The following is a 51934-nucleotide window of genomic DNA, read 5'->3' on the forward strand; positions in this document are numbered from 1 at the left end:
CTAGGTCATCTCCTAACTTGCTTTTTGAAGTTTTGTCTAATATCAAAGAACAACAGAAAAGGGTTATTAGAGAGATGGGTTTCGGTAGTTTTCTGGATATGAAACTCGACACTCTTCCTGGTTCGTTAGGCTTTTTTGTTGTTGATAAGTTAGATGTAGAAGGTTTGAAGATCACTTTTGATTCTGTTTCCATTAATATCAATCCTGAAGCTGTTCGTGATATTCTCGGGATCCCAATGGGTGATATAAATCTTTTTTCGTTGCCATTAAAGAATGTTGGTGATGATGAAAAATTTTTCTCTGATCGATGGAAATCTGATTTTGGTTTGGCATACGTTCGTCCTAAGCATGTTGCGCATGTTCTCAAACATTCTGATGAGGCTGGTTTATCGTTCAAGCTTAATTTCTTAATGCTTTTTGTCGGCACGATGGTCACTTTGGATGCGAGTGGTGCTTACACTGTTGGCTGTCAAAAGGCAATTCTTGACCGCATAACAGAAGATACTGACATCAAGTCGATTGATTGGTGTGATTTTCTGATTCGTCATATGGAAGGATGTAAGAAGAGATGGCCACTGCCTAAGGATACACATTGGTCTGGGCCGATGACGTTTTTGCAAGTAATATTATGTTTTTATTACGTTTTTGCCTTTTATTTATGTGTTTGTGTGTTTAACGTCGTTTACACGATGATGCAGTTGCTTTATGTTGATTCCACCATTTGTGAAAGTTTCCCGGTTCCTCGCTCACGACCAGCCATCAAGTGCTGGAATCGTATTTACTTGGCACAACGAGTTGAGGCGGAGCTTAAAGCTAATGGAAATTTCGGTAAGCTTCCTTTGCAGCCCCCTTTATCAGAGGATGAAGTTGATCAAGGTGTTAATCTTCTTGCCACTACTTGTGCATCGGTTGACTATTCTGTAGAGGTAAACCTTTTATCACCTTCACATGTGTAATTTATGACCTACACAGGTGTAGCACTGTCATACAAATGTTAAAGTGTTACCTTCCCATGTGTAGCAACTCCACACGTGTAGGATCATTTTTTTTTATTACATTCTTAATACTTTATGTTTCCGTTACATTTCAGGAAATCTATTCAAAGGTTCAGGAAATTGTTCTTCAGCTTGATTCTACATTGAATAAGGGGGTCTCATTGTTTCCCTGATGATGTGAAGCTTTTAGGTTTGAAGGATAAGTTTGAAGAATTTTTAAGACACTCAAAAACTGAAATCCCAACTGCTTATGATCAAAGATTCAATGAGTATGTCCAAGATCCATGTGATTATGCTGATGGTGGTAATGTTGAATGTAATGAAGAGGGTTGTAATGATCAGAAGTCTGATGGTTTTTGTGAGAATACGAAGAATACTGATGATGATGTTTTTGATAACCAATAAGATGTTCCTGATGGTACCAATTTCGAGAAGTCAACAGAAAATGAAGATAAACAACATTTTGCCAATTCTGTGGGTGAAGATGATGGTTTAAATGGAGATGAGTGGTTGAATGATCCCGCTCTTAATACGGTTCTTGATAACATTGATAAAAGTGTGCCTAAAACCAAACTAGGCCGTTGTGCTACAGATTATGCTCCGAGTTTTTCTCTTCATCTGTCTCAGGATTTCATTACTCCTTCCCCGAAACCTAGTAATCCCATTGTCACTCATTTTTCCCCGGCATCTGTTTCTGCTAATTTGGCTTTGTCGAAAAAGGATGATGCTGATCCAAAAAATGCGAAGCTAGAGGATGTTAAGAAGCGGAGGGAGAAACCTTCAAAGGGTAATGATGATGCAAAGAATGCGAAGTTAGAGGATGCTAAGAAACGGATGTTAAAACCTTCAAAATACTTTCGTTCTCCGTATAAGGGTATGGTTACTGATGTCACTACGTCCCTTGAGCAATTTGAGTTTGAACTTTCTGGCAGTTTCTTTGTTCTTCAAGGTGAAGCCATGTAAGTTTATTCTTTTGCATGTGTGTAGTTTTATAGTTTCATTTTACAGTTCTATGTTTTTATATGTATTCACATGTTTTCAATTTATTATGTTTTTGTTGTTTATTCTTGTTAGGGAGTTTGTATTTGAAAAAAAAACTGGCCATTATTTAACCCGTGCCCATTTGGAAAGTTTGGCACCTGGAGTTCCTGTGCATGCTTCTGTTATTGATGTTTGGAGTCTCATACTTCTTGAAGAACAAAAGGTCAATGGAGGAATACCCACTAGATTGTTTTTGTATTCCACAACAATTGTAAGTTGTTTGTTAAAGTTAATTTATGTTTTTTTTTTTTACTTTTTCTTTTTACACCTTTTAAGGTACTAAACTAGTTTTTTAAACCAGACATCTAATATGTGGGACGGAACGTTGACTCTTGAAAAAGCATTCGAGATTTTTGAATCGAATACGCAGTTGGTATTGCATCGTAATACTCAGTTCCTGGACATGAAGAATTTTGAAACTGTAAGTACTTCTGTGGTTTCTGGTTTTTAGCAATACCTCCTTTGATTTTCAGATGTGTACGATAACTGCTCAACATACGTTATATTGAATATGTAGGTTTTTTTCCCGATTCTTGCATTTGAGCACTACTACCTCGTTGTCTTTAATCTTGCAAGGGCTGCCTTCACCATAATTGATAATAGTGCTTCGTGTGATGAGTATGATGTGAAATACAAACAAGTCTGTGATGTTGTCGTAAGTATCAATTTTTGTGCATCTTTAGGCTTACAATGCCAAGTTTGATTTCTTACATACTACTTGTCGCTTTTTGTTTCAGCATAACCTATTTGTTTGTCATTTGAGAAAATATGGTCATCCCAAAGCAGACAGTATCAACAAGGTCAAGCATAATATAATGAAGATGAAGTGGAGGACCAAAAACAACATTTCAGACTGTGGGGTGTTTTTGATGTGTCATATGGACACATATGTTGGCCAAGGACGTGAAGACTGGGACATTGGATTTAAGAGGGAGCGTGCAAGTGGTGACGTTACTCAGAAAATTCAGCTTTCTAACCTAAGGGCGAAATACTGCACCAAGATTTTGTGCCATTTAGAGAACATTCTCAAACATAAATTTCATGAATATTTAAAGGTGTTCAAGGAGTCGTATCATGTTCCTACGGGCAAGGAGGCGATTCGTAATGTTGTTGCCTCTAATATGCATTTTGATCCTTTGTAGCTGGTGAACTTGGTTGTTTAATACTTTTTGGTACTGTTAGATTTTGATTTTAATCTTGTTATTTTGATGTTTTAGCTTGGGACGTAGGATTGTTCGACATCTTTTTGACGTTTATTGTGCTACTTGTTAATGAAGCTATCTTTGAACTTGTGTTTAATGCTGAAACTTATGATTTGCAATCTGTATCTTTGATGAATTCAGATCTAATTTCCTTTGCAGAACTGTCTTTTTTACTTCCATTATACATCTTACCCATGGGCAGGTCGTACTTACCCATGGGCAGGTCGTACTTACCTATGTGTATGATATACAACTCACCAGTTACAGGTCTTTCTACACATTTGTAGCTTATACTTACCCATGTGTAATTTATAAATATACAAGTTCTTAAGTATGTGTACGACATTACTTTTGAACATTCCCCTACCACATCCCGCTCTAGGGTTTAGGGTTTGAAGGTCGAGGGTTAGCGCTTCAAACCCTAAACCCTAGAGTGGGAACCCTCATCCGTTTTAGGTTTTTTAGGATTTAGCATTTATGGTTTAGCATTTTAGGGTTTTAGAATGCGTCATTCCCCTACCACATCCCGCTCTAGGGTTTAACCCTCGGGCTTCAAACCCTAAACCCTAGAGTGGGAACCCTCATCCGTTTTAGGTTTTTTAGGATTTAGCATTTATGGTTTAGCATTTTAGGGTTTTAGAATGCGTCATTCCCCTACCACATCCCGCTCTAGGGTTTAGGGTTTGAAGGTCGAGGGTTAGCCGGCTTCAAACCCTAAACCCTAGAGTGGGAACCCTCATCCGTTTTAGGTTTTTTAGGATTTAGCATTTAGGGTTTAGGGTTTAGGGTTTTAGAATGCGTCATTCCCCTACCACATCCCGCTCTAGGGTTTAGGGTTTGAAGGTCGAGGGTTAGCCGGCTTCAAACCCTAAACCCTAGAGTGGGAGCCCTCATCCGTTTTAGGTTTTTTAGGATTTAGCATTTAGGGTTTAGCATTTTAGGGTTTTAAGTAACTTACCCATGTGTAATTTGTACTTACCCATGTGTAAGTTATAAACATGCCAGTTCTGGTTAACAATTTTGAACTTCATAAGTAATTTACCCATGGGCAGGTTGTACTTACCCATGGGTAGGTTATATAATTCACCAGTTTCAAGTCTTTCTTACACATGTGTAGATCGGACTTACCCACAACTTGCACATTGAAAACATAAATTTACATTGAATTTCATTCAAGTAACAAAAGTAAATCAAGTAGCTAGAGTAAATCATCCAATTACATTGCTCACACAAGTTCTTAAGCATGTGTAGGACATTATTTTTGAACATTCGGAAAAAAGAAAAAGAAAAAATTATCAATGAATTACATCTTTTTTATATATTTATCTATCTTCTAATTCAAACATCCAATTGATTAATTCTTTTCAAGTTTTTCAAGAGCTTGAGCCACCGCCTCTGCTTTAGCTTTTTCTGCTTTCTTCTTTTCACAATTCCTTGCGTCGTGGTCACTTGTCAATGTCCCACACTTTCTACACTTTCTTTTTGGCTTTAGATATTTTTCAGTCACCTTTTCTTTTAGAGACTTTAATCTGCTGTCTTTTCCGCATCCCTTGTATGGTAAAACAAGTTGATTTTGAACATCATTGTTACTTGGCTTGGTAACTCCTAAGAATCTCTCTATTGCCTCATCATGATCGTTTGATCTTGAGTTTGAATGTGCAGCCTCTATCTCATCTTTTAGCGCCCTGACTTTTTCAACAAAATGAGACAGCTTTTCCTCATCCTTCTGCAATATACCTACACAAACATCTACCATAAAATGCAACTCATTTCCCATCCTCTCACATTCTTCACTTGACCCACCTTCTCCAATATATCTTCGTGTTCTCATTCCTGGAGGTATCAAATCCTTTTTCCACCTTCTTAGGATGTATTTTTCTGGAATTTGTTGAACATGCAAGCTCTTGAACACACAAAATATGTGTTATTTCAAGAACCCTTAAAAAAAAGAACCCAAGAACGAATCCTAGCCATCCATTTATCAAGATCAAATTTTAATCAGGAAGGGTATTCTAGTCATTTAACATGTAATTACGAGTATATAACGTGTTAATTCTCCTCATTCGCATTCTTAAGTGTGTGTAAAAACACACACCTTTCCACCTTCTGCTCTCAACAAAATTCCGATCAAAATCTACAAAATTCCGATCAAATATTCATATAATCCGATCAATCCTAAATGAAATCGTGATCAAACCTCCATTAATTCCGATTAGATTCGATTTCAGATCTCAATTTCTAAAAAAAAAAAATTCATAAATTCAATTAAAATTCATATTCCGGTTTTTGTGAAATTTAGATCCAATTTCCGATCGAACTATAACAGTTAAGTAATCATCAATTCGATTATCATCAATTGCAGTAGTTTTTTTTTATTTATAACTTTTTTAATATGAAATTTTTTAATTACACAGGTGAATATGGAAGAGGATTCAACTATGAATGATTACGAAGTCAATTCAACGATTCATGAAGAAGATAGTGTGTTCAGTAACCTCTTTGAAGCTGAATCGAGTAAGTTTTCAAATTTTCAGCTTAAAATTGAATGTATGTTGATCCTACACGTGTGTAGCAGATGTATGTATGCGTATTTTCAAAGTTTCAGCTTAGAAATTGAATGTATGTTGATCCTACACACGTGTAGCAGATGTATGTATGAAAATCCAAGTTGTATTAGTCGTCTACTCATGTGTAGGATGTGTTTTAGTTAACAGATATGAAGTTAAAATGTTAATCAATGTATGTTGATTCTACACAGGTGTAAGATATGTTTTGACTTTGTTATATGAGTTGAACTTCACATGATTACCTGTTTTACACAGGTGTAGGACAGGTGTAGGTAGTTAACAGATATGAGGTTGAAATGTTAATCAATGTATGTTGGGTGAAGAGAATATGAGGCTGTTAGGCACCCAAGTTGGGTGAAAAACCCCTCACATACCTTTTTTTAAAAAGTAAAAATCATAAGGGGCCATGTATTTATTTAAAATATTAAAATACTAGTATATGAGGGTTTTTCACCCAAGTTGGGTGCTCACTTTTTCCATATATTTTAACTATTTATGCAAAATAACTAAGGCTTGTTAGTCGAATAAAACAAAAATAAAGTAAGGTGTGGTCCATTATAGCCAGGTTTGTAAGATATTTAAAAGGTAAATAAATAGTAAAAGATTCAAGGCAAACTCAAAGGCTTAGTAAGTTGAAAAAGAGTATAATATATCCAAATTTGCATTTAAAGATTATATCAACAAAAATACATGAAAATTGCAATTAATTGAATAACTACAATACCTCGAATTGAATTCTCGATCTTGAATTAAACTTTCGATATAAAACTTCGTTAGAAAAATACATATACAGCATATAGATTAAAAAATAAAATAATAGATGTATTATATATTATATATATATATATATATATATTGTCACCGGTTAGTGGTATTTTTATTCAATTTTGATCGTCCAATTAAACTTATTTTAAATCTCAACCGTATAAATGGCCCATTTAAAATGGGGTGGTTGTTGTGAAGATAATTTAAACGTGGTTAAAATGTATGGGATGACACTAACTAACTCCCATTTAATTAGTTCTTATGAAACAGAGTTGTTGTATAGATAATTAAAACATGATCAAAATGATCGGCATAACTAAATCCCCTTCTTTTAGCAAAATTTTTAGGAGTATTTGATACTATCCTACTATATATATGAATTGAAACACCCATACGTATAATTCTATAAGCATATCACTGTGACTATTGGATATGTTCATTCATACATATCTTCTTTCCATAGATCACCAACTATATTAACAACCCTAATCTAATCATAATATATATATATATACATACATAAAAATGACCGAAGGATTCATTTTGTATGGTATAGAAAAGTAATGCCAGATTTGATCTCTCGTGAACGGCTCAGAGTTCTTTGTTATCCCATCACCACCCCTGCTTCCTTTCACATCTCGTCACTGGCGATTTTATTTCTTCATGTATATATACATAAAAATGACCGAAGGGTTCATTTCGCATGATACAGAAAAGCATCGACAAGATAGATGTGAAGTTTGAAGATAATAACGCTTTTGCTCTATCTGTGGATCTTAGTGAAGATAATCTTAATCAAATTTTACATTCACACGTAATTTTGTTTTTCTTTTTTTGAATATATTATAAAGTTCCAATGCAGAGGATTGAATGTAGAAAGGCAAACCAAATACGTGTCAAAAGCAAAATAAGAATGTATCGTCTTGATAAGGCACCCGTCATAAAGAGTTTATATATATTGTTTTCAGTGCTTGGTAAAAAAGAACTTTGATGTCACATTTCAACCGTAGGATCACAATACTAATTGAAGATAGCTCCTTCTTTGCGTACATATTTGAAAAGTTCTTACCTTTTATTACCCCATGTGTTGATTAACAATAGTATTTAGGTTGTTAAATAAAAACCGCATCACACTCCGTATAATAGATGCAACCACGATTATATCTGTATCAAACAGAACTTAGAAATGAAATATGTGATTTAAGTAATAGGTAAAGTTAAGATGAATAAAATTGTGATTGAAGTCAATAAAAAAGAAGACACTAGGTGACCATCTTTGATGAAAACTAAGAACGAAAAAATTTAACCAAAAAAAATGAGATAGACCAAATAAAAAAATGTGAAATACTTGATATTCAAGTGAACCCAAGCTACGCACGAGTATTATTCTAGTTTATAAGGCTTTAGGTGAGTGCACATATAGTAGAAGGAGAAGTTGTACTGTGATTAGGAAATCAAGAGAAAGATATAGTAAATTGATTAGATTCATTCGGATAGATAAGCATATATAACAATCTATTTATATTTATAGGGAAATGCTAAATACAACCCTAAAGGTTGTAGGGTTGTATTTAATGTGTATAAAAAAACTTGTACTTTCCATATTAAAAGTCCGCCCCCTGATTTTCATGGTAAATATACAAACAATTTATGCACCTTAAAATACAGCCCTTAGCCCTAAGGGCTGTATTTAGCAAACCCCATATTTATATTATTTTAATTTATTAACTAATAAGTTTCCTTAATAAAAATGAATAAAGGGACATGTGTCGCTTTAAAATAGAGTCGTGTGTCGATTAATAAAATTATCAATTATGTTTTAGTTTATTGGTAGATATGGTTAACAAAGCTTATTTTATCCCGGATAGATTTTCTTTATCCCCATCTAATACCGGGTATAACACTAGCTTTTATGTATGATATATATGGTTTACACATACATTGTACATTTTGTACACATTGAGTTAGTATTTGATGAGTTTGGGTACTTTTAAATCCATTATGTGGGCTTTGGATGTGAGTTTTTTTTTAAGTTTTCGGGTTTGAGTCTTGAGTTTCTCATTTCAAGGTATTTTACATGAGAAGGATGTTAGAGATCCAACAAATCACTGGTTAAAATTGTAACTACTTAAAAAAAATTGAAGGATTGCATGTATATTTACAACATTGGGAATTTGAAGCGGATTATATTTTATATATTTATATTACTATATAAAGCAAACTGTCTTTCCCCTTTAAGTAATTAAGAATCTGAAATGACCATATTACCCTTCTTATTTATTCACTAATTTAAACATCTTTACCTATATACTTATAATACCCTTAATAAAATAAACTACAACAACCTATTCTTCCATTAAGAACAATTCAATCCTTAAATAACCATATTAACCCTTACCGTCGCATATCATCGCCACAATTGCCGCAGCCACATCTTTGTCGTTACCACCATCACCGCTGCATCGCGCGGGCACCCCGTCTCGTTTAATTAACATAAATTAATATTCAGTTTAACGGACGCATATATATATCACGCGGATTACTTAACTAAGCTAGTAATCCTAATTTAAGTCGATTTCGGATACTGATATCGCAACTCTATATAATAAACAGATAGCATTTGTAATTGACTCATAAGTCATAATAGCAAATAAAACTAAACAAATTATCATTCACCACTTCTTGAAGGCGTACGTGCGTGTTTCGATTGGTTTCCAAGTTCGTTTATTATTTTTAAAAACAGTTTCTTTCTTGTTAATTAACCTTCAAGTTCTGAGAATGGAGGATCAAGGGTTGTTTGAGTTGTCACACGTTGTCAAATCTGGTGAAGAACACAAGTCCAAGGTCGAAAAAGGGACAAAAGTGGTGGGAGAAAAAAGCGCAATACAGGGAGAAGGATCGGATAAAGGATATGGGCGAGGGAGTTCAAACGGGCAGCCCCAGCAAAGCGGGGCGATGATAGGATGCGGTTGTGGGGGTAATGAATGTAGAGGGTGGGGAAGAGCCCATGTAGTCCGACTACAGCAGCAACAGAAGCAAAACGTTGTTGTCACGACACAAGATTTGTCAACGATTGATGAGGACCCTGTTTTTCTTGGGGCAAAGATAGAAGAAGATTCGGTAACCGTTAATGAAAACCGTGTTCCTGACTCATCAAACTACGACAGCGACTTCCCTGTTCTTGGAGTCCTTATTGGTATGCCCAATTAAGCCATCAAGAAGCGGACGTGGTAGAAATTAGTGTTTTTTTTTGTTTTTTTTTTAATCTTTTAACAGCGAATGTTATGGTATATCTATACTCATACTCTTAAGTTAAGGCAACATATTACTTATTATTCCATCAATACCTGGGATTGAAGGTGTGGTAGAATTGAAGTTAGTAATTACCATAGAATTAATCAGAGTTTGTGTAATTAGCAAAACTATGTTTCGACATTCTTCATCGATTCATTAATTGGTTTATTGTCTTTAATTGTTATATGATTTTGAATCATGTCTTTCATTATTATTATGCAATATATGTACTTAATTCCAAGTTTATATAAATTTCATATATGTCACTATTAAACGTCTAAATATCATATTTATCCAATTAAATTTTGAAATATCGTTATTAAAATTTACAAATATCATAATTACCCAAATAATTAAATTTAATCAATATAAAAGATTAAAATCCTTAAAACTATTAAATAATATATTCAAATTACAATTATGCTCTCTTTTGTTTAATCCCCAACTTTCATAGTAACAATATATCAAACTGCCGTTTCAAAAGAAGATGTTCTATTTTGGACCACCTGACATATTTATGAGAAGACCATATGTGATCTCATATACGCTGAAAGGAGCAGAACCAAAAATGGTGATCTCACAAATGCAAAAAAAAAAAAAAACACACACACACATACTAACTGTCATGATTATAGTATTGAGAACATGTTCAAACTTGATATATCTAACAACACTAATATGAATGATCAAAATCTTGCAGACTGACATATTCTTGAGAAGAACCATGCCTCTCACAAAAAATATATTTTCTGATGTATTTTTCATTAGTTTACCATTCTAATTAACCACAACAAAACAGCAGCATAACCAATCCCCATTCACAAGCCTATTGTCCTCAAAACTAAACCCCTAAATAGCGACTTCTGAAGTTCCATGGACATAGGAGTCAATACTATCTTTAATTGGGCTTAAGCAGGGGTACCCATTTGTTAAACATACATGTGAATATCTTATTTTATAAACATTGCTTGTAAAACTAACTATAATGTACAATATAGCAACATAATATTACACAACTTATTTAAACTCATTATTCCAGTAAACCGATGGAATATGTTAAAGAAAACAAAACAACTTATATAAACTCACTATGTTATGTAATTAGTGATTGTTGTACCATATATACGTGATGTAACTGGGGATTAAATAAAAGTGGGCATAATTGTAACTTGCATATGTCATTTAATAGTTTTAAGGATTTTAATCTTTTATATTGATTAAATTTAATTATTTGGGTAGTTATGATATTTTTAAACTTTAATAATGGCATTGTTGATATATCAAAAATTAATTAGATAAATATGATATTTAGATGTTTATTAGTGGCATATATGAAATTTTCCCATATATCTTTGCCACTTTACGAATATGTGTAGATTTCGGAAGTGCTATATTATCAAATATCAATGATGAATTGATGACTATGACCAAGTGGCGGATGTTAAAGCCTCATCAGATTTCGAAAATTCATTTTCGATTCTGTCATGCATGAAAAAATATACTAATGAAGATTGATAATCAAAATATATACCAATGAAGATTGATAATCAAACTGATCGAGGTTGGGGCGTTATATATATGACGAGGAAACAATTAAACAAATGGTTGATCGATTTACAAAGTTTGAAGAATTAGATCGGTCAGGCTCAATAACGATACAACTTTTTTTTAAACAACAAATTTTATTGATACATAAGATACCGAAGTGGTAAGACTATTACATCAAATATATAAGACTATAAAACCGTAAAGACCATGACAAATTAACTTTCTTACAACGAGAGAATAACCACAAAAAACACATTGAGACAATAGAATTAAAGACGTTTTCTACTATTGACATCTTTTTTTCAAAGACCATGTTGTTTCGATGTTTCCATATGGACCACCAACACATAAAACACAAGCTAGCAACCAAAAAAGAATGTGAGACTACAACTTCGAAAACAAAAACACTAGATTATAGACAAATAAATGGTCATAGGAATGCATTGCGAAAACCAATACCATGAAACCTGTTATTATCTCCTTCTTATTGTCTCCCAACCCCACTCGCTGAGAATGGCACAACATGACCATTAACTTCTCTCCAAATCAACATATCATTTTTTTTTTATATATTTTCTATACTAGATCTTAGATCCGTGTCACATACACGGGATTTACAATATTACTAATATAAGAATTAGTATATGGAAAAAAATTGACCAATTGAGCAATATTATAGTCTGATTAGAATTACTAATAACAACAATATTTTAGTTTGATTACAATTAATAATGTAAAATAAATTATTGATATAAATATTAATTCGTATTAATCCAACTATTGTAACTTCTCTAACTTATAGCTATATTTTGTTATTAGATAGACATTATGCAATAAAGTATTAATTATTTATAAATTGGGTTAAATGTGTAAATTGGTGATGGAAAACCAAAAAATGTAAATTAATTCATGTGTTGATTTAATCAATTTTGAGATATTGATAGCTGTGGTTGGTCAATTAAGATTAGGTCAGTTGCCTTTTGGTATATATAAAGAAAGATATTGTTAATTTTTTATTATTATTATTATTATTATTATTATTATTATTATTTTACTCTAATAAATTAATTTACATCAACAGTTTTTTAGTTTTTTTAACATTATTTTAATTAACCTTTACATCAATTAATTCCTTACAATCTTACACCACTCAACGCCTCTATCGCCACCAACAGTCGTCACCATCTCCGCAAGTCGCCAACACCATCACTACACCAACGCCGTCGTAAGGGTACCCTCTTGTTATGTTTATAGATTATAGATTAAATTGAACCTATCTAAATAAAATCATCGAAGCCAATTTAAGCAATTGAAATAGACTTTTATGAAATAGGATAAGTCTTCTAGAATTTTAATATATACGGAGTACAAAGATAAAAAATATTTAGTTATTGATATTTTTTTTAAAAAATCCCTTAAATAATATAACTTTTTTACCTTTTATTATAGCGCGCAAAGAATTGCATTTGAGTTAATCTAGAACTAACAAACTTAAAATTGTTTGGATACTTTCCTTCTTCAACTCGAATAGGCTTTATTTTTGTGTTTATCTATCTACCTTATAAAATAAATCATGGGGCAACCATTGAATAAAACCGATATTGCTGCAATTCGACTTAATTAACTTTAAGCAGATATTCGAGAGCAGGGTTAGTTCGAGTTGAAGGTTTTAATCTGTAAATTTGATCAGGTAAGAAAATCAACCTTTACTTGTTGACATAATTATTACTTAATTTATTACTATTCTATAATGCACACTAGCTATCTTTACATACAAAGTCAATGTAAATTTAGCATCTCTTGAATATCTTGGTGGTACTTTTAATTTGTTAACATTCAGATAACCTTTAGAGAATGGAGGATGGGGGATTTAAGTTGTTACGTACTGCTAAATCGATTAAAAAAGATGAGTTAGAGCGCGAACGGATTATGAAATTGGTTGAAGAACATGGAATAAAAGAAACGGCCCGTCGATTGAAGGTTAAAGAGTGGGAAGTGAGTAACATAATATCGGTATATATACACTCTTTGAAATCTCGTATAGAATTTCTACAAACAATGATGGCATTGAACGAGGAAGACCAAGAAGTTGATGTGAAGAAAGTGACCAGCAGCGGAATGTCAAAGATAAATGCCAACCAAGAATCAATATCAACGGAAGAAGAAGAAGAAGATTAAGTGCAAGGTGGGAAATCTGTTAAAAAAACATGAAGACGGGAGTTAGTGTGCACTACAAATTACTAAACATAATACAACTATATTTAGAGTACTAATTAATGACAATATATATTTTCCTTTCATTGTCTTGGTTCTATGGTATATGGGGTTGTATTTGATGAGTTTTTTAGATGGGACAACCCCGTATCTACTTTTCTCAACAAATATTAGTCATGTAAAATTTCCTTTTATTGTCTTGGTTCTATGGTTTTCCTTTACTTGTTCTTCATCAAGCTTTCGTACTTAGCGAACATTTCATTAACCGTTTGGCGAGAAATTCAATTCGTTTGTGTTTATTTGTTTAGTTAAATTAACGAACATGAACAAATTATTCGTTCGTTCCTTCATGTTCATGAACGTTTAATAATCTGTTATGATATGCTAGATATCTCAATTAATTAATAGTTAATTAACCACTTTAGATATTAACCATTTTTCCATTAGATGAATGCTTAATATTAGAATCATGTTTATTGGACTCATGTTTTGAATATTGAATTTAAATTCTATTACTTCTAATGATATGTTTGTTTATGAGTGTTCGTTCGTTTATGTTTGTGTACATCGTTCATTAACACAAATGAACAGACTGAACAAGCAAAATTCTTTAATAAACAGACATAATATAATTTACCTTTTAGTGAACCGTTTTGTTAATCTAGACAATCTGGAGAAAGTCTATCCTAGTTCGTTCGTTTCATTTATACCATTATCCTCAGGGGCGGACATATTCACATTTGAGGGTGTGCACTTGCGCACCCTCCAAATATACATATTAGTGCTAAATTTTTTGCATTTAGAAAAATTATAGGATACATTCAGAAGGTGCACACCCACTTTAAAAACAAGGAACACCATATGTAAAAAGACCTGACCAATTAGTAAAACAAAAGAGATTTTTTAATTTTGAAATTTGAGCCCATTGAAAATTAAAATAGAAAAGCCCATTAAAAAAATATCTAAGTGATATACTTCTTCTACTATAAATTAGAAGAATAACTTAAAATAACCCTAATTATATTTACATAAATATCTAAGTGATATACATCTATTTCCTGAAGTTCGAAACTTACTTTTTAAAGTTATGGAATTGGCAAATCAAGAAGAAGGTGGAACTGTGAGACATTAAGGCACCGTTCCTTTTTTATTTAATATGCTTAATAATTAAGAATATAATTTATCTAGTTAGATTTCATATTTTTTTTTACGTAATAAACAAAATAATCGTTAATTATTTATTTTTTACTTAATACATATATACGTTATTTATAAATTAAACCACTTAATACATTCAATACTAAAAACATGAACGGGCCCTAAAAGTGATACTGCAAATCTTTTCACAATTATACAATAATAAGATCAGTAAGTAAACTTTTATAACTCTTTTAGTGATGATGACATTATGAATTATTTCCAAGGTATGCACTATGAAGGTCAACTGTAATTTGAACATCCTAGTAATATGTATATTTTTTGCTACTTAATCAACTTCACTTTAAATATTGCATAGTTGATATGGTTGAGAATGAAACTAAAAAGTAAAAACTTATTCGACAAACCCGAACCGTAAACCAGTTTTTTATTTAACTTGAACGCAAAAATGAAAAAAATTTACATATTACATACTCTGAAATGATTTCCTAAACGACAACTTTTTAGTTTTCTTAAACTTAACATGTAATCATGAAATTTACACACATATCAAACATCAATTCTGTTTATTGTTTTTGGCACTAATATAACAACATTTTGTTAACTGAAACAGCCCTCCCTCTTTTATCACTTCCCCTGTTTCACTATCAATCAGGGATTTCAATCTTTTAAACAAAAAAAATAAAAAAGCTCACCATTCATAGAGCAATTTCCTTGATTATTTTCATCTAAACCCAGCTGCTGATTTGTTGATAAGGTATGGTTAATGTATTCAATTTTGTGTTTCTCAATTGTTAAATAATCTTTTTTAATTAATTCAATTTTTCTTGATATTGCTTAATTAGGGATTTTTTGTTTTGTTCTTGTTTTTCATATAATTTATTTAATCATATATGTTTGCATGATAATGGTTTATTAAGTGGAACAAGTTTGTATTTTTATCTTTATTTGTTAGGTATTGAGTGGCTAAATTATATCATTATGCTGTAGAAATTTAGAATTAAAATTAAAAGCTATAATTTATCAGATTAGTACTTGGTATATTGTTTGGACACACCACTTAGCATTTGGAGAAAATTTTTCTTAAAGAACCGGTAATGGTGGGTTAGTGGTAAAAGCTTGCAATAATTCAAAGCAGGTCTCGAGTTTAAACTATATGGGCTGGTAGATGATTTTTGCCGTTCCACGGGTTTGTTGGGTATTCGTGGAGTCGCGGGTATGTCTTCAGAGTTGGCTAAGGTGGGATATTCGATACATTACTCAAAAGTTTAGTACTTTAAAACATGAAATATGTTGGATATTAATAACCATAGCGATAAAGCATAGCATCTTTTTGGTGAAATGAAATTCGTGTTTTACGGCAGGTTAGGGATACTAGTCAATCTTTGGCTTTTGAACTGAATATGACAGTTTTCGTTTTCATTTGTTAATAGAATGCTGGAGTTATTGTTACACAGAGCTTAGGTGTTACTGGTTTCACACTGATGCGGACATCCTATTACCGCATAGATTATTGATCAAATTTCGGTATTAAGAAAAGTGGCACCAAATGGATGAATCTCGTAACCCATTTCTTCAATCTAATATTATCGAGTCTGCAAATAGTTATAGCTCAAGATTCAACCCTGATAAACGTGGGCGCCAGAACTTCATCGGACCTGGTTTTCCAGGGTTGAAGAAACGAGGGCATGCTCTTGGGAACCGTTCTTGGATAAAAATTGAGCAAAATGGGAGCTCAAAAGTGGTAGAGTTAGACAAGGCTACTGTAATGAGGCATTGCTCTTTACCTGCTAGAGATCTTCGTCTTTTGGATCCGCTTTTTATATATCCGTCTACAATATTAGGCCGTGAGAAGGCAATTGTGGTTAGTCTTGAGCAGATTAGATGTATAATTACAGCTGATGAGGTGTTTCTTATGAATTCATTGGACGGATCTGTAGTTCAGTACAAATCTGAATTGTGCAAGCGCCTTCAGCAAGAGAAATATCACTCGGGTAAATCTTATAAATCTAATTGGAATATATTTTAGGTTGCACTTCTAAGTTCTAATGTTATTTCCGTTAATAAAAGTATCTGTTAGTTCGGAGTTGTTTCGATGTTCGTATTTCTAATGTCTAGATAAACAATTTTTGCTTTTGAGGGACTGGTACTCTCATAGTCCGATTCACTGATTTTCATCACTCAGTTGCGTATTCAACTCTGAACATTTTTTTATTCATGTTTATGATCTATGGCAACCTCTCCCTATATTTAAACAAAAATGATAATGAATTACAACAGGTTGTGCTCATATTGACATATGTACTTTCTTCAAAAAACTTCTTTTAACCACTACATCATATTAATGTAAGTCAAATAATATTTTTTTTAACCGCTGATGTCTAAAGAAACAAAACAGTATAATTTGTACTTAAAGAATACTTTACTGAATAATGGCTTTGATGGTATAGTTTATGCTGCTTAGATGATTATGATGATGAACAATAAGTGGACATTATTGATGAAATGCAATAAAGTAAAAAATAACTCTGAACTTATATGTTGAGATGGAGAAATTCAATTGTATGATGAAAAATGTCAGCTAGTCGGGTCATTTATTCAATTTCATTGGTTACTATATTCCATATGCGTGCCTTTTTCTATTCGCCTCTAATTGGACCCACAAGCGTATTTTCATTTCTTTCCCATTTAACTGAGCCGACAAATTGATGATATTGTTAAACAAATTAGCATAATAAACTGTAGGAGTTATGCTGTGTATTTTTTCACCTTGCTGTTTTGTTTATATTCAGATGACCTGCCATTCGAGTTTAGGGCATTGGAACTAGCTTTGGAGTTTACATGTCTTACTCTTGATACTCAGGTAAACAGAAACTAAGCAGCTGATGGCTGTATTTTAGATGGCTATAAAGCAGAAAAACCGCCTACGTATATCATGGAATTGATTGGATGTGGTATAATGGCCGGGGCAGGTAGTGGGCTAGAGCAGATTGACTTGGGTTGATGTGAAACTATTTGCTCAAAATGTAATTAATTAAAAATTAGTGTGCTAGTGTGATTACAGGAGTTGTCCCATAATATTTTGTTGATACAATGATTCAGAACCTTTTTATGCATTAAAAACGCATTTTTGAGGGCTTTTGATCCATTAAACTATTTTGCATGTTTCTCCATTAGCTAAGTTTTAGTTTTACTCATTTGACCCCTTAGGGATAAATAAATTATTCAAATCAGCACATTAATGAGTAAATGCGTTAAGGTTACCACCTCTAAAGTATATGCATAAAAAGTGTGATTACCCGTTTATTACCCTTTCAGTTTTGTTCTGCAATTGTTGCTCACAAGGATGGTAAAGTATTTTGCCTTGCAATTTTCAATTTGTACAGTAAATGTGTATCCTCTTTAACTTCATAGGTGAAAGAGTTAGAAATGGAAATTCATCCTGTGCTTGATGAACTCGCAAAATCAATAAGTACACTCAATCTTGAGCGTGTTCGTAGATTCAAAGGCCACCTTTTAGCATTGACTCAAAGGGTGCAAAAGGTAAATCTCAATTGAATGAACTTCTTTATTTCAATATAATTGTGCTACAATTTATTTACAACCAGTAATTAGCTTTCGTTTACACTTTCAGGTCTGTGATGAAATAGAACAGCTAATGAACGATGATGGTGATATGGCTGAGATGTATTTAACTGAGAAGAAACAAAGGAATTCATGTAATGATCTATATGATCAAGTACAAGGAAGTAATCTTATCGGGCCTGGAGTGGGAATAGGATCAAAGTCTGCTCCTGTATCTCCTGTTGGGTCCTCAAGTGGTTCACAGAATTTGCAAAGGGCGTTTAGTAATGTAAGTGCACATAAGCATGGAAGTTTGTTGAGTTCATCGGTAACTGGTGAAACTGAAAACATTGATCAACTTGAGATGTTGCTGGAAGCGTATTTTGTTGGTATTGACAACACTTTAAACAAGTTGCTTTCGGTAAGACGTTTCTTCTTTAGATAATATCTCACCTTTCGATATATTTTTTTTAAAATCCATATGCTAGGCAAAACTCACGCCCTTCACTCCTGGTCATAGGTCCATTCATCTTTCTCTTTTATTTTACTTTTTTTGGATATTTGATGAGTAGTTGAAATACTTGGCTAAAACTAAGAGCTGATAAAGCTCTGTTGCAAGTTTCATTTAATACATGGAGCATTTTTATGCATTTTTTTTTCCTGGTAACCTTTTGTTCGATATACTTCCTCCTCTCCAATTGAACTAATACAAGCACACTAGACTTTTTATAAGACTTCTGTAACCCTTAAAGGATGACTCTTTGAAGCGATAAGATATCATTTTGCACTAGTAACACCGAGATGGAGATGCTATATACGCCTTCCTTTTCCTTAATCTGAAGATTACTCTATTTTATTGTCATTTTTTGAAGATCTATAAAACCGTATGCTATTTATTGAAACTTATGCATCACGTCCAAGAGTGCACCTTAGTGATTCATTGGCCGAAACCATAGAGAAAGATTCTAACTTAATCTATATCTGGCATTCTTGAAGGTTACTGTGACCTTTACAGTGACCATACATTGGCACTTGCTCAGATTTGCATTAACCTCATTAGATATATCTACTGCAGCTCAAGGAATATATTGATGACACTGAAGATCTGATCAACATTAAACTTGTAAGCAACTTGTTCCTTTCTATGATTTAACAAACTTGGATAAGAGGGGCACACGTTTCCTAAATGGACAATTTTCATTTTATTTATATTATTCTTTTGTTTAAGCATATCATTGTCTAGATCTATGGGTATCCTTATAAAAAGAATTTGCCCGGCGTTTCAAAATGAGTAATTTAAATCTGCATGAGTTATCTGTACAAGCTGCTCTTGACTGTTTCAGCATTTTGATTGCATGTTTACGTGTTTGTAACCAGGGAAATGTTCAGAATAAGCTGATTAAGTTTGAGCTGCTCTTGACCGCTGCTACTTTTTTGGCTACTGTATTTGCTGTTGTGACAGCAGTATTTGGAATGAACTTTGAAGACGATGTTTTTGACGAGCCAAACAGATTCAATTGGGTCGTTTCTATTAGTGCAACATTATGTGGAGTCTTGTATATCTGTTTCTTGATTTATTTCAAACATAAGAAAGTTTTCCCTCTGTAGATTTTTTTTTTTTTTTCTGATAAAAAATACAATATAACATTATCATCATCCTTATCTGGAAAAAAGTCGCAGCTGATCTATATATTTCTTTCTCATTTTTTCATCTATTTATGTTGTACCTTTTCTGCATGCATCGTACTTCTGTGGTTGTATTTTATAATCTTTTATGCAGCTTAAGGGGTTGATGAAGAAGATTCAATCCTTGTGTGGTCAAAGTCCCAGAAAGAGCTTTCTTCTTGTGGTTCTGGAGAATGGGGCTTACTTTGGCTGTTATGATACTTGAGAACCGCCTCCAGCTCCTCAATACATCCTCTGAGTTCTGACTCGATCACTTCGTGAAGACGTAACCGTAGATCCAGTGATGAAACAGTGTAATTTGGAGTGAACACACCCTTCCCAGTGCTTTCACTTTTTTCCCTTTTGTCATCATGGTCTGATTCAGATTGGCCATCAAGTTGCCAGCTGAGTGAACCTATGTTTAAATCTCCCCTAGCCATGTCTGCTTCAAAGTCTGAATCTATCTGCAATAAAATCAAATCATATGTAAGTTGTGTTACAAAATCTGTACACTATGTGCTATTAGGTGGCAAAAGGGACAAGATAGGGTGAGATGGTGAGTTGGGTAACAGTTCAAAATGAGATCAGGCTAAAATATGTAATTTAGGTATGGGTTAAAACATACCAGTTCAGGTTGAGTTGAAACAATTTTATGTCAAGTTATATGCAAAATTTATAAATTTTTAGTGTGTCTACGCACATAAATATATCATTAATCTATACGAGTAATATGCTTTTTGGGTATGGGTCATGTTGGGTTGACCGATAACCTGACATGACCCACTTGGAAAGTTGGAAGTATATGGATTGAATTGCCGGTAGCGTACCTCTACTATATTAGACAATCTTTGCAGGTTGCTATCCTTGATATTCTCTTCCAACTTCTCAAGCTCAGCCTCAAGCTCTGCCTCGATGTCACTCGTTAACTCATAGTTACCAGTGTTTGAGTTATCGATTGAAGTTCCATCTGCCTCGGTGCCATGCTCTTTTCTGGTAAACCCGTCTTTTATTTCTAGTTTCTTGTGTAAATCTTGAACCATATTCTCAGCTTGTTCTAGCAACTCATTTAGATGCCCGACTTCGCGTTGATTAGTCACAGTAGTTGACAATATGCCGATGGTAATCCCAAGGAACAAGGACACCATGTCGTTGTCTGTCAACCAATAACTGTTAACATATATAGCTTCAGAAGGGAAACCATGCTTTAGTTTAAAGTCTCTATTAGAAGTGGCAAAAATAGCAGGTTAGGTGTCAGAATGGGTCGAGTGAGATTGAGCTAAGACAGATGATTGCAAATTTATATTAAGGATTATGAAGAAAGTCTGATTGCAAAGTATATATTATTTCAAGAATAAGAAAGAAAATGATGAACTGATTTAGAGGGTTTTAAGCATTAAGGTTACTTTTTGAGTGACCCGCATCATTTTTGTTAATATTTCATTTTACCCGTATGACTAGTTAGCGATAGAAATAACAACTGAAGTTGCCACTTCTACTGTTTTAGAAATAAGCAAAGCAGTTGTAAACCTTTTGAATGAAGATTTCTTGTTTCAGAATTCTTGACATATTTTTGTTCTGGTCTTCTTCGAAGTCTTACTAATCCGGTTGGTTCATATAATTCTGATTCTGTAGATCCTCCATTTTCTTCCATAAACATGATCTTATGATCCTTCACATCATCAGCCTGTGTTGTCAACTTTTTTTGAAAATCAATGCTATTACTGGTTACCACTAAGGGTCTTAGGCTTGACCAGGCTTTTGTATTCGAGTTCTTGGTTCTGAATTCATGTAGATAATGGCCAGAAGTGTCACAGTACTCATATTTTTCAATGATTTCATCTGTGTTATCTTGAGGATTCATCCCCATTTTGATATGTCCATCCTCAGGTGAAGAAACATCTCCTTCCAACAAGCATCTTTTTGCTAACTTTGGCAATGGAGAAACAGAGTCAGGCAATATACCCAAAAGTTGGCATGTGTCTGGCTGCACTCGTGGTGATGACACAGGCGATAGCTGCAACGGGCTATTTTTCCCCCCTGAAAAGTTCTGCCAGTGTTTGGCCACATAACCAGCACCTGTAGCTGCTGCAACCACCCAGAACTCCATGACTTCCTGTTTCTGCAATACCAACACTGTCCAGTTTCTTCGCTGGTATATGATCTTTAACTTCTAACCTTTGAAGCCCTAGAAAACGTCCGACAAATACAGCCGTCTTGAGATTAAAGATATCAACTTTATGCCTGATAACTCACAGATTTGTTTATTTGAAGACACCCATTTGAAAAGAACGTGTGTGCTGCGAAACCCTTAAAAGGAATTGTAGAGATGATTTGATATGTAATAGAACCAGAGGTGTCAACAGTAATCTAAAATCTTGAAAAGAAACAAGAAATTGTAGACTATGCTAATGCTAATGAATAAGGACAGTTTGAAAGGTCTAGTTTAGTCATTTTCAACATTTATTTGCATTGTCACAAGCCACATGATTGTGGATTGGTACAAGGAGGTCCTCAATTAATCTTTTCCATTTTCCAGCCAAATTTTCTTTTAAATCTTTGAAACTGACATTAATATTTTTTTAATTATCCATATGTCAATATATCCTCTCAGATTATTTGGATACTAACAAGTGTGAAGTTTGAACTCGTAACCCTTAAAATATTGACCGAAAAGTTAATCATTGTTTTACACAAGATCATGTCAAATATCTCTTAAAATTTAGTAATACTAACATCAACATCATGACAACCAAGTATGACTTCTTTCAAATTTTATTATTTGTAGCCACTCCTATAATTACATTAAGATACACCTGACCCTGTATACTATTAACCATATACACGTGAAGCCCCTACACTTTACTCTTGCATAAATATATATTCGACCCATTAATACTTTCAGAAACATCTTCTCATCAGTAAAGTTTGGTTCTTGAAGACTCAAGCCATGGACTTAACCAGCCTTTTCGCTATTGGTAGAGACCCGGTTAAAGCAACCTGGATGGTTGAACCATAGTGATCTTCAAGATGCAAGGGTTGTACTCGAACAACTATCAATTGTACAGGCCAAGATGTCTCTATAATCCCGAGAAATAGTGAATGAATCATAAACTTGCCCGTCTCTACTCTTTTTGTACTCAAATAGAAGTGTAGAATGGTTAAACGCAGTAAGTTTTAGAAACCCGTAATCATAGTCTCTGAAGACACTCCAGGTGGTTTTAAATGGTGCAAATGGAGTGAGGTCTGCCCCTCCTCCCCCAGCAACCACATGTATTGTCCCATTTAAGCTGCCTTTGTAATGACTTTTCTCATCATTCATGCAAGTATTCTGAAACAATAGGTTTTAATAACGAGCAATAGGTTAGTTTTAAGAACGTAAAACTAGCTAGGATCAGAGGTATTATTAAATTATGCAAAGCTTTACAAAATCCAGAATATTTAGAAGACCAAGGGGAGTTTGTAAGACACCGAATTAGCCACCAAATAGTTCAATCACTGAATTTCGTCGTATAGGTTAACCATGTGTTTTTTGATCTAAAAGATCATAATAATGTCTTATAGTAGCTTTACTCATTCAGTCATTCAACAGTTAAATTCATTTTAATCCTATTAGTATTTAGACTATTAAATCTCACCAAATAGATTTGAAAATTTCCCTTTCTTCCCTATATTTTTAAGTATTTCAACCAAAATACGACTCTCACATACAACGATATGACTTATGCAGTAGAGGGGGCAATTTCCGTTGATTAACTTATGAATGGGTCACTTCACATTATGCTTTATCTCTAACAGGTCACCTTGGTAAATTTTAAAGAAGTTAGCTAAAAAGAAATCAAGTCAAAATTTGACTAATGTGTGTTCTTAATGAATGCAAACTCCTTGATCAATATAACTTACCATCATATTTACCACATTGGTTAATTACTTACGTATTAATTTAAAAGGTCCAGAAATTTTTGGACAAAATTACCAACCCATACCCCAAATAACCTGCTCGACCCATTACCCAACCTGCCTCTATTATCCGTCGTTAGCTAAAAGCCAAATGCGAAAGAAGCAGGACCAATGTCATCATAGTTAAACAAATACCTCGTAAACCGGACACGTTCTCTCATAATTGTGCGCATGACCATAAACGGCTATATCAACTTTATACTTTTGCCAAAGCTTTTGAAGGCTGTCCCTCCCCATCGGTTCTGCGAATGAACCTTCAACTGCATAAAACAAAGAGGAAGAATAGCCCAGTACACGATGTGCAATAAAGATTAACCATGGCTGCTTTTGTCGATCCACGGATGCCAAACAATGTTCAATGAATTTGTACTGTTCTGTTCCTTCTCTCCAGTCATGCTCTGTGTCAGCAATGCAGAATCTAAACATACCATAGTCAGTAGAATACCTGGAATAATATAATGGTCAAAGTCAAAGTCTTCAAAACATAACTAAGGGGATGTTTGGATGTGAAATGCAAAATAGCTCTCCAGTTTCAGTTGCAATATACTGAGAAGATTATTCGGTTAGTGATGGTAAACAACATACCAGAATTTCTCTCCATTTTCAGTTGGAGTGTAAAACATAGTTTGAGCCACAACACCGCATTCCCCTCCTGAATCATTGTTCTCATAAAAGGATCCTGAGTTGGGCCAGTCACGTTCATGATTACCGCTACAAAGCAATAATTAGTTACGGGTTATGCAAGAATCAAGATCAAAAGTATATAGATAAACCCTCAAGAGGTAAATATTGACTTTTGAGATTCACTGTTCAATTCTATAACCTTAAACCTTCAATGAACACAAACTGTTCAATTCTATAACCTTAATTGAATACAAGTTTAAACTACTATTTAGAAATGCATATAACTAAATTGACTCAAAATCCATCTGCAACTTTCAATTGTGGAGATAATAAGTTTTGACTGTAAAAGCATAGAACTAAATAAGAGTTTAAATATATGCTAACTTTAAACTACCTTTTCTATGAAAAATCCTTCAGAATTTGAGAAAACTTCAGTAACGACTCTAAATTTCTATAGAAATCCGGTAATGATAGCCCTAAAAACAAAATTTGTCAAAATCTACATGCATTTGAATATTAAAAGTTGTAAGTTTGACCTCGAAGCCAAATTCCACCTATGTGACAGCATTGAAAGGTAGGATTTAAGTTAGAAAGATCTGATACCTAGCAATCATATATGGTACAGTCGAGGCAATTGGTTCTATCTGAGAAGTAAACTGATCCCACTCTGAAAGATAACCATTTGCATAACAAATATCTCCAATGTGGAAGACTATATCAATGTTTTTCAAGTCCTTGATGAGTTGCTTTGTAGTGTTAAGGGACCCGCGTTGGAAGTTATTGTATTCGTTGGAGCCGTCATACTCATCCTGCCATCGTGTTCAAATTTATAGAAGGATCTCGTTATATTTGGAATGCAAAGCTTTGAATAAAAATCGATAGAGGTGGCAACTACAACCGATTAATTTAGAAACGGGTTAATACAACTTAGCTAAGAAAATGGATAAAATGGGTCAGAAGTGACTAAACTTGTATTCAAATGTTTAACAGTGTCCTAAATCATTATCACTACTTTATACTGCAGTTTGCTATTCATATTTAACAAATTAACTATCTACAAAATTATAACAAAGGGTGTAGCAAAAAGCATTGTTAAGTCATTTCATCCAGCCTGACCTGTTTAACTGACACATAAAATGCTGTTTTGACCTGAACCCTTTTAACGCATTACCAAACCCACCCATTTTGCCACCTACAAAAACCAAGGTCTGAACAATAAAATAAGAACCTTTCCCATATCCCCAAAAATGATAACACGTTGTAGAGAGTCTTGACCAGGATATGGAGATGATTTAAACTGGTACGTCTGGCTCCAAATGATAGTACCATTCAATAATTTGTGCCCTAGCTTGTATGTATACCTATATAAACATGAGCAATATATTTTTATTGTTAAAAGACATCTGAGATGTATAATCCAAAGGTGGAATTACGCATATGAATGAGATAATTCGTGTTATGTCTTATCTCTAATGGGTCAAACAGAAAAATAAGAAGTTAGCTTCAAAGGAAACTATTCACACAGATCAAATGGGTCGAAAGTTGTCCAAAGTGTATCCTTAAGTGTACTTAAGCTACTAAATTGTTTTATTAAAAATTATTGCTATAATTATATTGGAACAATACAGCTTTGTATTCATATTAAGTCACACAAATTATAGATCTTTTGGCACAAGTGTATGGTGTTAACCTGACCCATTTTGACCATTACAAAAAAACCATTTTGATGCGGTACTCAACCGGCTCATTTTGAAACCTCTAGCATAACTCCTTAACAGTTAATGTGGGTAATCAAGTGCCCAGTCTACATCTTTGCTAAAATAAGGTATAACTTACACTTGATTGGGCCATAAGTCTTTCAAGAAGCTAGTATGAATATAGCCAGGATCACGCCAACCCACAGTTCTTGCTGGTGCCCCTGCGAATGCATACAGATACACCGAGTATATAAAATTATGACACATGACAGGTTGCCACTTATAAGGATGAGAGTTCCATATGAAATTTATATTTCTAGAAAAATATGTATGACTGTCCATAATGTAATCTTTAAAATACAACAGATCGTGACTATATTATTAAATATTTGGAGACTTAATATGAATGTTTCTGAAAAAGAAAATTTTTTTCTCTTACACACCACACAAGCTACGGCGGTCAAAAGTCAAAGTTCCAGCAAAAGAATGCCTCTGGTCTTCACTTCTTTGACCCCATTCAACAAAAGGCACTGCTACATCAATTCCATATCCACTTGTCCAAGTTACAGTCATCTGATAATCACGTCAAAAATTTATTCTCCTCAATATGTCATTTAGCGCATAGTTACATGTAGAAGTAGCAATAAAGATCCATTCACTGATGAACTGATATATTTGGGATGTATATTATCACCAAGACGCCAACAGGCCAAAAGTTACGCAAAATGTACTTTATATGCATAAAAGTGGTAAAAGTAAAACCTCCTCAGTCCTCTCTCTTTATTTGAAAGAAATGGTAAAACCTCCTTAATCATTCTATTCAAAAAAAAAAAAAAGATTGCTATTGAAACAATTGAACTATTCTAAACATAATGGTTAAAGTAACTCTTCATAAAAAATCTTAAAAACTGCTGGACAAAAAGAGAGTTACGGTTCAGCTCAACCCAACCTGTTTTGCCCCTTGACCAAACCCACCCATACTGTCACTTCTAGACTTTACCAATTCAGGCTATGTATTTTATTCTGTAGTAAAAATATAAGTGTTCATGCATAAATTGACAATTAACGAGCATCAACTAACTCACTTCATCCCACATCTTTCCTTGAGCTAAACGTGGGTAACTTGGTGCATTGGGGTTCTCAAAAGCAACTGTATTTGAAACTGCCACCAGATTCGGCTGTCAACATATAGTCAGAACTTTGTAAATGCAAATGAGCTCTGAGATAAAAACCTTGAAAAGGTGAAGAAAAGATAAGAGAGTTTACTGAATTACCGTTGATAATCCGCCCGTGAACAATGCAATGGAGAAGTCAGATCTTTGGTTGATCAATTGAAGCTTTAACGATGCTTCTCCAGTAAGTTTGTAATCAGGATTGGAGTAATTTGCATATTGGTACTACAAATAAGTTGTTCACTGAGCCTTAAATATTGAGACCAACTTTTGAGTAAAAGGGGTGCTTGGATGTGCAAGTAAACTGATTATTTCAATTTTAAAAGTAAATCGATTTTGATGCTTTGGTAAACTAAATATCAATTAGATTTTGCCACCTCCATCTAAAACGCCCATCCAAATACCCCTTAAAACTTGGAGCCAGATATGATCCAAGTCACAGGTCCAAGAAAACAAACCTTAATAGGTGCAGAGCACAAATACGGCGGACTGTATCTTGAATTTTCAGGGAGGCATGTCAAATCACTAAGTACATGATTTCAAACAATGTTATCAAAACCTCTATGCTAAAATGTAAACTATTCACAAAAAAATGAACATTACAAGAACCTGAAAATGGAAGGGGAGAATACTCCAATCCAATCATCAATTGATGGGTTCAGATTGCTAATGTACACCGTCACCCATTCAAAATTTTGGTCCTGGAATGAAAAGCAGCGGCATAAGTTCATTTTATATCTATACATTTTTCTGTGACGGTGGCCCGTTGGTGGGGGGGCATGCAGCATAAAAGTTGGGGTCAGAAGATCAAATCCCACCCATATGTCCCTTTAACCATAGTATTATGTGATTTAGCACTGTTATGTTGGCCATGGGGCCGGGCGGTGAGAGACTAGTAATGGGTCGGTTATCCATTTATTATATCTATATATTCAAAAAGGTTAGTACTAATATTTCTAAACAAGATTCTAACATGGCACTCCAGACTCCACCCTCCCCCCAAAACCTGGAAAGAGTCAAAATTTTTGAGGCAATTTTCTCTATTCAACTTTTCGAAACAAGTATGATGAAAACCAAGATTGTAGTTTTTCGAGAGTTAAATTTTAAAACTCAACCATACCTTTGATTTTAGAATTGTAGGAGAAGCTTTCACATAAGCAGTATCACTTAAAGCAAATGTCACTTGATATATACCAATCTTTGCAAAAGCATGATCTCCATGTGATGTCACATCTTTTATAATTACAAGAACTGCAAACACTACTAGTAAACTGAACCCCACAACTTTAATCATCCCTCCCTGTACTTAAAACCAGAATCAAGAAAAATACTTGTTACCAGGTATCTATGGTTTTCATATATATAATAGCAACAAAACTAAAACAATAAGCTTTCTGCTGATGAGAACAAACATTAAACTTAAGCAAAAGAGTGAAAAGGGTAAAAGAAATAAAAATAAATAACATTACCATGATAGAAGCACATAAACCCTTGTGCATAATCTGGACTTTATTTGTATAGTGGGAGTTGATACAGTAGACTGGATCATTTTCAGTAATTTTTATAGAAAAGAATGATTGGGAATATACCTTGTCCTTTTCTGGTAGCAAGTTTGGCAAACTCTAACTACTTAATTTCACAAAGAGAGAAATATTTTCTTTTAAGGGGAAATCGAATATGCTGATGACCGGAGCGCATATACAATTAAATGATTGATCTATTATAAAAATATTTCCCTAATTTTCATGGTAAAAACATCAACCGCATGAAGCGATCCGTTGCATCCACCTTTCCCCTTACAAATACCCACATATATTATTGGAAAATGATCCGTATTGCAGACTTTATCTAAGCTTAGGTACTGCCACTTAAAATAAAAGTTACAAATTAAACCTTTGAATTTGATAAACATACATAGCCTCTGAATTTTACATAACTTCCTCTGAATTTTACATAGTCTCCCTGCTTTACTTAAAATAAGTACTGCATGCTTACTAAATTTTTCCCTTATGATATTATTACCCTATTTATAATTTCTTCTTGACTAAAATGGAAGTCAAAAACTATCGACTGATGAAGTCAACTATAAAACAATTATGTTATCCAAAATTCATTACCAAAAGTTGAAACAGGTTGAACCGAATTTGGATCAACCGAAAAACTAATCGGTTTTAAAAAACCAGGCTAAATGTAGAAAATACGGTTGTTATTGACCTGGTCCTCAAACAGGCTCCCTGTTCAACCAGCCAGGTTGACCCGGGTTTGAAACATTGGTTGAAAGAGGTTCAGAGCTCTTGTAGAAATGAAAAAGACAAATAAAACTGTTATAAAATTCAATGAAATCCCTTTTAGCTTCTACTCCATTGAGTAAGCTTACACCAAACCATGTAATCCTTATATCTATCTACAGTGTTACAGTTCTAACTAATTTCTCTATCTAGAAGGCATGCTAATCAAAACAATGGAAAAGGCTAAAAAAATAACGATAATGTTCTACTCGTAACATTTATTGTGTACATACAAAATAATGAAACAGATTTTGACATGTTCATCATGCAAAAATTACAGCTTCGCTACCCTGGGCTTGATTTAAACGCATCACCATCATTGCTAATGTTACAAACATTGAGAATTCGAATTATCCAGTTTCTTGGAAACAAATATGAAAAATAATAAATTTTGCATCAGACAGCACAAAAATCCATTTCCAAGGTCCAAATTCTTCTTGCATCTCTGTTCTTCATACACATGAAGAAAGATTTGGATTCTGATGGTTCATCAACAGATAGATTTTGATCGTTCATGTTAACAGTTAACGTTGGCCCTGTACCAAAAAAGGTCAAAATCTGTATCATTCACTCATCCAGAAATGTAATAAAGCAACTAGACGAATGACAAACTGAGAAATGGTAGTTCTATATGACCAAACCAATATGAAAAGCAGATCAAAACAAAACACGTGGTAACTAATTATTTGCAGCTCATCAATAGGAAAAACACCGCAATTTCTTCATAACTTAAAAGTTAAAAACGAGCATAATCATTGATGGGCAACATTTCTGCAAACCTAGTTTGTACTTTTGCCAGTATCTTTTAAGGCTTTGCTCCAAATGATTTTGGCACATCCTCCCACAGGTGTGTATATTAGTTTTCGGCATAAAGATTTAACCTTGAGGGTGGAAAAACGGATATATGAGGGTTAGGTAGCAAGTCAAAACATAAAAGAGGAAAAAGCGACGGGTTGTCCAGACCAGACTAACCTGTTGGAGATAACTCGTAACCTAAATCGACCCACTGCTAAGTAAATGAGTCAATATTGGCACCTCTGTGTAGAATCATGGACCAAGAAAGAAGTAACAATGCCAAAAAAGAATAGACGAAGAACACTGAATCTTAGAGACTGGAATATATAAAAATTTCATATAGTAGAAGTGTAGAACATAACCTTTTTGTTTAAGTATATTCCTTTGTCAAAGCCTGCTCCATCATTTGATAGCATGGACAGCAAACACCTTCCATTTTACTCGATTGATGTCAGAAGTATGTCAGTTATCTACCTCAACTTCCACATTTTCTGTTTGTCCTCGAGCAATAACTTCAAAAAAAAAATATATTGTGAACAAAGAATTCAGCAGGATGCCTCAGGTGTTTAGACCAGCCCAATTTTTGAAAGCAATAAGCGCTTCCATTTTCTTAATACTTCTCTTTCTCAATTTAGACACTTTAAGCTTCTTATGATTCTCCATGAACGCTTGTTTATACCTCCATTTGTCTACAAAAATCTTCATCTCTTGAGATTTCTCCACAACTTGCATAACAGCATCAAAGAAACCCCCTTTCACCAAAGCATAAAGCAAAGCATCAACCAAACCATGATCCAGTTTAAAGCTCATTTCACCATCAAACGAAACCCTTTTCTTAACATCATTCCACATCATCAACACATTGAAGTAATTTCCCGCATTCATATACCCATTAACTAAAGAAAGATACGTTTGTTGAGTTGGTTCAAACTGAAGAAAGACCATTCTTCTAAAAGTCCTTCTAGCATCTTCTAAACGTCCTGCTTTACAAAATGCATGAATAATGGAATTCCAATCATGGGACCCGATTTTTACTCTGGGGTCATCAACTAATTCATCCAACAAGGCTGCCATAAGTTCGGGTCGATGATTTTCGGTCAAACCTGTCATTATTGTTAAATAACTACCCATTAACTCAGGAACTCTTGCTTCTCTCATGTCTCTAAAAAGGGAAAACGCTGACTGGAAATCTTGACTGGACATAGACACGTCTATAAGAAAGTCAAAGCTGTTAGCATCGAGCTCAAGCCCCAAACTACACATTTCAGATACCAACTGTGCAGCTTCGGCTGTTCTTTGTTCTCTGCCATAAGCTTTCAAGATTGACACATAAGCTCCAAGCCCAACTGAACCTCCCTGTGCATTCATTTCATCAAGAACGCTATGCGCCTTTTCTAGTAACCCAAGATTAACACAAGCATTTACAATACCATAAGCAAAAGATTTCTCAACTACTACAGTTGTAGACTCCAACTTTTGTGCTTCAAGTATCATAATTGCTAAATCTTTAATGCTTCCGTGATCAAGATATCCTTTTACTATTTTGCTATAAGTTTCTTCACTAAAGTTGAAACCTTTTCCATTTAATTCTCTCAAACTGTTCAAAATAGTACTCGAAACACATTCAAGAACACCTGATTTCACATATCCGCCAACCAAGTTACTAACAAACACTATCTTATCCGAAAACCCAAACTTAGATACTAAATCTTCTAATTCAACTATCTTTTTCTCGAGCCCTTTTAATGCATACAAATAAGCAAGACATCCAAAACTTGTCTCGTCAGGACGAACACCCAACAAAGACATCATATCCAACACTTTCTGTGCATTAACAACCGATTCAAGCTCATAACAACAACCCTCCAAAGCAGCATTACAAGCACCCAAATTCGGCCTTAAAAAATCCAACTTTTCCTCATTAGCAATCCTACAACTCTCATTAAAAACCTCGAAAAAATCACAAAACAAACCGGTGTTCCTACTAATTTCCACTAAAGCATCACCCCACATACCGAAAGGAACAAAAAATCGATTCTTTAACATAAACTTAACCAACACAAAAGCCGGTGCACCACCGCCACTAACCTTAACAGAATTCAAGAAAATCTCAACAGTTCTAAATTCCAATACTTTCGGGTTTTTTTCTAACACAAACATTAAAGTAGCAAAAGCCCTTTTAAGATTATACACATCATTATTCACTAAACACAATTGGGTAATCAATAAATTAACAAGATTCTTACTTTCTAACAACGAAGTTGAAGACTTTTTTGATGATGAAAGTGATTTAAAACATTTCCAAGCTTCATCAATATTGTTTTCTTGAAGAGATGATTGAAGGGCTATTTCAAGATTTTCGTTTTCTTGGTGTTTGGAATGTAAAGGTGTGGGCTTTTGGGTTTGGGGAGTAAGGGGGTGTTTGGATATGGGTCTATCTAATGTAAAAATTGATGGTTTTAAGAAAGAATAAAGAGATGGGGGTGTTGGGGTTTCTGGTTCTGAACAGAAGTATCTGAGTAAAGGGGAAAATGCTCTTCTTCTTCTCCACATTCTCCAGATTGTTGTTCGCAAGACTTCGGACTTGTGAAAGAAAACTTGTGTACCTGCCAATGTATAGTACATAATAAGCTTGATTATATACAGTTATATAATAAAGTTGAAGATGTTTAACACGTTGCTGGAATAGCTCAGTTGGTTAGAGCGTGTGGCTGTTAACCACAAGGTCGGAGGTTCAAGCCCTCCTTCTAGCGATTCGATATATATATTTTTTTTTTCCTTTCGATATTGGCAACAACTTGATTTTATTATAACACGAATAATGGACTGTTATCATTGAAGGAGTGTAACTTGTTAGATACTTAGATGTAATCAAGAATTCATAAGTCTTTTACTCTTATATTGTATTCATTATTCAATGTATTGTATGTATATGACTTACTATTTCCTTTGTAACTTTGTTATGGACCTTTTGCTTTCTATATTTTGAATTTTTGATTACAATATGAATATGAATTGTAAACTATTGAACATGACCAACTTATTTTAATAAGTGTGCTCGAGTTGGATGTTTAAAATTTCTAGCATGATGCTAACTAAAGTAACTTGAGTTAAGAGATACATGTATTTCTGTGGTAGAGCCAAACTACGAAGTTGAATATAATACCGACTCAACATTTATGATAACCCTAGGCGAGACAAACTTTGAGGTTTTTTTTTTTTAAAGTTTCCAATAAAAATCTTCATCCGGTCTTGAGAGCAACCAAAACAAAGAAAATAAAGAGTTTATAAATAACAGAGTTGATTTGTTTTATAAGATATATTCTAAAACGTTTGACTGGAACAGACCTCCTCATGTATTATCTTTCAATTCACTATGTACTATATAGTATATAGTCGTGTTTAATTCACTGCTTAAATCTATACAACAAGCTCTTGTTTTGACATACCATTCTTTCCCTCTTTGATAAGATAGGCCATGTGGGTATCATATTTTGCAAGTTCAAATAATCCTTAGTTTTGCAGACTTGTGAAGAAAAGAAGTTTCTTTATAGATGAAGACGTTAAGTAAGAGGGGCAGAGCTTGAAAAGCGAAGCGAATGAGGGCTTTAGGTTGTCGCCTAGTCCTCATACTTTTTAAAGCCGACACTGCTTGAATACATTAACTTGTACTATGAAATCATTACGGATGAGTATAGGTTCAAACTGCGGTTTCTAAATTAGGTAGTTGCGTCGGTATGACTCTTTACTTACACAAACCTTGAATGTAAGTGTGTAAATGACTTAAAGTTATTCAAGTTGGATTCGGTCATGCTCAACTCGAATCACTAAAAACTCGACCCAAGTCGAGTGCTAAGATAACTTGGAACTCGAGGTACATACAATATATTCAATTAAAACGTCTTATTTAAAAACTAATGGTATACAAAAATAAGGGATAGTATACGAACTGCTGTTATTCCAATTTTAACTCTGCAGCCCTCAAATTCAAGAGGAATGGTGGGGGGTGATGATTTATTTAATCATGTGGAAAAAGTAAAGAAGATGGTTGTGAAAAACAGTATTATACTCCTGTTGTTCGGATGATTATCCCATAAAAATAATACTATTCACAAGCATCTTTACATAAATATAACTTAATTGAACCACTAAAAAAATCTTAGTTTATAATTACTAAAGTTTAAAACCGTTCGAGCTTAAAGACTTTAGTATAAGTAGTATGGTGTTGGTGGATGTGGCGAGGACGGCATTTTGTTATGGCGTATGTCCGTTTGCAATAGGTATCTTATAGCCAACATGAAAGGGTTTTCTAAGTTATTTCATTATTGGACAGTCGATATTAAAGTCTTCTCAAAAGGTCTGATTTGAAAAGATTTATGTCGAAGGTTTAATTTAATAGAGTTTTTTCATGTAAAAAGAGAGATTAAAAATATGTTAAGTTCCATGTTAAAAGGTTACATTTTTTTTCATGCGAAAAAGAGACAAAAAGTATTTTTTTCAATTTCTCACTTATTTTTAGCTACAATAGAACCTCTATAAATTAATACTCGATAAATTAATAACCTCGATAAAACTAATAATATGTCCGATCCCAACTTGGGACCGGTACAAAATTGGACATCAATCAATAAAATAATAAGATAATAATTTTTTTGAAACCTCAAGGTAAATATATAGGTCCCATCAAAATTATAAATTAATAATTCTTTAAATATTCTAAAATTTTAATATGGTTTAGTAAAAAATGAATCTATAGTCACTTTAAATCTATGTTGAATATATCTTTATATTTTTACATTGCATTTATGAGTTAAGACATTGTCGCAACAAAAAGTTGTGAGTTTTTTGCCGCTTGCAATGCTTCTTTCAAGTGATCGATTTCAAAACTACTCTATCATCCTCAATTAGATTTTGAACAGTATCTATCACAATTTCTTAAATGATTTGAACCTCACTAACATTCATTATTATCACTAGGATAATTCTGCAACTCATTCATTCACATCCATTTTGTGCAAGTAATACATACCCGTAATCAAGCTCTCAAGTTCACGAATGTCTTCTCCATAATTTACATCGTTTAAATTACTTGAGCCGATTGAATTCATTAATCGAATTTGATCGTGTCGAAAGCAATTTGCTTTGGACTCATGTTTCATTTAATGTGTGAATGTACATTGGATATGAAAATTTTGAAAGTGATACGTGAACCTCTTTAAATTAATAATTTATTATTTTATCGATATAATAATATCTCAATAATTTAATAAAATATCTCGGTCCCAACATTATTAATTTATAAAGGTTTTACTGTACAAAATAAGCAAACAAACCAAAAATAACTGTCAGTATGAAAGGAAAATAAACTAACCAAACACCCTCTAAACGGAAAGTCAAATCTTTTTATTTCAACCCAACCATCCATCCATCAGAAGTGAAAATAAAACCGGCCGAAGAAGACGGATCGTTTCGGCGGCGGCGGCGGCAATGGAAGCAGAAAAATTGAAGTCTGAAACGATGGTGATTGAAGAATGGAGCGGAACTTCTTCAAACAAACTTTCATTAACCGCCGTTATATCTGTGTCATCTTCTTTCTCTGTAAAAACTCACGGTAACCGATTCAATCTTTTCACCAGAAGATTCCTAGAAGCTTTTGTTCCTGAGGTAATTATTATATCTAAAGTTTATATATATATAATCTATATTAATATCTGTATAGTAGCATTAGACAAGTCGAGAAATTCTGATAAGCAGTTGTCACCGCAGCATGGTGCAGCTATAATGCTAGAATGTTATTAATGTTTATAGGCTAACTTACGTAAATGAAACTTAAAACTACAAACGAGATAAAATGAATTTGAAAGCATGGCGTGGTCCCTATGTTTAGTCTCTATTTTTGGCCTGCAGTTTGGTACTATGAACGTTTTACTTTGTGAATGCAGGGGTTTCCCAGCAGCGTGACCCCGGATTACACCCCTTTCCAGACATGGGATTTGTTGCAGGTTTGATGATTGTTAGTGCTTATAGAGTTATAGGTAGTGGATGAATCAATACTTTGGAATTCCCATTGGAAATATTGTAATGGATTAAATCTTTTTCATAGGGACTTTCAACCTACATAAGGATGATGCTCTCAACACAAGTAACGGGCTCTATTTACCGCTAAATTTAGCCCCTTTCAAATCATTTATTTTTTGTTTCCATTGTTTAAAGTTCACTTATTTACATTGATAGGCTCTTTTAAGTGCTATAGGAGTTGGTGAAAAATCAGCTACTGTAATTGGCGCTACCTTCCAGGTACGGTAATTTTGTACCAAGTCTGCTAGTAATCACCTACATTGCTTATCTTTGTGTTCATGATGTCTGGTTCCTTGATCTCGAATTTTTTCAGTGGTTTTTGAGGGATTTAACTGGAATGCTTGGAGGCGTCATGTTCACATTCTATCAGGTGGGTTTTGCACATTTTATATCATCTATACTTGTATATGCACATATATAAAATAAGTAATAAAAACTGCATGTAATGGTTGGCATACTCCTGTCTGTTATCTCCGTATGCAGCTTTTTGCATAAACACCATATGCTGCATTTGAAATTTAATTCACCTTACACCATGGAATACTCCCGTCTCTCTATTCTACTTGTACAATTATTACTTGGATATCAGCTCTTTGAGTAGAGTACTCAAATTTTATGCTAGAACAGATGAGTAGATGACATGTAACTTTATAAGATGATTCATGTACTACTTTGCATGCTGTTGCAATTTTTTTTTATCTCATTTAAAACATTCTACAGAGTGTTTTCTATTTGCAGTATATGTAGATAGTATTTGCATTCATCGACGATCGAATGCACTTCATGTTGAGAGTTTTTCCTTTATTTTCAGGGCTCAAACCTAGACAGCAATGCAAAAATGTGGCGTTTGGTTGCAGATCTCATGAATGATCTTGGTATTTGTCGATCTATATGTCTTGCATTAATCACTTTGTCATCAATATCCATGTTATTCAGGAGAAGTGGTTTTATATAAATCTTTTCTACAGTTAATAGCTTCGGGTTGAAACTGGTAACAGACATACTTTGATAACAGTCTTTGCTGTATGCTCTCTTTGCAATGGGGCAGTTAAAACATTTCTTACTTTGGTGTAGGCATATTGTTAATTTCAAACAGTAGATACATTGCCTGAAATACTTGGACTAAAAACGTTTCTGGTTGCAGGGATGCTGATGGACCTTCTTTCTCCATTGTTTCCTTCAGCCTTTGTATTCATTGTATGCTTAGGGAGCTTGTCAAGATCTTTCAGTAAGTCACTAACGTTTTTATCACTTTTGAAAATTTAGTTACCATGTAAGGCATCTGTACACATATAGAAAACATTGTAATGGGTCCTTATCTATGAGTGTATAACTGTATATTATGCCAGAAGTATTCAGACTATTAGTCATTTTCACCACAAGTAGTCTAACCTTTTTGTCACTATGAAAAGACCTAAAATGGCTTTGGGTTAACTAAGGAATTTCATCAGATTAAATCTTTTGTTGCCCGCCTGAAAAATAAACTTAGGGTACTTCCATTGCGAGAAATTTCGTATAAGTACATTTTTCGAAATTGTTCTGACCCTTTGTGTACTTTTCCTGTAATTTACTCTGATTTTAGCTAATATGATCAAATATTGTGTAGCTGGTGTTGCCAGTGGAGCAACTAGAGCTGCTTTGACCCAGCATTTTGCACTTCAGAATAACGCGGCAGATATATCTGCAAAGGTATTAGCTTGTAAGTTCTAATGGTAGGATTTCTACCCATTTACTTACGAATGGGTCAATTTGGGTTGTGTTTTATCTCAAGTGGTTCAAATGGGTCAAAGTCCAAAGTTTAGCTAACAGGGGAAGAGCTTGAAAGTCTCCCAGTGTCTATTTTTATGAATCCAACCTCCGATTCTCTTTTTATTCGAAAATTTATATCATATAAGTATTCTAAACATATCGTTTTGGTAATCGTAATTGTTCCATTTATTATCTACAAGAGAATGGACAAAAAAGCTCTAATGGATCAACTCCACTCTGACCTACTGCCATACTTGAAAATGACTCGTTTCAACATGGACCCGTTTTGACCCTTACTTTGACACGCCCATCTTGCCACCTCAAGTATATGTCCTGAAATCTCAGCACATGTCTGTTCACTGATAGGAAGGAAGCCAGGAGACGGTTGCGACAATGATTGGAATGGCTTTAGGAATGCTTCTTGCGCACGTTACAATGGGACACTCAACAATGATATGGTTATGTTTTCTCTCCCTCACCATGTTCCACATGTATGGTTAGTTATGCTCCAGCCTCCATTTTCTTTCTGCTTATTCAGAGTCACATTGTATTTATATAGATTTTGTGCTCAAAGTAGTTGATCATTTCTCTGTATTTCATGGTCTGGTTGTTTCCAGCTAATTATAAAGCTGTTAGATGCCTTAATTTAACTACATTAAACTGTGAAAGAAGCTCAATTCTTCTGCTACATTTCATGGAGACTAGCCAAGGTAAGGTAAACATCTGTTGGTTTTACAACATGTTATATTTTGGTTTCCTGGATATCGGTGATCCTGGTAATTATGGTCAAGATGCATGATAATAGCTTAAACTCACCTGTCTGTTAATATGCAGTTCTCTCCCCGAGAGAGGTCTCAATTATGGAGCATGTCTTACCTTTATGGATCAGTTCTTGGAACTCAAAGAATATCAAGTCTTTGTATACACGAGTACGCTTAGGTGTGAGGGTTTCCTCACTAAACAGCCTGGAAATGTGAGCTATGACTTCTTTGTAGCTTCTTTCATTCAAACATTGAGCTTGCTCCCACTTTCTGTTATTTAATTTCTGGTAATGCTAAATTTTAAATCTAGATCGAATTTAAAGATTATATATTGATAACTTTAAAGGATGATTTTGAAAAAGAAAAGGAAAGAAATGTAGGATCATTCATCTTAATGTAAAATTTAGAAAGATCTTTTTAAGTGGACACCTTTTTGGGGCAGCAGAAGTATTATTTGATGTAAATATGAGGTTTGTCCATGGAGCTGTATAATGTTGGCATTTATATTTCTGTAAAATTCCTATAATTGAAACTTTTGAGCTTACTGAAGGAAAGATGCAAGCGTTCATTTCTAAGTTCAGACTTCAACTCAACTGCATGATGGAGATCATCTAATCTTACAACTGATATTCTGTTTTTAATTTATCAACAAACAGGATGGAGTTAGTAAGTTCTGCCGGATCTCTATATGAGAAAGGTTGAGCTTGGCCAACTTCTTACTTATAATTGTATGCGGCCAACAATGAATACTCATGTTAATTTATGCTGTTTTGGTTTTCAGCAAAATACTTGTTACTTGAAAACAAGGGAATGATCGATATTGTTATGCATAAAGATTCAACTACTAAAGATGTCATGCGGGGATTTATTCACGCCCTTGTCATGGCAAATCTTTTGGATAATAAGCTGTCATCATTACATATGGATAGCCAAACATGGATGGACAAACACTATGAATCATTTCTTTCGAAGGTACATTTCATCCTTGATGTATAAGAATCATATCTTTAAGAAGAAAAATCATTGTTAGATTACAAAAATATTCAGATGATCCTCAAAAGTTTGTTTTTTAAAACCTCACTTTTTTTAGTTTCTATGAGACTGCAATAAAGCAAAGTTTCAAATTTGTTTTTAACTGAACAACTGTGTTTGATTGCTCTAAATTGTTGTTCAAAGCAATTCAGATATAAAAGATGAAAATTATTTCTTGTAATTGGGGCTGATATGGTTTGTTTTTTGATGAACTACTTATATAAAATACACTTTGTCGGTTATATTTGTGTAAGATGATTTCTGTCGCATAACCTGGGCAATGGGCATCCGTATGTTTTCACTGTAACTGGCAGCTACAATCGTCTGGTTGGAAAATAGAGCGCCTATTGTCATCATCGATCATCTGGAGGGCAAACTGGAGCCGTGGAGATTCAGATAAAAAGATGATGTAGATGGTTTCACTTATACAAAGTTACCACCATTATGGCATTATCCACTATGAGTAATGGAAATGGATGAACAATTGGTGAATTCAGGCTTTGGAAGGATTATATGACCACCATATTCTAGGATAGTTATATGAAAGTTTGGGTGCATCTACTGCGATATAAAAACACATATATAGACCTACTGTACCAATTATTGTAAACGATTATTGCTAATTATAACATAGCTCCAAAAATTTTGCTTATTTTGCAAGATAGGTTATCATCCCAATGGATTGATCCAGGAAACCTAATATGCTACACAATTTGGTCAAAAAATTGGAGTATGATAATTTCAATCTGTTACTTCGATTTGATCAAATGCCATTAAGTGTATTTTATTTGAATATAGTTATTCTTCTTTAAATTGGCTGCTTGGGTTATTCCTTTACATTATTAGTGATTACTAGAGGCCACTTTTTAATAACGATATGCAACACATTGATCCAAATAGTCCAATGATACATTTATCTACAATGCTGCTTCTTAAAGATTTGTAAGAAATATAAAGTACTTTCTCTCAAGAGAGAAAAAAAGAAATATTTCAGTAATCTAGATAACAAAAATCAATTTATTTATAGTGATGTTGAGTTGCTAAAAGATGTATGTTTTACGTGGATGTTCTCAATGTGATTTTATCATATTCTTTTTTCTCAAGTCTTGCAAAAGCTTTGGATGGTTATATGTAGCGGTTAAACGTTTATGCATCTTAATTAACAGAGGAAACTTGTATGGTGTGTGAATAGTTGCGTTTCATATAAAATATTGACAAAAGATTTTTTAGATTACAAAAATATTGCGTCAAAAGATTGTTAGATTACAAAAATAATTCTTGGCCAATGCATGATATTAACAATTGAATGAATGTAATGAATACAAGCCTAGAAATGTAACTCGTTCCTGCTGTACAGGTTTCAATTTTTATATAAGCCTAATAAATTCCCATCTGCAATGTGCATATGTCACTTCAGATTTGTTTATGTCTGTACAAAGTTGGCTATACTGCGACAGGGCAACATTTCTTCCCTTAGATAATTTTAAGCTAATGTCTCTAATGTTTGCGTTGGCCAGATGATGCCATCAGAACTCCAACAGCCACTATAAACATTGATAGCATGCCTATAAGAAGCACGTATGTTCTCTTGGATGATTTGTGGTATTCGCCAAAAAAGAGTATGCCCCAAAAAGTACTCACAAGTGGAAGTGCCTGAAATAAGTTCAAAACAAGCTCATAAGTTCTTCTGAAAAAATTATTATTATACCATAGTATATTGGTACGTTGTGCAATGTAGCCGGTATTACATTTGGATGCCACTCAGCATCAGTAGGTGACTTGAAAGCATATTGTCTACAGAAAACTAAGTAATATGGTGAACTGTTTTCAATACAGTACACAATGCATGAATTCTGATACACAAATGAATTACTCGATAGAACCTAGCAACATATGCTGTCTAGAAGAGGTGACAATTTAGGTTGTATTTTAGTTAAAGTGTAAGTTTTCATTTCATTGAAAGAAGAAGAAAAGAGAATGAGCTGAATTGGTCAAAAAAGGTTGAAACTTTGCTTCAATGCATACCGTCTTCTAAATTGTTTAATTCATATATCATAATTAACAACAATGTATGAGTAGTCATAACCAAGTAATCAACACACTTTGATTTTCTATTAAAAATAATAAACGCATAACAAATGGACACAATGGCATTATGTGTTCTAGTCAGAACCCTTCTTGACCCATTTACCCAACTTGCCCATTTTGTCTCCTCTTAAACTTAAAGATATATGGTACAGAATACAAACACTATGGAGCTAAATGCATAAATGAGATGTACTTGAACATTTATAAGTCCTCATGAATACATAGATGAAGTCTATACTTCAACTTAGCAATGCTTGTTAATGCATACTTTAGTGGCACAGTGGTACTATAGACTACTCAGATGGATGGAATGGGTGTGTACAACTGTTGTGCCCTAGAACGAGCATTACTTAGTTATACCATAAGTTACAACCATGCATGATAGAAACCATTAGCTTACACAAAATTTTATAACTAACCTGAACTGCATCAGCTGCAGCATAACCAGCAGCTTGGCCTCCCATAAACTGGAGACCGTTACCAAAACCACACAAAAAACCAGCCAAAAACGCCCAGCCTCGACCATCCCAGTCGTTCAAATACTTCTTGATCGAAGATTGAGGCAAATTGAACAATGGGCGGTAAAGGAACATAGTGTTCAATATTATGGCAATCACGAAACATGAGAAAGAAAAGTAGAAAAAGGTTGTGTAGACACTTAGGTGAGGGACACCTTCATCTAATGAATGCCACTGGTCATTGGTTGCGAGATTGAACGCTGGTGAGAAGAGAGAGCAACAAATCCCGGCAAATAAGCATAATGCCAAACCAATCAATGTGTTTTTCCCTAATACCTGAATGCCCGACAAAAATGCAAAATTTTAGAACAATACTCATTTAAGAATTGCAAATTCTTCTGGCTTTCATAAGTTACTGGGGTTAGGATATGATACATAAGGGGCGTTCTGAACCAGGCTCATATATGGATGTACCACATGGCTACATACAAAGAAACAAGATTTGTAGTGTTTATTTCAGGCGATTGAAATGGCTGAGTAAACTAATCAGCATATCACATAACCTTGATTGATCTTCGGCTCTCGAGCTCAATAAGAAAATCTGCAGTCCCTGCTTGTACTTTCTCTTCCTTGAAAGTTCCATACTCACAACCCTTACCTGAGATTAGAAAGAAATTAAAGATTAAATAAGTACCAAAGAGTTTAAAACTGGAATAGAACCAGATGAAGCATAAAATTAAACCATTCTTACTTGAATTCAATTTTGATTCGTTACTAAGTAACCTGCCAAGAATTCGTGAAATTATGTCGTTGGATTTCCAAAACGTAAAGAGTTGTAGTACTAAAAAAGAAAAAGAAGGAAAAAGATGTACCCTCTTCCTACTTCAGAATTTTCTAATCTATCAAGCTTTTCTTGATTATCTTTTGTGTTGGATGTATGCACCACAGAACCAAGACAAACAGCAATCAAGAAACAAGCAACACCTGGGAAAAGTATCTCGGCCCTGTTGATCTTGTCGTCTAAAAAGTAGTTCAATGTAGTACCTATGGCCCAAGGAAAAGAAAACGTCCCAATAAACTTAAGATCATGATCCTAAACTAGTTTCAATAATAGTCTATTGTATCCATGTTTATGTATAGAGATGATGATGATACCTATAACTACGGTAGTACTTGAGCAGATCACATTGGTCACTGACAATCCAACAAATGCCCATGCATATTGCGATGACAGATTTCCGAGGCTTAAAAATACCCCACCCGCCATTGCAAACAGTACGCTGGGCCAATTATTCTGTGCCAATCTAAAGTAATTTACTACTCCAAATGCACCATATATAGTATTTCATGGGTAAAGTTTCAAGAAGATACCTGAGAAAGCTGGACTAAGAAACTGGGCTGATCATCATTGCTAGGGCCAAATTCTCCTAATGTAAATGCAATAATGACAGCAGCTAGAAAATTGGTAATTGTGTAATCAAGATAAGTGTGTTGAGGAAGCCGGCCACGCCTTTCTAACAATGTTAGAATGGCGGGCCATGTTCCTAGGAAGAGGAGCGCTAGCAACATACATGCTATCGCTCCTCCTTTGCTTTCCACTATGTACATCTCTAGACCCGACCCAAATCCCTCTGTCGTAAAAGTGAAGCAACGAAATCAGTGAAAAGATCCTAAAAACCAACAAGTTAAAAGTTTGAATCTTTAAGAATCTTGAATGAATCTAAAGAGGTTAGAATTGCTTTTCAAGAACAAAGTTGCATCATAGGAAGAATATATATAAAAGACAAAAAAGTCTAACCCACTGTAACAGGGAGACTTTGGCTCAAAAATATCCCAAGTAGCATCAATACAGGAATGCGAACTGCCAAGGAATCTAAACCCAGACCCACACACACAAATAATACAAAAGAAAGACGTAATGCCAACCAATCATTGACTAAAGAGAACGTGTAATAATATAATATATGGTAAAAATTAATACAAGGGTATGTGGCACCTAATACATACTAATATTTTAGTATTTTTTGTTTAATAAATAAATGTTTTGGCCATTATGGTTTTAAAAAGATTAGTATGAGAGTGTTTCACACCTAAGTTTAGATACCCGAAAGCCTTAGGGGGTTGACATTAGTTCCCTTAACCTAATTTTCACTACTCACTTTTAATCAATCACATTAAGTCACCTTATTTCACCACTCACTCACCAATCATCCAAATTTTGTTGGCATCGGACCACTCACTTCACTACTCACTACCTTTTTTATTTTATTTAAAATCTAAAATTATATTAAACATTACACAATATATTATATATTTTCTTTACTAAAAAGATAAAATTAAACTTATAATAATACAAATAATACTAAGAGAAATGTGAATATAAGACTGTCTAGCACCTAAGTTTAAGTGTGAAACACTGAAACTCCTCACATACCAATTTTTTAAAATTTTTTGATTAATTAATTGATGCTTGGGCCCCCTAAATTTTATGGATTAAAAAAACAATATATTTTCATCTCCTTAATACTAATGGTATATTTTCACCAAAAAGGTAGTTTGTAAATATATATAATAGTTCGGGGTTAAAAATAAAATTTTGGTACAAAACATTTTTTTTTTTGAACGACAAATTTGGGTTCAGCTGCATGACTTTTCATATACCAAACTCCAATTTCAGAGGAAACTCATACTGTGAAAACCTCCGTCATTCCTGGGAGCATTTTGCTCACACTAGGATTTGAACCCAAGACCTCCCAGTTTCAGACTCACCATATACCAATCCATCTATTGATGATTGGTGGTATAAAACATTTAAAAAGGTAAAAATGTATAGGGGGCGGCTGGTTCTTCTTCTACGTGCATATATATATATATATATGTACTTTTAAAAAAAAGAAAAAAAAGTAGAATTGCAATTTTATGTCAAAAAGAGCGGTTAACTTGCCTCGATCCTCACGCATGCGAAAGTTCACTTGCGTGGTCTGAGCACAAAATCTAACCCCGACGTGTGAAAGAGTGTTGGAGGTGGTGTTGAGTGGTGACGTCGCACCCACCACGCGGTGAACTTCCATCCGTTGCCAACGCCCTTATATTACCATCCCCTATATATATATATATATAATAGAGATCTTGGAAGAAGGTGTTTTAAGGAGAGAAGGGGAAGAAGGTCTTATAGGCCAATTACGCGACATGTGTCAAAATGAAAAAAAAAAAAATATGTGGTGACATTTTGGTAAATAAATCAAACTTTTTTGAAGCTTGGTCAGCCTGTGTTCTGGGTCAGCTTGGGTTCTGATCAGCTTGGTAGGTCAGCTTGGTTGGGTCAGCTTGGTCAGCCTGGGTTAGCTTGGTTGGTCAGCTTGGTCAACCTAGAGTCTGGGTCAGGTTGGGTTCTGATCAGCTTGGTTGGTTAGCATGATCAGTTTGGTCAGCTTGGGGTCTGGGTTAGGTTGGGTCAGGTTGGGTCAGCTTGGGGTTGGGGTGGGTCAGCTTGACACAATCTACACAAATGTAGATTATGGGTTTTGGGTCAGCTTGGAGTGAGGTAGGGTCAGCTTGGGGTGAGGTTAGGTCAGTTTGGGGTCTGGGTCAGGTTGGGTCAGCTTGACACAATCTGCTGCATAAATGTAGATTAATATACACAAATGTAGATTATGGATTTTGTGTCAGCTTGGGGTCAGGTTGTGTCAACTTGGGGTTGGGTTGGGTCAACTTGGGGTCTGGGTCAAGTTAGGTCAGCTTTGGTTAGCTTGGGTTAGGTCAGCTTGACACAATTTACACATAATCTACACAAATATAGATCTCAAGCTGACCCAGAACCCAGGCTGACCAAGCTGACCCAAAAACCCAGGCTGACCAAGCTGATCAGAACCCAAGCTGACCCCGAACCCAAGCTGACCTAGAACCTAGGTTGACCAAGCTGACCAACTAAGCTGATCAGAACCCAAGCTGACCTAGACCCAAGCTGACCTAGAACCCAAGCTGACCAAGCTTCACAAAAATTTGATTTATTTACAAAAATGCCACCGCGTTTTTTTTTAAAAAAAAACAACATGTCACGTTTTGATTGGTTCAAAGGACCTTTTCTCCATTCTCTCCTTAAGGCACCTTCTCATTTGATCTTTCTCTTATATATATATATATATATGGGTTTTGATCATTTGAAAACTAAAATTTTCGTGAAAACTAGAAAACTGTCAAAATACACTGTGATCTGAATTTAACACAATGTGTTCTTAATATGTTTTTCGAAAACACATTGTGTTAAGTTCATATCATAATGTGTTTGAACAATTTTCTGATTTACAACGCTATCAAAAACACACTGTGATTTAAACTTAACACAACATATCTTAGATTACACAATAAAAACACATTGTGTTAAATTCAGATCATAGTGTGTTTTGACCAGTTTTCTAATTTTCACAGAAAATTTAGTTTTCAAATGAACATTTCACACGCACGCACACACACACACACACATATATATATATTATAATAATACTAATAATGAAGAAATTTTATTATATGTAAGTTACATATAATAAATTTATTATTAAGCGATCTATAGCAATTTTTATTATTTATAACTAGCACGGTACTCGCGTAATGTGGCGGTGTTCGTGGCGGCGACAGTATGGTGGTGGAGGATGACGGTTGTTGGTAGAGACGGCGTCGAGTGGTGTAGATAATTGATGTAAAGGGTTATTGAAAATATTTTAGAAGATAAAGGACTGATAGTGTAATATATCATTAAGGGTATTTTAGACATTTGCCCCTATGTAACTTTTAACATGGGGGCTATTCATTTTATAATATAGTGGTCAGAGGTATTTTCTAAATCCACTATGTAGGCCCCGGGGGTGGGTTTACCCAAGGTCTCAGGTTCGAGTCTTGGGGTTCTCATCTTAAAGGAATTTTTCATGAGGAAGGGGTTGGAGGTCCAAAAAATCTCTGATTAAAATTACCTACAACACGTGTGAATCGAAACTCACTTTATATATATAAAAAAAAGTGTATAGAAGTATCGATATAGTCATATAGATAGACAATTCATATGTTACATAATGTAACATTTGGAAAAATGATTGATTAACCGATCTATGGCTCTATAGTGTGGATCCATATATTTCTAAACGGCCAATCTTGCTGCTTTCACTGGCTTTATGGGAGCCACCTTTGGCTTACTCTAATTGGCAACGAGTCAATACTCAGTAGTTTGATTCTCAAAATTTAAAAATAATTATTATTATATGCATCTGGATATATGTGTCGCCTATTTATGTTGCTAAGTCAAGTTCTAAGTCATTAGGAGATTTTAATTTGTCACATACATAAAAGAGTAATAAGGAAGAAGACAATGGTTACTCTCATGCCTAGCCATATCTAGTCAGTAGTCATCTACCAATAATATGCTGCCATATCATTCCATGCCTAACTTATGCCTAGCCATGTTTAATCTATGACAACCATGCCTCTCCATGTCTCACAATCCCTTACTATTTTAATCCAACCATAATCACTCTCTCTCTTATCCCTCTTTAAATCAATGATTATCCCCTCTCTCTTTCCCATGCCTGAGCGGCAATATTTGCTGAAATGCTCCATGCCTAGGCCATGCCTAAACCTTGGCTGCGGTGTTTGCCACTAGGCATGGCCCTGCCAAGACCATTCCCATCGTCCTAATTTAAAGCTGGATACGTACAATAAACTCATTTAAAGGTCGATACTACTATAAGTTTTAAGCTATAGTTTGGTACATTTTCAAGCAAGTAGCCCTATAATTTACCAAGTATGATGCAATTTCTATCTCATTTTACTACTTAAAGTAATATAGTTGCACTAAATTGTAACATATATGATCATCAATATAATGGACTTCCGATTACTCAAGTACTATATAACCATTTTCTTGGAGTGATCGATTTCGTGTTTGTAATTTATAAGCCGAAGAAACCACATGAAAGAATACATATCATCGATCACACCACTTTTGCATGCAGAAGCATAAGTATGATCGATATTAACAACTTTAAAATGAACCGATAGACGAATACAAAAACCAAAATTTCTGTTGCAGATGTTTAAACATTTGAAATCATATATATATACTAACAAGTTATCATATCCTTTTGTTTTCATCATCATATCTTTTATGCCTAAATTTGCAGTGGAAATGTGTCTAGTGTTTCCGGTGACCAGCTGAAGCCATTAGAACTCCGACAGCCGCAATAAACATTGATAGCATGCCTACAAGTAATACATATGTTCTCTTGGACGATTTGCGGTATTCACCAAACAAGAGCACAGCCCAAAAAGTACTCACAAGTGGAAGTGCCTCAACTGCATCAGCTGCAGCATAACCAGCGGCTTGGCCTCCCATAAACGTGAGACCATTCCCAAAACCGCACAAAAAACCAGCCAAAAATGCCCAACCACGACCATCCCATTCCTTGAGATATGCCTTGATTGAAGATCGTGGCAAGTTGAATGCAGGACGGTAAAGGAGCGTAATGTTCAAAATTTGGGCAACCACAAAAGACGAGCAAGAAAAGTAGAAAAACGCTGTGTAGACACTTAAGTGAGGAACGCCGTCGTCCAATGTATGCCATTGGTCATTGGTTGCAAGATTAAATGCCGGTGAGAAGAGAGAGAAACAAACTCCGGCAAACAAACATATGACTAAACCAATCAGAGTGCTTCTCCCAAATACCTGCACTACCAAATTATATAAAAGAGTGTTTAATTAATTAGCACGATACTCGTATATATGAAAACGTACTGCAAATTAATTTGTCTGGATAATATATATAATCATCAGTGGTAGGATCAACTGGGACCTCTCTATCTCTTTTTTGCCCGAACCCATTTTGACCCTAACCCGCCTATTAATTTGTGCCCTCCAGATTGGGATTAAACATTATATCCTATATATGGGTGAAACAGAAGAGTAGGTAGTATATCATAGGTAGGCTGAGTGACCTTGATAGATCTTCGGCTCTCGAGCTCAATAAGAAAAGTTGCAGTCCCCGCTTTAGCTTCCTCTACTTTAACAGCTCCAAGCTCCAAATCCTTACCTGCTGGGAATTAAAAACAAATTAAGGTTATACTAACACTAATACGTACTCATAATTAAAGAAGCTACAACAGATCAAACTTAATGACAGGAAAAGTTGAAGTACTCTTAATTACCCGCTTCGGCCATGTGAGGATCTCCTAACTTATTAAGTTTTAGTCTATTATCTTTGGCATTGGATGCATGCACCAATGAACCAAGGCAAGCAGCAATCAAGAAACACGCGACGCCTGGGAACAGTATCTCAGCTCTGTTCATCTTGTCGTCTAAAAAGTAATTTAAAGTTGTTCCTATGACAACAGTAATACTGCACGCCACCACCTCAGTTACCGATAAACCAACAAACGCCCAAGCATATTGTGTCGACAGATTACCAAGACTTAAAACAATCCCACCCGCCATCGCAAACAGAACACTCGGCCAATTATTCTGCAATACAAAACACATCAAAATTAATTTCCAACTCAACAATAATTAATGCACATATATATATATATTAGCTACTTGAACATGTCATCAAATAGATTAATTTAAGACCATATATATCGTACCTGAGAAAGCTGAACTAAAAAGTTGGGTTTGCCATCATTTGAATGGCCGAATTCCCCAAATGTAAAAGCAATTATAACAGCAGCCAAAAGATTGGTGATTGTGTAATCAAGATAAGTGTGTTGAGGAAGCCGGCCTCGTCTTTCTAACAACGTTAAAATGGCAGGCCATGTTCCTAGGAAAAAGAGTGCAAGCAGCATACATGCTATGGCACCACCTCTGCTATCCACTACATACATCTTTAAACCCGACCCGAATCTGTCTGTTTAGCAATCCAGAATCAATATACCCTGAAACCAAAATATCGAAAATATATCATTAAGAATCTTGAGTTAATCTAAGAGGTTTACTCTCGTTAACATATAAAGTCAAATGCAATAGAACACAAAAGATGGTACTCTAACTTATTATGAATAAACACTAACTGCCCGTGAAAACTGGGAATAAAAATATGTTGAATCTTGAGTCAATATTCCAAGAGGTCAGCATTATTAGTGAAAAGAGGTGAAAGTGATAGTTGACTTTTGCGGTTGGTCAACGGCAACAAGAATTCAAATATGTGAGTGAGTTCAAAAGTGAGAGAACTGTGAAAAATAATGATACAAAGAGACACTTGAATATATGAAAAATAATGAAAAGTGAAAACTGTTCCCAATAAAACCTAAGTTAAAAAGTCGACTAATATTAAGCTTTAATTATTAACGAATGAGAACGTACAACAACTCTACTTGACTTTAATTATCAAGAAAATAAACTCACGTATACCCGACCAGCAAAATTAACCTCAAGAAAAGATACAACAAAACAATCGAAAAGATTAAAGAGGACAGAGAGAGATTTACCGATCAAATTACGTACTTTGCCTTTATTCCAAAGAATTCGTATGATCGATGGCCGGGATATCCTAGTCTGGTTCCTTTTACCTAGCTAGACATTCCATATATATTAGTTCGTTACTTGACTTGCACTCCAAGTAAATATTAAAACGCAACTTTATATATTTAATCTAGTCTAACTTGAATGAACATAAATTTACTAATTAATTATACTTTTTACAAAAACAAACATAAAGTTTTCGTGCTTATACAGATTAATATTATATATATATTTTATTTGGAAGAGTTCTATAAGCTAGGTGTTAAATGGAAATAATAAGTTAACATGCATGCATGCACAGGTTTCCTATGCATGATCATTATATAAATATTGTGTAGTTTAAACATCTTCAGCTAGCGACATGACTATCAAACTATATATATGATCCGATATTAACTATATATACTTTAATTAACGGAAACAAAATAATGTACGTAGATTGTCAATTAGTCAAGTGGGTTGATCGAAAAGTACCTCATCCGCCCGCGGATATGAACCAACACAGATTCCTTGATCCACCAGAAAGAGACTCGAAACAACTCCAAACCAAATTTAACCCGTATATATATTTGTTATAATTATCAGTCTAGATCGAGTTTTTAGATGAGATATTTCCGGCCTCTTTGTTTAAAATTTGATTCACAACTACTATTATTACTATATATCATATCATATCATTAATACCTAAATAAATTTGGGATATTATTTAAACTGTCTAATCG

At 34.3% G+C, this 51934-nt stretch overlaps 6 protein-coding genes, 1 non-coding gene and 1 pseudogene across 14 annotated transcripts; 3 read left to right on the forward strand and 5 right to left on the reverse strand.

The window, feature by feature from the left end:
• The first annotated feature begins 15348 nt into the window (after positions 1 to 15348).
• Positions 15349 to 20038, forward strand: LOC122602744 (magnesium transporter MRS2-5). The gene is made up of 7 exons (XM_043775335.1): positions 15349 to 15541; positions 16218 to 16778; positions 17577 to 17647; positions 18199 to 18327; positions 18419 to 18769; positions 19424 to 19471; positions 19726 to 20038. Exons 2-7 carry the CDS (start codon positions 16334 to 16336, stop codon positions 19954 to 19956), a joined length of 1275 nt encoding a protein of 424 aa, XP_043631270.1. The 5' UTR covers positions 15349 to 15541; positions 16218 to 16333; the 3' UTR covers positions 19957 to 20038.
• On the reverse strand, positions 19935 to 22406 carry LOC122602750. The gene is made up of 3 exons (XM_043775345.1): positions 21541 to 22406; positions 20841 to 21166; positions 19935 to 20477 (listed from the first exon to the last, which is right to left on the reverse strand). The coding sequence occupies exons 1-3, from the start codon at positions 22118 to 22120 to the stop codon at positions 20130 to 20132; spliced, it is 1254 nt and encodes a 417-aa protein (XP_043631280.1). The 5' UTR covers positions 22121 to 22406; the 3' UTR covers positions 19935 to 20129.
• Positions 22407 to 22712: 306 nt separating this feature from the next.
• On the reverse strand, positions 22713 to 29089 carry LOC122582205 (probable inactive purple acid phosphatase 1). The gene is made up of 13 exons (XM_043754567.1): positions 28933 to 29089; positions 28584 to 28763; positions 28073 to 28164; positions 27922 to 27988; positions 27566 to 27688; positions 27377 to 27469; positions 26735 to 26864; positions 26431 to 26512; positions 25823 to 25955; positions 25198 to 25403; positions 24556 to 24681; positions 24106 to 24415; positions 22713 to 23341 (listed from the first exon to the last, which is right to left on the reverse strand). The coding sequence occupies exons 1-13, from the start codon at positions 28960 to 28962 to the stop codon at positions 23036 to 23038; spliced, it is 1878 nt and encodes a 625-aa protein (XP_043610502.1). The 5' UTR covers positions 28963 to 29089; the 3' UTR covers positions 22713 to 23035.
• Positions 29090 to 29932: 843 nt separating this feature from the next.
• On the reverse strand, positions 29933 to 33117 carry LOC122581841 (pentatricopeptide repeat-containing protein At1g69290). Of its 3 annotated transcripts, none has more exons than XR_006321311.1 (2): positions 30542 to 30900; positions 29933 to 30287 (listed from the first exon to the last, which is right to left on the reverse strand). XR_006321311.1 is itself a non-coding variant. In XM_043754501.1 (2 exons), the coding sequence occupies exon 1, from the start codon at positions 33097 to 33099 to the stop codon at positions 31105 to 31107; it is 1995 nt and encodes a 664-aa protein (XP_043610436.1). In that variant the 5' UTR covers positions 33100 to 33117; the 3' UTR covers positions 29933 to 30287; positions 30909 to 31104. The 3 variants fall into 3 exon arrangements, 1 of the variants encoding a protein (XP_043610436.1); XR_006321245.1 differs by having other exon boundaries at positions 30531 to 30900; XM_043754501.1 differs by lacking the exon at positions 30542 to 30900 and adding an exon at positions 30909 to 33117.
• Positions 33118 to 33225: 108 nt separating this feature from the next.
• TRNAN-GUU lies at positions 33226 to 33299 on the forward strand. Its single transcript has one exon. It is a non-coding gene; the product is annotated as a tRNA-Asn (tRNA).
• Positions 33300 to 35898: 2599 nt separating this feature from the next.
• On the forward strand, positions 35899 to 40979 carry LOC122607482 (protein root UVB sensitive 3). 6 transcript variants are annotated; one of them, XM_043780462.1, is made up of 14 exons: positions 35899 to 36210; positions 36489 to 36548; positions 36650 to 36688; positions 36781 to 36843; positions 36938 to 36994; positions 37436 to 37499; positions 37769 to 37852; positions 38231 to 38313; positions 38740 to 38869; positions 38991 to 39083; positions 39208 to 39346; positions 39791 to 39831; positions 39916 to 40106; positions 40481 to 40979. In XM_043780462.1, exons 1-14 carry the CDS (start codon positions 36034 to 36036, stop codon positions 40577 to 40579), a joined length of 1320 nt encoding a protein of 439 aa, XP_043636397.1. In that variant the 5' UTR covers positions 35899 to 36033; the 3' UTR covers positions 40580 to 40979. The 6 variants fall into 6 exon arrangements, 5 of the variants coding, with proteins under 5 accessions (XP_043636397.1, XP_043636406.1, XP_043636414.1 ...); XR_006325059.1 differs by lacking the exon at positions 40481 to 40979 and having other exon boundaries at positions 38991 to 39088; positions 39916 to 39964; XM_043780471.1 differs by lacking the exons at positions 39791 to 39831; positions 39916 to 40106; positions 40481 to 40979 and adding an exon at positions 39690 to 39782.
• A 365-nt stretch (positions 40980 to 41344) lies between these two features.
• On the reverse strand, positions 41345 to 44343 carry LOC122608390 (ureide permease 1-like). The gene is made up of 7 exons (XM_043781492.1): positions 44084 to 44343; positions 43868 to 44006; positions 43585 to 43756; positions 43464 to 43495; positions 43276 to 43370; positions 42674 to 43048; positions 41345 to 41819 (listed from the first exon to the last, which is right to left on the reverse strand). Exons 1-7 carry the CDS (start codon positions 44318 to 44320, stop codon positions 41664 to 41666), a joined length of 1206 nt encoding a protein of 401 aa, XP_043637427.1. The 5' UTR covers positions 44321 to 44343; the 3' UTR covers positions 41345 to 41663.
• Positions 44344 to 48893: 4550 nt separating this feature from the next.
• Positions 48894 to 50623, reverse strand: LOC122585334 (annotated as a pseudogene).
• Positions 50624 to 51934: the final 1311 nt, after the last annotated feature.

The sequence above is a fragment of the Erigeron canadensis genome, chromosome 1 (genome assembly GCF_010389155.1).
Source record: "Erigeron canadensis isolate Cc75 chromosome 1, C_canadensis_v1, whole genome shotgun sequence".
NCBI classification, from domain to species: domain Eukaryota; kingdom Viridiplantae; phylum Streptophyta; class Magnoliopsida; order Asterales; family Asteraceae; genus Erigeron; species Erigeron canadensis.

Bases quoted from the DNA above. Each gene is read 5' to 3' on its own strand.
- LOC122582205 (XM_043754567.1), bottom strand. From the start codon at position 28,962: ATGCACAAGGGTTTATGTGCTTCTATCATG. The intron at 25,404-25,822 runs GTTCTTATTTTA...ACACGATGGCAG, and splicing joins TTTTTGGGGATATGGGAAAG to GATGAGTATGACGGCTCCAA. The intron at 24,682-25,197 runs GTATCAGATCTT...ATTGCTTTGTAG, and splicing joins GTACCATATATGATTGCTAG to CGGTAATCATGAACGTGACT.
- LOC122607482 (XM_043780462.1), top strand. From the start codon at position 36,034: ATGGAAGCAGAAAAATTGAAGTCTGAAACGATGGTGATTGAAGAATGG. The intron at 36,211-36,488 runs GTAATTATTATA...TTGTGAATGCAG, and splicing joins TAGAAGCTTTTGTTCCTGAG to GGGTTTCCCAGCAGCGTGAC. The intron at 36,689-36,780 runs GTAACGGGCTCT...TTACATTGATAG, and splicing joins GGATGATGCTCTCAACACAA to GCTCTTTTAAGTGCTATAGG.
- LOC122602744 (XM_043775335.1), top strand. From the start codon at position 16,334: ATGGATGAATCTCGTAACCCATTTCTTCAATCTAATATTATCGAGTCT. The intron at 17,648-18,198 runs GTAAACAGAAAC...TTAACTTCATAG, and splicing joins GTCTTACTCTTGATACTCAG to GTGAAAGAGTTAGAAATGGA. The intron at 19,472-19,725 runs GTAAGCAACTTG...GTTTGTAACCAG, and splicing joins ATCTGATCAACATTAAACTT to GGAAATGTTCAGAATAAGCT.
- LOC122608390 (XM_043781492.1), bottom strand. From the start codon at position 44,320: ATGTACATAGTGGAAAGCAAAGGAGGAGCGATAGCATGTATGTTGCTA. The intron at 43,371-43,463 runs GTAAGAATGGTT...TTCTAATCTCAG, and splicing joins CGAATCAAAATTGAATTCAA to GTAAGGGTTGTGAGTATGGA. The intron at 43,049-43,275 runs GTTATGTGATAT...TCGGGCATTCAG, and splicing joins AGAGCCGAAGATCAATCAAG to GTATTAGGGAAAAACACATT.
- LOC122581841 (XM_043754501.1), bottom strand. From the start codon at position 33,099: ATGTGGAGAAGAAGAAGAGCATTTTCCCCTTTACTCAGATACTTCTGT.
- LOC122602750 (XM_043775345.1), bottom strand. From the start codon at position 22,120: ATGGAGTTCTGGGTGGTTGCAGCAGCTACAGGTGCTGGTTATGTGGCC. The intron at 21,167-21,540 runs GTTTACAACTGC...ATTGGTTGACAG, and splicing joins AAGAAATCTTCATTCAAAAG to ACAACGACATGGTGTCCTTG. The intron at 20,478-20,840 runs GTACGCTACCGG...ATTTTATTGCAG, and splicing joins GATTGTCTAATATAGTAGAG to ATAGATTCAGACTTTGAAGC.